This window comes from Mustela putorius, unplaced genomic scaffold, assembly GCF_011764305.1.
Source record: "Mustela putorius furo isolate JIRA1106 unplaced genomic scaffold, ASM1176430v1.1 tig00000275_pilon_pilon_pilon, whole genome shotgun sequence".
In the NCBI taxonomy this organism is placed as follows: domain Eukaryota; kingdom Metazoa; phylum Chordata; class Mammalia; order Carnivora; family Mustelidae; genus Mustela; species Mustela putorius.
The window spans coordinates 9,513,766-9,585,854 of NW_025421341.1; the positions used below are offsets into that span (position 1 = coordinate 9,513,766).

Sequence of the window (72,089 nt, forward strand, 5' to 3'; positions counted from 1 at the left end):
TTGCCCCCTTGAGCTCTTTATCGACTTTTTAGAAGGTTCATCTTACTATGGATGACTTGTAAGCAATTTTATATATTGATCATATTGGCCTTTTGCTGTCAGAGTTACAAATACCTTTTCTGCCTTCCCAGTTGACCTTTAACTTTAGATTTTTAAAAAGATTTATTTATTTATTTGAGAGAGAGAGAGAGAGAGAACAGGGGGTGGGGCAAAGGGAAAGGGAGAGAGAATCCTCAAGCAGACTCCCTGCTGAGTACAGAGCCTGATGCAGGGCTCAATACCAGGACCCTGAGATCATGACTGGAGCTGAAGGCAGACACTTACCAACTGAGCCACCCAGGCTCCCTAACTTTAGATTTTGATGCATGAACATTTGTGAGTTTTTGTGAATTAGACTTATTAAGGTTTTTCCTTTGTCTTATTTTCTCTTTGATTTTGTATTTAAAATAATTTCTTCACCCTGAGATGAGGCACATAGTCATCTATATATTTTTCCAAAGAAATCTTTACTATTTTTTTTCTAACACATGATTTTTTATTTAAAAACCATGATAGTAGAGATGAGGAGAATGTTTGAAAAATAACTATGAGGAGCGTTAACCTTTCAAGAAGTTAAGAACTTTTCTCATTTAAATTTTCTCCGAACTCTTTTATGATTTTTTAAAATTTAATTTTGTATCAGGAATTTATTTTGCCATTTTATGTGAGGTTAGAACCCTACTCCAACTTAATTTTTTTTAATTGTTGGCTAATTATTTCTAACTTTATTTAATGAGAAATACATATTTCTTCCACTGCCTTGAAATTTACATATCTATCATTTTGTCAAATTCCTATGTTGTGTGGATTTGCTTCTGGACCTTGTATTTAGTTTAGCAAATTCATACACCATTCTTGGGGTTCAGCCACTTTGACACCTCACCTTCCAGTCCATTAATTGTTTTGGTTATTTTCAATTTAAAATAATTGAAGCCACTCACAGAATAGTCTGGGTTCAGCTCTTTTGTTTGGGCTGGTTTCTTGGTTTCATTTTTATTTTCTTCTTAGGTTATTAGTCTTATCAGTTTTCTATTTGTTTCAATTTTCTATGTCCCAGAAAATTGGCCATTGCAACCATATTTTAAAAAGATACAGCTTACTAGATGTTGTATTTTCTTCAAAAAAAAAAAATCTCATCAGTATCTGTATTTTTTTCCTAACATTGTGCATGTATATATTTTTTCCCTCATACAGAGATAGTCTTGCTCAAGTTAAAGATTTTTAAAATAAAAACATAAATTTTAGTATGTATAATATGTTTCCAAATTTAGTTTTTCTATTTGTAAATATATATTAATTCTATGTCTCTGCTTTTTAAAGGCTTAGTTTTTATTTTTGTATCTCATATTCTAAGTGATTAGCTCATTAGTATTATTTTATTCTTATTTAATAATAAAAAAACTAAAGTTATATGAATACTTTTTTTTTTTTTTTTTGCCAATTACAGCTTTGGCAACATCCAACATATTTTGGTAAGTTGTGTTTTTTCCCAAAGAGTCTATAATTTCAATTTACTATTTACTTTTTGACCAAAGAGTTATTGTAGAGTGATTTTTGAAAATTCTAAGACATATTTTTAAATTATTTTTATTTGTTATTATTATTATTTTTTTTTTGGAGAAAGAGAGAATGAACAATCGGGAGAGAGGGAGAAACAGATTCTCTGCTGAGCAGGGAGCCTGATGTGGGGCTTGATCCCAGCACCCTAAGGTCACAGATGCCTAACCAACTGAGCCACCCAGGTGTCCCACAAGCAGACATAGTTTTAACATTTAAACTTTTCTTACTAGTTCTTAATTTAATAGTGATCACAGAAAGTGTATATCTTCTGTTCTTGAATTATATTGAGGGTTTCTTTGAGTCAATACATAATCATTTTTTATAAATATTCCAGATGTATTGGAAAAGCAGATATATTCTCTAATAGACTAAAAGTTTAATATGTATCTAATAAAATCAACCTTTATATTTTGTTTTTCAAATTTTATCTTTATACTTTTTGCTTACTTGAACTCTCAAAGACAAAAATAATCTCTCATTACTGTTCTGTTTCTGTCAATTTTCTATATATTTCTGGCAGTTTTATTTCTATATTTCAATGATATATCATGTAAGTACTAAGATTTCTGACTACTAAAGCTTCACTGTGAATTTTTTAATCAATATGAAACTGATTAGATTTTTTAATCAAGATAAAACAAACTTTTTTGTTTTGAGTTTTTCTTTGATAATGTTTTGACTCCATTTTTGTTACTGTTTATCATACAGAGACACGTCTTTTTATACTTTCCTTTGTCAATTTTATATCAAGTGCTTAGCCTAACCTCTCTGTGGGGTCTTAATGTTTTCCTGTCAGTTTTCATAGCATTTTACATATGAAAATATCAATCCTTTGCCTCTTTCTTATAAATATTGTTTGTAATCTGTTTGAATTATAATCCTTAATTTTTATGTTGTAGAATTCTTTTTGGATCTAACCTATTACTGTTTCTCTAGGAGATTTGTTTTGTTGCTTTTACACCTAGAATATACTTTTTCATATTCTTTTATTTTTTAATGTGAATTTGATAACTTTTAAATTCATATGCATTTTATTTTGGTGTATGGTAAACTATAGATCTAAATAAATTTTTTTCCAACCAGGTATCCAAAGATTTTGTCATTATTTATTAATTAACTCTCCTTCTAGCTGATGTGAAACGCTATTTTTATAGATACTAAAAATTGGCTTGCTCAAGTTTCGTTCCAGTCTCTGAATGAGTTCTCCTGCCAATGTGGGAAATAGGAAAGCTACTTTTCTGGGCTCTCTTATGGCTAAGGTTCAACTGAATTTTGGTTCAGCCAATCAGATGTGCCAACACAGCACTAACTTTTGGAATCACATTAATGGAAGAGAAGGGGAAGACATCTATTTTGCTAGCACAAATTACGGCAGAGGCAGGATAGTCTTACAGTCAGCAGATTTCTGACACAACAGTCTCCAACAGTGTCCATGGTAGCTTTTATGATCATCATAGGAACTCTGTTAGCTGTAGGGTTGGGGAATTATTTTTGGAAGCTAAGCCCAGAGTTTACTTCTTCAGACTTTCCAAGTATTTTGTAATATCTGATAACAAATCACTTCCTGGTTAATCTAGAGAGAATGGTTTCTGTTATCTGCAATAGAACCCTACGTAGTATAATGATTTTATCAAACATTTGAGGAAACTGCTCATCATCTGGGCTGGGGGTCCAGGTTGGACTCTTGATAATAAGCCCACTATAATGGTTACAAATAATTCTAAGATTTAAGGTAGAAATTTTTTAAAATTTAAATTCAAGTTAGCTAACATATAGTGTCTTATTAGTTTCAGTGGTAGAATTTAGTGATTCATCATTTACATACAACACCCAGTGGTCATTATATCAAGTGCCCTCCTTAATACCCATCACCCAAATATCCCATCCCCCCACACCTCTCCTCTAGGAAGTTAAGAGTTTGTTCCCTAGAGTTTGTTCCCTAGAGTTAAGAGTCTCTTATGGTTGAAGTTTTGATAATAAAGTGGGACATTAATTTTCTTTTTTGGGGGGGGCATTGATTTTTATTGCTTTATAACTGTACCCACCAAAACTTTTTTATATTTTAATATCAAATGATTTACGAAAAGCTAACATCAAAGAAGTCTGGATATTTCGATACATATATAATCTGGAGAACGAGCAATGGTTGCATGAGAAGAGGCTAGGTCCAAGATTATTCCTAACTGCATTCTTTAAGCGTAGGAAATTATAAACTGTCAGAGACTGATATAGAACAAAGCCTCCGAGATAATCTTCAATAAGCCCAGCATGTTTCTCTCTTTCTTCCTACATACTTATAAGAATACTAATCTGAAGCAAGTACAGAGGAGTTTTGATTTTCACTCTGATCTAGCTAATTTGGGCAAAATACTCAACTTCCCTGAGACTCAGGTTTCCATTCCTGTAAGAAGGGAAATAATAACTATTCTGTGCAAATCATTGGTTTTTAACTTAGTGTATGTGCAGGTGTCACATGACCTCCACCACGCCATACAAATATGAATTAACACATTTTCTGTCTTTTATCACCTCTTTTACCTAGCTTCATCATCAAGACATTCTGCTCTATCTTCTTTATCAAGCTTTGCAGCCATCTCTGATTATTCTTGACCTATCATGAATCTAAAACAGCTACTCATTTGCCTTAGTTATTATCACCCATTTAATCTCCTGGTGAACACCACTAGTCTTTGTAAGATCCTTGCCCTTCTCTCCTCAAGTGGTTTGGACTCAAGACTGAGGAAAACTCTTGTTACATGCTAATTTCCTGTAGCTAGTAACGACTCCTCAGGACATGAAATAGTGCTTAGGAAATAAAGATGGACGTTGATTAAAAAATATGAGATTAATTTTGTACATGTTAAACTTTCATTGGACTTTTAAGATGAAATGGTTAATGAAAGCTATGAATTACCAGGCTGTAGGATGCTCCTGGGATTAGAAGCAGTACCATAGATCTGGGCACGAAATGCCAAATGAACTCAAAATCCCAGTGGGATTTGAGGTGTGAGGATGTTGGACAGAGAGAACTTGTGAACATTTGACAATGGTTATTAGGTTCATTTGGAAAAATAATTAGGTAACAATGGATATTTTTAAAAACGAAGAACAAATCAGAGGCTTCGCCTGGCCAAAATGTAAAGCTTGTTATTAAGCTATTTAATCACTTTTGTCCTTTGTGCTTTTGGTATTTTGCTTCCTCATGCATAAGATAATTTCATAAGACTTTTGCTAAAGAAAAAAAAAAGTATCTCACACACACACAGTGCTTAGTTGTTCCTGTTATGAGAATGATACATGTTCATAGGAAAAGATTTCAAAAGTTCAGAAAAACACAAAGGGAAAACAAACATTTGTTATACAAGCAAATTAATTTCTGGTGCCTATCCTTTGAATTTTTATATACACTTTATATTTTTTATTTATAAATTTTCATACAAAATTTAAACATTAACCTCATATATGTATAATACATGTAACTCGTTTTTTTCTACTAATTGTATCATGGACATTTTCTCATGATTCTATGGAATTCTATGGAACCTGTACCTCTAGCAATTACACTTTGCCAGTGGAGGACTCTGTTACATGTTCTCCCCACCCCTTAAATCTTAAAAGATGAACATTTATTTTTCTTCTTAAAAAGAAAAAAGCAGATTTTCAGTTTATGCCAGTAGGTGTCATCCGTTCACACAAAGCACAACCCAAGAAACCTAATGTAATTTGACTTAACCTCCATAATTTCTACCAAATTCCAATGTTGTGTTTTAGCTACCTTTGCCCTGAGGGTGCTTGCAAAGCAAGCCAGAAAAAAAAGAAACAGTTTTAAAATGGAATAAATTTCATAAGCTTGAAGTCATTTTACATTCTAAAAATACATTAATTACTGGAAGAAGTTATTAAAATCTTACTCTGAGTAGCCACTCAAGAAAGGTCAATGATATTGTCATGTTTTCAGAAAAAGAGGGTCACGCATCTTGATCTTATGTGCAAAATTTGAGATGTGTCAAAATATAATAAAGTATTTTTAAAATATCAGAAACTTATGTAAAAAGTCATGAAATTTAAACATTATAATAATTAGATCACTTGGTAGCATGTAATAGTTCTTAAGAGCTTTCATGTCCATCAGCTTTTGGTCCTCACAAGAACCCCGAAGGTTATAGAAAATAAATTTCTGTTCAGAGAAGTTAGGTATCTTGCTCAGGGCCTCACAGCTGGTAAATGATAAAGCGAGGTCTAGAACAAGAGTCTTCTGACTTTATATGCATATTTATGTATTGCCAAAAGAGTTATCTTTTATTTTTTATTTTTTTAAAGATTTTTATTTATTTCTTTGACAGACAGATCACAAGTAGGCAGAGAGGCAGACAGAGAAAGATGGGAAGCAGGCTCCCTGCTGAGCAGAGAGCCCGATGCGGGGCTCGATCCCAGGACCCTGAGATCATGACCTGAGCTGAAGGCAGAGGCTTAACCCACAGAGCCACCCAGGCACTGCAAAAGAGTTATCTTTTAAAACAGAGGTTAAAAATTGATAGTTCATGGGCCAAACTGGATCCTTGAATGTTTTACCTGTCTTCTATTGTGCTGGCTCACACTATATTTTAAATTATTTAAATGAGTTGCAAAATTTAAGAATTGGAATATTTCCCATCAAAACTAGACTTTCCAATCTCTTTGGGAAAATTCAGCAAGTATGGCTCCATTGGACTTCTATTCTGTTTTAGCAGTGTATAGCTGGATCTAATTGGCTACTTCTCCTTTGTGGTCTCCAATTTGCCCCGGTTTCCTCCCCTCCCTATTGCTTTATACCAGGTCCACTTCATTCACGTGTTCCATCTGCCTGGCCCCTGTATGCGTATAAGCTTGTGAGTCTTTTGAGTTTCAGTCTTTTGGGAAAGATTATGCACTTATTTCAGCAATACCATTACAGTTCAAACATTTGTTTGAATCACAGAATCACAGAAGAGACATGGGGCAGATATTTTAACCCATGTAATTTTTTAATTAACAAGACATTATCTGCTTGATCACTTAGGTAAAGTATATAGAAGGAGGAAAGCAGAGAATTGAAGCTTCAGTTCTGGGGAATATCAAATCAGCATTTAGGAGGACAGAAACATGGGAAGAACTAGCAAAGAGGCTCACACTGGAAGGGGCTTGAGAGATGTTAAAAAGAAGACAGCAATGATTCTGACCATATATGGGGACCATGAAGGGGCTGCAGTGAAATGTTTGAGATCAGGAAGCTAAAGGTTTCCTTCTGAGAGTTTGACTTTAATTCAACACAGAATAGATCAGATTAAGCATATGCAAAGTAGTCTAAAAAAGCATAATGGTTCTTGGTTCTGATTACTCAGTCAGAAATGGGTGTTACTGTTTCAAGATAAAGTCTGTGTAATATCAACATAAAGTAGTATAGCATCAAATGATTCAGAGAGGTCAAGGAAGGGAAAGATAGAGGATGTTGGTTGGAGTTGGCATTGTAGAGCTCATGAGTGGGCTTAGGGAAAAGAGTTTCAATGGAATGATAGAGACAAAAATTAATCTACAGTGCATTCAAGAATATCTAGGAAGACTAAGTATGGACATCTCCTTTCTAAGAAAGGAGAGATAGCAAGAGATGGCAAGGGTTGCTGGGTCTGAGGAAATGTGTTAATGACCGGAGAGCTCCCAGCTCCCTCAATAAAAGGGAAGGAACTATAGTAGGTGGTCCAGGGGCTAAATATGGGACCGAGGGGACCAGAACCCTGGAGAGGCTAAAGGGAATGAGATGCAGGGAGGTGCTTTATGATGTTTTTGTGCAATGGCACCATCACCAGAAGGAAGGCCTTCTTTGCCAAAGTGACTATGTTGGGGTATTTTTGCTAAAAATATAAATAATTCATTTTATAGTTGCATCTTACACTGGATGTTTTCACTGTTTATGGAAATGTGCAATTATTTTTCTGGGCTTCATGAATTAATTACTTTTAATTTAGAAACTATTTGCCTGTTAAAACAGACTGTTCTTTTGTTTGATGTTTAGAGATGGACAAAAGGTTGGATAAGAGATAAATCAGAATGATTATTATATTATTGAATTAATTTCTGTGTGAAATGCAGACATCTTGATAATTTTCTGTCCTCAAATTATGATTCAAAGAGCAAAGTGTTTAATTGGTGGTTATTCCAGAGGTAATATGGTTCCTTAAAAAAATCAAGGATTTTTCAAACATTCATTCATTCAGCAAATAGTGATGGTGGAAATTTTTTCAAATTTAAATTCAAGTTAGTTAAAATATAGTGTCTTATTAGTGCCCCTGGTGCTGTGGTAAACATTGACGATATGGATGCAAAGAAGGCATCTTCTTTGGAGTTTAGTTATGGAAGTTGTTGGTAGTGAATGAATCAGGAAAGGCATCTTTGATGTATTGATGGGTGTGTAAGCAAAGGCCTGAAGCATGGTAGGATTCTTGATAGAGAAGGGGGGCTGAGGTATTGGGAAGGGAGAGTAGGGACAAGAAGAGGGCTCCTGGCATTTGGAGGAAGGGTAGCTTGGGGAATCTGAAGAACACCACATCATTCAATATGGCTGAGGCATCCATTGCAGAAGGAAGAAAGAGCAGATGTGGCAAGAGATGAAGTTAAACGGGGGGCCTATTGTAAAGCATCTTGTAAGGAGGTTAGGTCTTACCTAAGACTTACAGGAAGCCAACGGAGGGTGCTAAGTAGGGGAGCAAGATGAATTAGATTTACATTTTGTAAAGATTACTTACTCTTGGTATACTGTGGAGACAGATTGAAATGGGACAAACGTGGGAACAGAGAGATCAGGAGAGAGATGCTGGAGGCCTGATTTAAAGCAATGACACTGGCAAGAAAAGAAAAGAAACAAGATGGCTGCAGCCAGGAAGTAGAACAATAGGGTGTACTAGTGAATTTCTGAGGAGCAGAGGGAGCTGATACACAGGTTTCTGGCTGATTCACCGACTGAATGGTGGTACCTCTCAACAATGGAGAGGAGTGAGGAGGAGAAACCATCCTGATGAAGGAGAACACTTCTCTTTCGATGCTTTTCTCCCAGAGAATGGCAAACCAAGTTTAGGTGAAGCATGAATAACTTTGCAGGAGCTTTTTAAAAACCCCATTGTTGGAGCTCAGTGGCTCTGGCGTGTGGGCTCCTCTACACATGCACATGTTGCTTTCAGTAGGTTTCAAGCAAAGCAAAAGAAAGCTATTCACCTGTGGAACTTCAAAAAAGCAAGCACACAGCACCACCCAGGCTGGTGCCCACAAGGCAAGGAATAATAAACATTCCATTTTTAACGTAACAGACTTTCCATTCCCCACCCTCACCCCAGGCCTCTGCACACACAAACCAAAACCCTCTTAAGTCATGGAATGAAAAAAAGAAAAAAGCAAATATAAAGTGCTTCCTGGGGGGGGGGGGTGAACGGAAATTGTTGCCCAGTTTATTTTCCAAGCACATGAAAAGTAGTTCTGAATATTTAAAACCACAAGTAACTGCATTCTTAACTGAGATTTTTTAGAAGAGGCAGCCCGGACAGGATCACTCCCAGGGGTCTTGGACATAAGGCACATTTACATCAGAGCAAGGCCTGTTCCCCTTTAATATCAGTTATGACCAAGTGGCTTACAAAGAATCGTGTTGGTTGGGAAAAAGCAAAGAGATTCAGAACAAATAAGAATATGCATACCCAGTTGAACTAATGCGAGCCATACCATACATAAAGTGTGTTTCCTCTCCTTGAGATGGAAACACAGCTCCTGAATTTATTAGGAAAACTTTTTTGCATTAGAATATTTTAAAACTTCGTCTGGGACCTAAGTGTACCCTTCTTCCACCAAAATATGAGGCCCCAAATCATGTTACCAGTAATTTCTGACCAGATAAATGAAGACAAGCACATGAGTATAGAGTGGTAATTAAGAGTGTGGAATTCACTTCCATTCCTTTCCTTTTTTTTTTTTTTTAAAGGTTTCTTTATCTTAGAGAGAGTGAGCAGGGAGAGGGGCAGAGAGAGGGAGAGAATGGGGATCCTAGTACGGGGCTCGAGCCCAGGGACCTGAGCTGAAATCCAGAGTTGGCTGCTTAATGGCTGCTTAATGGATGTCCCCCAGGCATCCCATGGAACTTGGTTTCTTTGTCTGGGGTTGACCTGATTCCATTACTTATTAGCTGTGTGAGCTGGGACTAATTACTTAATCTCGTTAAGTCTCAGTTTTCTCATTGTGAAATGGGAATAATAGTGAGATCTCTGTTCTAGAGTAGCTGTGAGCATGAATGAGATCATTCACATGAAACGCAGTTTTGGCACATGGTATGTATTCCATAAATGTTCACTATTAGATTCCTGCCCTAGTGTCCTCTGCAGAGCCACAGCTGAGCTCTAGAATTTGTGGTAGCTTTTATCAGATGAAACGAAGAGCTTTCTAGACTTAATTCCAGAGCTTGACCACAACAAGGTTAGAAAAAATCAATTATTCTCCACTGTGTCCTTTTGGCTGGAAAAGGACTCCAGTACCATGATCATAGATCTGGAAGCATTTCCTCTTGATGCTATCAGGGAGTACACTGGAAAGGAAAAGAAGGAAATCCGGGTAACAGGTTCCCAGGGGTCTTGGTGGGTCAGTATTTCTTGGTCAGGCTAGCTCAACAGCTCAAATAGTTTCTTTCACACCCACTACTGAGGCCTAGGAGCTCTAAAAAAAAAGGTTGGGGAACATCAGAGCCTTAGTGGAATCACTGTAGGATCAGCCTCCTACCTTATTTGTGTGACCCCTTGGCTCTGATCTGGGAGCCCCCATTGCTCTCCTAGAGCTTCACACCTGGATTCTGCTTCAGAGGTCATACATTGAACTGAAACCTTGGTTGCCCTGACCTCCTGATCTCAGCTTCTCACCTGGATGTCCCTTCTGCAGACTGATAGTTGGTCTTGCCCTGTTATTCCCCAGAAACCCAACCTGGATCCAGCATCTTGGAAGTGGTTCAGACATCCAGATGGTTGGCTTGAGAGCCTCTACCCCTTTGGTTATGAGTGAGGACTCTGGAACTAGACTCTCCAAATCCCAGCATTGCCACTTACTATTTGATTTGTGCCAGTACTATACAACTCTCTGCCTCAGTTTTTCTCATCTATAAAACGGGAGATTAGCAGTCCCCATATGATAAAATGGTTAGGAGAATTAAATGAAATAATATTTGTATAAAACATAATATAAATTCATATACACAAATAATCCAAATTAAAATAGTAATATTAGCTATTTCTATTCTGTTTTATACATAGTAAGTATATATGGTTTTACATTTAATTTTATGTATGTTTTACATTAAGATGAATATCCCATATAAACACATATATACAAATATATATATACAAATCTATACAAACACATATATACAAATCTACTTATTTATATTATTATTACTATTGTTGTTATTGCAGAGATGGAGAGACCATGGGTAGGCTTTTCAACTTTCTTGTTTTCATCTGAGGCTATAGGCACAGAATTCCTGGTTTCTACAAACTCTGCTGTAATATGCAGGACAGAGTTTAGTTTTGATTAAAATAGACCCTATCATTTGAAGAATTACAATCTGCAGTGAATGTGATATAAATATTTCTCTGATTCCTACGTCTCTCTTCTTCCAGATACATCTTCATTTCCATTTCTGTAATAATTCCCTTTTTTTCTTGTCCTGTTTCAAAGGGTTTCTATCTCTGGAGCAAATCATGGAAGATAGAAAGGTATCAAAAAACATGTTATTTATCATGTGGCTATTTTTAGATCCTGTTATCCCCAGTAACTACTGATTCAGTGGAGTAGGGTGGCTTTGAAAATAGGCATTGCTTCTTTCCCTCATTATATTGGAACCAGAATGAGGGTAACATTTCCCTCTGTTTTCAAAATTTTCAGTAATCCAATGGATTAAACTAAACCTCTGTAAATAGTAATGCCTCTCACATAGTCACTGACATCAATGGAGAGACACCTCCTTGCCTTGATGGTAAGTGTCAACCCTCATAAAACCCACTTCCTTTCCAGCAAATAGAAAACAGTTGAGAACATGAATTCACTGTCAGCTTTGAACACTGGGGAGGACTGCATCTGTTTCTGGCAAACATGAAGTCAGACTTGTGGTATTTCCTTCTCTTCTGCTTCCAAGTTGAAGTCCTAACAGGTAAGTGGCCCATTGATTATTTCTTATTAAATTATTATTCAAATGAACATTAAGAAAACCCAAAAGGAAAAAAAAAATCAGGCACCCCATAGGAGGGCTTTTTGTTTGTTGGTTTTTTCCTGTGTTTTGTTTTATTTTATTTTATTTTTTTTGTTTTGTTTTTGAAAGTAGAAACAATTGCAGAAGAACCCCAAGCCCTTGGCTCAGGGAATCTGTGTCGCCATGTCACAGTAGATGGCATTGAGTTTGTGTTGCTTCCTTTGATACTGTGTTTTTTAAGATGAAGAAAAAATATTTCATCAGACCATTAAAATTTTAAATTACTTGCTTGGAGTTACCTGTTAGTGGAGAAAGTAGAAGAGTGGCTTACTCTTCTCAGAGAAAGATGAAAGGCAAAATGACTTGTGTCAACTGAATGAAAGTAAAATAATCCTGGCATCTGGGCTGGGAACTCTTTTTGAAGGAGAAAATAAAATGGAAGGGCTTTGAAAAAAAGAATTTTGATTTTAATTTTATCTGGGTGATCTGTTGTCAGAAATGTCCAGGCTGCCACTGAGTTTTGTTTTGTTTTTGTTTTTGACACAAAGTGTCAGGGTCCCTCTAAAAGGCCAGGGAGTAACGGACACTGCAAAAAGGCTCCCTGGACCCTGGAGACATTAAAGAAAAGCAAACCACTATTCTGAAGTCCTCAATTCTTTCTTAGATGGTATATATCAGACTATTTGGACAATTTAAATAATGTGACCTACAACTAAACTGAAAAATGTGTTTTTGTTGCTTTTTACTTGGTACATTTTTGTATTACTTTTTATCCTTCACTTTGAGTCATGTTCTTGAGGCTGGCAAAAGCAAAGTGAAATTGTATTAAACTGGAAAGTTCTATTAACACTAAAAATGAAAGAAGAAATCTAGTAGGTATAAACTTGCCTAGGACATAAACTTTGTAGTGGTGCAAGGAAATAGGGTTTACTTTTCTCTCCAAAGAATTAAAACACAAAAGCAGATTGGTCGAATGTTTCATCTTCTGGTAGCTCAAGGTGATTCGAATGCTCTTACGTAAAGAGGAATGAAGAGTGAACAATTAGAGTCTACTTACAAGTTCCAAAGTCAGTTTGGGGGGCTACTTGCTTATTTAAGCCTTGTCTACAACCCAGTGAAATCTTTTAGCAGCATGAATGACAAATAAGTCATTTTGGAGCTAGCTGATATTCATTGATTCATTCATTCACTTCTCTGTTCATTCACACAACACCAAGCACTTGCCATGCGGGAGGTACAGTGCTAGCTGCTGTGTGTACCATGATGAACAAAACCACATCAGTCCCTGCTCTCAGGAAGCTAACTGAATGGCTGGGAGAGAGACATTTTTCGAATAATCTCATGACTTAATGATAATTGCAGGCAGAACTCAGAGAATGTAACAAAGAAGACTCTCTAGCCTGGGCCTGTTTTGGGGTGGGGTTGAGGAGTGGTGTTCATCAAAATCTTTTCTGTGGCAATGACACTTGAATTAAGATTTGAAGGATAAGTGGAATAAATGGGAAGGATAGTGTATGTGGGGGAGGAAGAACATTACACAAGAGGAGAAGAGGAAGTGCAAAGGACCGGTGGCAGGAGGAAATGAGATAAGGTCAGGGAACTGTAAGATGGTGGGTGTTCCTCAGCACAGAAGGAGATGGGTTTGGGATTGTACAAGATGATGCTGGAAAGAAAAGCAGAAGCCAAGGACCACTTAGACTATATGGGTCATGTAAAGGATTTTGGATTTTTTCCCAAGAACATTGGTATAAGTCATTGAAGGATTTGTACTGCCATAAGTTACCCCAATATGCTAAACCCATTTAGGCACCTATGGTTGCTGATAGTGTGCTTATTATCAGCTTTAAATTTGAATTAACAATTGTGTTTTCTCTGTGGAAAGATAGATGGAAGGAGAGATCCAACCTAGGTAGAATATTTCAAATTACTAGACTAAGCTGCTGAAGACATTGTGCTTCTAGAATGATATTCATCATGGGCTCCAATGGAAGAAAACCAATGTTCACTCTCACCACTTAGAAAACGATGCTACATGACAAGCCATTTGTTGGTTTGAGGTATGAGTGACTAAATGGAGATTGTAAATTGCTAACCTTCTCCATGTTCAAAATACCATTAGGACGCATTTATCTAGCACCTACCCATTCTTCAAAGCCTACACCAAGCACCTGCAGGGTTTTTTTCCTTTGGCATAGTCTTCTAAACTAAGTAGGTTTTCTCATCCCCCTAAAAGGTTAAGCATTCTTACTGCCAGTGGATGTTTGAAGAATCTCAGACCAGGAAAGGCTAAGTGATTTGTTATGTAGTAATTCATAGCAGAACAAAGATTAGAACACAAATGTATCGGACTCCAATATTCATATGTTCCACATTGCACTGAAGTAGCAAGAGATAAAACATAATCTTAAAAGGGAGAAATTCTCATCAGTGTTACATTTGGTTAGTGAGTTAATAGGCAGGAAATCTTGGTGATTTCTTATCTATTGTTCTTAGTGTGAAATTTAACAAAGCCATCTTCTTTTAATGATTCTCGAGCAATAGGAAGCTCTTGTTTGTAAAAGGATCTGGGAAAAATGTGAACCTCTACCTCCATTTGGAAGACCCTCTTCCTACACCCCAGTGAGAAGCATGCTGGTGACCTTATGAATTCTGACTTTAGAAAGACCACTCTGAAATCAATGTGGAGATTGCGCACGAGTGGGAAAGATGGAAGTCAGATGGTGCTTAATAAACATTCATGTCTCAGAGTGTGTTCTGGGAAGAAGCTGGGAGATAACCCTCAGGTTCATTTTGAATCTTGCTTTTGTTTCTAAGCCTTCCAATCCATGATTCCGGAATTCCATCACCCCAAGAAAAACAGCCCTTTGGTGTCTGCAGATCGGTTCCTCCCCAGAGCTCAGAGAGAAGTCTGCTGATCTGAGCCGACCTTCAACTCCTCCCACAACTCCCTTCAAGTATTCATATTGGCTTTTTAAAAATCCAAATCCTCCCCCCCCCCCGCCCCCGCCCCCCAGCAACCCCCCAGCCCCAGAGAAGAATTCAGGTCATTTCCATTCAGTGTGATAAGTCTGTACTTCATTTTATCCCTTCATTGTTATGCTTATTTCTATCTATCTTCTTTTGCCATTTTATCTTTTTTTTTTGTTTGTTTTTTTTAATCTTCGTCAAATTCTTTTAACTTCCCCTCTTTGCCTCTGTAATTTAGAGGGTTGGCTACAGTTCTTAACTGAGTAAGTCATTATGTTCGGAGCATCTTGAATGTCTATTTATTTATTATTGGCTTAAAATAAATAATAACAATGGCCTTGCCTGATGTGCTGACCCCACACTCCCCATTAACCTGAGAACTTCTGAAGGTTCCTCCTGTTCCACTCTTATGCTGCCCTGTTAATGCACCCCAGCCCCAAATTTGGGCTCTGTTGAAATAATAATTATAGATCATTGCTAGTTTCCTCTTACAGTATTTCTCTTCTGTTTTAAGACTCCCTTCTTTATGCTTCCTTCATGGATTTTCAGTGACAGTATCACTCTTGCTTTCTGCTCCTGTCCTGTGATCTCTATTCTGATACAGTGATTGGTAGCTTCCATTACTTTCCTCAGATACCCTGAACTCTATGAATTCCGGCACGGGTAAAGAAGTCTTTCTTCTACTCTGATGAGTGACTAATATCTTTTCTGGGACTAGGATTCCAGGACTGACATCTTCTCTCTTAATGATCTGTGGATCCCCTTTGTGGCCTGCTGGCTTCTAGAATGGCAGGTGAATAGTTTCCTGATAGTCTGATTCTCGTTCATTTGTAAGCAACTTTAAAAAAAAATTCTCTAGAATCTCATATGCTATTTATTTCAATATTGGAATTCAGGCATTCCACCAATATGTGCCTAGCTTTGTGAGGATTTTCATGAGCATTGCTTGGGACTGGGTGAGACTTTTCCATCTGTAGACTTGGTGGTTTTTTTTTGTTGTTGTTTGTTTGTTTGTTTTGCTTTTTGTTTTTTAAATTTCAGGGATATTTTTCTCCCTGTAGCTGTCTGATCATATCGTTTTCTTTGCCTTTTTCTCTTCTTTCTAGGAATACCTAATTATTCTCACAAAAGATTTTGAGTGCCTTGTTTTTTCATCATTTTGAACACAGTGGCTTTCATAACTTGCCATTGTTATTAGCAACTCCTTCAGGTGAAATGGAATATTATAGTTTTTAAATTGCTAGCAGCATAATCTCATTTCTTGGTAGAAACAGAATGTAGTTGTGTAGAGAGGACCTAATTCTCAGTTTTGCTCACTGTAGGGTACATAGACTTGTTTGACTTAAAAAAAAAAAATGGCCTCTATATTCACAGTTGCAAACTGTGCAAAACCCACAGCTTAAGCTACCTTCCTATCTTAAGGATATACATTTTATATGTAAAAGGATTTATTACCCTTTGTAAATTAAAAAAATTAAAAATAATCTGTTGCATTCAATACCCTAGGAAAGGGCTACATTTACTCCATAAAAGGTATTTCTGTGCTACCACTATTCTAATAAATGAGTCTACCAAATGGTACTTTTTGGTCATTCTAAGTAAAATAAGACCTTTGGCATTTGAAACTTTCTCATGAAAACTCAAAACTATATTTTAGAAAGTGGAACTTAAATAGGTAGAAAATATAGAACATAAATGAAAACTGTTAGTAAAAATATGATTTTTTTTCATTGGTTTAAAATGAAAGGTTGATCAAAACAGACCAAGATCTACAAATTCAATGAGAGTCAAATGTTGGGGATATGGGCTTTCTCTGGGTCACATATAATGCATTGATGCCTGTTTCTACTTTGCTTGAGGAAGAGCTAAGAAAAATCAAGTAGTCTTTAGGGAGGATGACAGACTCAATAATTTTGATTCTGTCAACCACTTGACCCGATAGAACCTTTTGTTTGTCTAAGCCCTGTTGACACAGGCATGGCACTTTCAACAAGCAACTGAAAATGACTTAAATGTTGCTGTTTTAAATTTGAGAGATCAAACTTTTTGCAACCAACATTTATATTTTTCTAGGACTCAGCACCAAAAAACTTCCATTCATAGAAAACAACAAACAAAGCTTCTAGTGTGCTCATAATTAAAGTTGTGTTTATTTTGTACTCTCTAGATCTAAAGCAAATATCTCATAGTAGTTCCTGTTTGTACTTATTTAATGATGATGAAAGTTCTTGTATGTGAATCCATATTTTTACATGTCTACAGGCAGATAAGTTTCAGAATAATCATTAAAAATTTAGACTGTCAGAAAAAGGAGCTAGACTTTGCTACAGATTCAAATACATGGGACAGTTCAACACATAATGGTTGATGAATGAGGATGTGTAGAGAAATGAGTGTCTTCAGCAAAAATAATTTCATATCTAAGAAATTTCATATCTAAGAAATTATTTTATATATTTTTGGCATATGATAACTTTAAATCACAGAATACATATGAGGCATCAATCTAAATAGTACTTTAAGTACTTAGGACATTAATATACCTAATAAATCTGGAAGGAAAAGAAATACCTGAACAAAACTATCCAGTCAAATTTAATGTTAAAAGCTTCTTCTTTGTTCTTTCTTTCTTTTTTGTTTTTGTTCTTTAGCAAGTCTCTTGAGCTTTTACGCTGTAGCTTCTATAAAGTTAGGGGGTTGGACTAGATTTTTGGACTAAAAAACTCCTTAAGAATGTGGATTCTGGTCTCAGATTGTCTAGGTTCATATCAGGGTTTCACCATATATTGGCTCAGTAGCCTTGGGGCATTTATTCAAGCCTCAGTTTCCTCAAATAAACGGCTGACATAAAAGGCTGTTATGAACATCAAATATTCATATATTTCATTTAATGCATTTAGCACAGTATTCAGAGCATGATAAACTCTCAAGGCTTACCAGTTGTTGTTATATTATTATTTGGAAGCTTTTGGAAGCTTAAATATTCATTTAGCTTCCAGACTTACTAGGCTTCAGAGAACTGGTTGAGTATTACTAGTTTGAACCTTTGACTTTGGACTGGAGAACAAGATCCAGTAAACGAAGTCTCTTGCTCTGTTTTTCTCATTCTTCTCCTCAGTCCATTGTGGGACATTTGCCATCCAGGCTCAGTCTCCGTTTTTCTATGTATCCATTTATTTCATTGAGCCTCTAATATGGCCCAGGTCTTGGGATGATTTAGGTGACCATACTATAATACTTATCTTTGTGAAGCTTATGTTTAAATGAGGAACACAGACAAAATAATTGTGATCTAAGTCGATAATGCATTCTAATACATTGGTGTAAACTAAGTGTTATTGAGAGGATAAAGAGGAGTCTTTGAGGTCTCAGGACCTTAAAAATGGTTCTTAAAGCATGATGGGGAAAAAATAAATGGGGTCTCTAGAAAGATAAAGATACACTGGGATATTCTAGTTTATGGGAATAGTATAAGGATGTGAGAAGAATTGCCAAAAAGTTTAGCGTGGCTTGAACATATGTGGTCCACGGATTGTGAAAGGATTTTGTATAATGCTAAGACAACTGATTTATTTATTTATTTATTTATTTTTTGCCTCATAAGCCACCATCTAATAGAGACTTTAAGCTGGGGAATGAAATGCTTTTTAGAAACACAATTTTGAGAATAGCATGGAGGCTGGACTTGGAAAGGGAGAGAACACTCTGGAGAAGGTTAATCAAGAAGCTCCCATAGATGAGGGAAGATAAAAATGTTCTTAGATTGGCAATAGGAATAGAGAAAAGCAACTGAATTCAGGAGATATGTTGGAGCTATAGTCAGCTGGACTTGGTGGTCAATTGGGACAGGAGAGTCAGGAGGGGTCAGATTAGTGACTCGCTTAAATGATGAGGTTTGAGTTTGAGAGTGAATATTGAGTTCAGGGTGGAAATGTTACTCTTGATCATCAGAAGAAACCAGATGGAGATGTTAAAGGAAATTGGAAATAAGGGATGGGAGACAAGGGAAGGGGTGGCTGAGATAAAGGCGTGGGTTATTGGAGCAGAGATGAGAGCTGGAGCCTTAAACGTAACAAGTTCACCAAGCCAATGCTTTCCTTGTTTCTGTGCCCAAAGGGCTTTAGATAGCAGCTGAGGGATGGGAAATAATGTGGACATTTTTGGTTGCTAATGAAATTCTTTCTCCTCCCTTTTCTGTGGAAGAGACTCGGTTCATTTAATCTCTTGTGATATTGCTGGTAGGACAATTTCAAATCAATAACAATGAATTAACTAACAAAATAACTTGTTTGAAAATTAACTACATCATGAATATTGCTATAAAGTTTTATAACCTATTTGACATTCTTCCATTTTCACAAAGAAAGTTTTTGCTAGAAGAAAGTCAGTCTATTATTTCTTATTATATATATAATAAGATGCACACTTGAGAGGACCAAGCATTGTTTTTAATCCTCCATACAAAGTTCCTTGGAGAGTAAAAACAATTCACACATTTAGTGTGTTTGTGTGTGTGTGTGTTTGTATGCTCTTTTGGCTTTTTTGATTTTCTCCTCACTTTTCTTCTTCACATTTTTTATCTTTCTCTCCAACACATGTTAAGAATTTAGATCAGACTGGGCACCTGAATGGCTCAGCTGGTGAAGTGTCTGCCTTTGGCTCAGGTCATGATCCCTGAGTCCCAGGGTCAAGTGCCCCATTGGGCTCCCCACTGAGTGGGGAGTCTGCTTCTCCCACTGACCATTCCCCCCTCTCATGTTTTCTCTCTCTCACTCTTGCTTTATTTATTTATAAATAAATAAATAGAATTTTTAAAAAATTAGGTCAGATTGGGTTTATTTTGCCTATCCTACCTACTGACTTCAATCACTTCTTTAGAGTATGGATGCCTTTGAAGAGCAATGTAAGTATAGAAATGATGCATGTATAAAAATCCAAGTCATAGCCAGTAGACTTACAAGAAATGACAATTCTTTTATGAAAGGTGGAAAAAAGTGGTAAATGCAGATTTTTTTAAAACCAAAATTTCTTAGTAATAGATCAAACGTAACAGAACTTAAACACTGCAATTTTTAGAACTTCACTTATGTCACACTCATGTGCTGTGTTAAACTAAAGCTTATTGTTTGATTACAGAAAATATGTTTAATAAGCACTATCATTAATTGCAAACTCAGGAGATCTTATCTTTCTATCACTCAGATCTTTGTGAAGGTTTGTGGTTAGTCTGAGTTGAGGAGAAAAAGTCAAATTGCTGATTAGTCTCACACACTCTGCAATTGTGTGGGTTTTCTAACATGTTTTTGCCAAAAGATTTTCAGTTGAGGATAACACAACTGCTTTTAAAGAGTCCTGGCAGGATGGGTTCTAGCAAGACCATACTGAAGAAATGGAAGAGTTTAGATATTAAAAGAACAAATTTACAAATAAACTTTCTGAGCCACAGTACAATTCTCAGGTGAATGATCTTTTCTTCCAAGTTTAACAGCCTCCATACTGCCCTCACTCTGGAGATATGAATGTTCTTATCCCTTAAACAATTTGAAATCACCTAAATATAAAGACTAAAGAAATCACCTAAATATAAAGACTCTGAATTTACTCTTGAAAACATTAGTCTACTAATGTCAAGAGTAATGTTATAAAAATCATAGCAGCAGTTAACAGGTTGGAACCTCTATTGGGAAGGTGTTACCCTTTAGATATGGTATTCAATGTGATTTGTTTAAGAAGACATAGTACCTGTTTCCTAGAGTACTTATAATCTAGGAATATCAACAAGAAGTACATAGATATGGTAAGAAAACAAAAACCGATACTTAATATTCAGATTTTTAAGACCCATTACCAGGATTCAAGAGAACATATTTTTATTGTGTTTTTAATAGTGGAGTAAATGCTAAAAGATATAGTGTGGCATTTTATCACAAGTCACTAACATAACATGCTGTGGTTATGAAACATCTGGATATATTGGAAAAATCATTGGTCCAGGGGCCCTTATTGTGGCCATACATTGGGAAAATTTAAGAAGTGTGCACTCTGGAGGATCTAAATAATCAACCAGGCTTAAACTTGTCCTCTCCTCTGTAGACAAAAAAACAGTCAAGAGAATCATCAATTATCTAAACAAGCCTTTACGAATCTAGTGTATATTTATAGATAAAGAACCCGTTTCTTTGAGGCTCAGGCAGAATTTTCATTAGAATCTGACATTCCATTTTAGGGGATTGATTGATTGATTATACATTTTGCTTGATTATATATTTGCACGTACTTGTTTCCAGAAGAAAGACAATGTGACATAGCTAATCACAGGATCATGTTCCAGCTATGAGCTCTGTAATCCTGGGCAAGATACTCACTTATCTGCTCCTGGTCTAGCTTGATAAATGTAAAGATAAAATGAAAGGCTTAACTGGATCATTTCTAAGAGACTTTTTGGTTTTTACATAGTTTATTCTATTCATCTCCCCAGATTTATAACATCACTGAGATCTACATATTCGTTTGTTCATCTATCCATCCTTCCAATAAATATTTATGATGACTTACTACATACAAGGTGCTATTGTAGATACTTGGGAGGGGTTGATGAATAAGATCAACAAGGTGCCTGATTTTAAGGCTGATCAGGTTATGGTGGGGTAGCCAGACAATAAATAAATAAATAAATAAACCAGATAATTTTAGATAATAATAAATACTTTCCTTCAGGTACGTATGATAGAAAATGACATGGGGTCTATGTTGGATTGAGTGGTCAGTCAGTGGCCGCTGAAGAAGTAAGAAGCTGTCATGTGAAGATCTGAGAGAACATCCCAGGTGAAAAACCAACTATTTCAAAGCCCAGGGGACCAGTTGCTTATGTTTGAGGAATAGAAGGAAGTGCAGTGTGGCTGCAGTATAGTGAATGACTGGTGTAAAATGGTGTTAGAGAGGTAGGTAGGTCATGCAGGTCATAGAAACCAGGTTAAGGAGTAGGATTTTATTCTAAGTGAGATATATGTTTTATAAGCAAGGGAAGGATATTATCTGTGAATGTTAGAAGATCATTCTGGCTTTCCTGAGGAGAATAAATGGTAAATGGGCTGGAGTGAGAGCAGAAAATCAGGAGGCTCTTGTAGTCCTGCGGAGAGAGGATGCTGGTTGGGCTCAGTTGAAGTTTAGGTGCAAGAGTAGTGGATAGACTCTACCAGACATAAAAGAGAGGTACAGGAAATTAGCCCTTCTTCCTGTAGACAGATTTTAATATGATCTTATAAGAGTCAGTCTGTAGTGATCATGAAGTATCTAGCTTCATGTGGTTGCCTGCTTCCATTATACTTCCCTCGATTGTTGCTAGTGGCACTTCAACCTTAGATTGAACCTAGAATCTTTTATGCACCTAAGAAGTTGTATAGCCTCAGACAAATAATCTCATCTGTCTGGGTCTTTAGTTGTCTGAACAAAAGAATTAGACTTGCTGTATAATTTCTAAGTTTACCAGGTCTGGTTGTTTATGATGCTGGGTGGAGTTTGAATCATGTTATAGAAAATGTGAAGGAGAAGGTGTAACATGGACAGTTGTCTATGAACACCTATGGGTGCTGGAGATGGAGATAGGATATTAGGGAGGATGAGGAATATATCAAAGACTGTGAGAAGGAATATTTTGGGGCATGATTTTTTAAGATTTTATTTATTTATTTGACTGAGAGAGAGTGAGAGAGTGAGTGTGCATGCACAAGCAGGGACAGTGGTAGAGGGGGCGTAAGAGGCAGACTCCACGCTGAGCAGGGAGCACCACATGGGGCTTGATCCCAGGACCCTGGGATCATGACCTGAGTAAAAAGTACCTGCTTAACTGACTGAGCCACCCAGGTGCCCATGGCGGATGATTTTATATTAAGAGGTGATACATGAAAAAAAAATTGGGCTGAGAGAAAAGAAGAAAGAACAAAAAGAAAGAGATTGGTAAGGGGAATACTCACAATTTTTAACTTCCAATATGGCAGAAGAATTGACCAAAAAGATCTGATACTCAACCAAAACAAACACTGGTTATAAAAATTGGTGCTGGGATACCAGCACTTATGATTGAATGTTAGAGTTGAGATGAGAACATCCAGGGAGGGTGAAGAAAAGATTCTAGCTGTTTCTGCAGTTTAAGAAACTAATACATTCAGGTTTTCTTTATATTGTCTGCTGATCCACTAAATGCTTTAGCCACGGTTCTAGGGATGATCTTCTTTTGATACTAATTTTTCACATGTCATCAAAGGCTAAGGAGCACTTGTAATTAGGTATTTCAGCGTATCTGTTCTACAGGGTCTACCAGGTAATTAGGAAATAATTGATTCAATATCATACCTGACTCTTTTAATTGAAAACATTCAAATTGCAGACTTAGAGTTGTCAAAAGGTTTTCCAGATGAAAAACCTAAGCAGTGGATATGTAGAGATACAAGTCAGGTGTCTTATCACTACGTTTCATAATAAAAAGCTCACCTGGGAAGTTTTTATAAACATTTTTTGTAAGATTTTATTTATTCCTTTGAGACAGAAAGATACAGAGAGAGAGCATGAGCAGGGGGAGAGGAAGAGGGAAGGAAGAAGCTGACTCCCTGCTGAGATGGAGCCCGATATGGGAGCCCTACGTGGGGCTCCGTCCCAGGACCTAGAGATCATGACCTGAGCTGAAGGCAGACGCTTAATCATATGAGCCACCCAGGTGCCCCTCACCTGAGAAGTTTTTAGATTAAATATCAAAAAATGAACAAGTCACACCGTCCAGCAGAAATGACACTTTGGAATCCCCAGTTACTCCTCTAATGTCAATGGCACAGGACCTTGGCACTTATCCCTCAAGAAAAATTTAGGTAGTCTTCTTAGCCCTACCTAAATACTTTCATAGGGAATGTGAATGTCTCATTCATTTTCATTTTTCCTGACTCTCTGGAATCCCTCAGTAAGATGCTGGGACAGAGAACTATGGGAACAACAACAAAGTCATAGCTCTCTTAGTTGTCTGCAGTCTCCTCTGGATATACTTTGATCCTGGATCCCTAGAGAGTAAGTGTTGGAAAGAATTTTATGTCTTGGTTTTACTTCTTTATTTCTCAGATCAAGAGGCTGAAGTCCAGAAGGGTACCAGAGTCACAGACTTGCTAAAGGCAAGACAAGAATTTTCCTCTCATTTCCTCAGGAATCATGACATTGTACTCCCACTACTCTGCTCTGCTGACTATGACATTTCATCTTGTGTTGGGTTACAGGTCATAGTGTGGGCATAGGGTGGAGAAGGAAAGCTGCTGACAAAACATCTTCAGAAACACAAGACAGTGCATCTCTGTCTAAGTGTTTACATGGTGGTCACAGTCACTTTTGCTCCAAGATCTCTTTGTGGCTTTCTTGCTGTCATTCTAAAGTCCTTGGGAAATGTACTCTGAACATTTCTGAAGAAACTGAGAATGAGCCCACTGATTTTATCATTGGCAACAAGCTATAGAGACTTAAACATCAGAACAATAGTCATGCAACATCATTTACTTTCAGATAAATAAGTCCCCAAGCAAGAAAGCCTTTCTTTGAATCTAATGTAGACTACACAGGCTCATGCTATCCATTTTTTCCTTTTTTGCCTTGTGCCTACATTGCTTCCTCTATTTTTTAAATGAAACAAGCATTATTTTCCTTCTGTATTTTTAATTTTGTATTCCAGAAAAAAAATCTATACAGAAAAGCAAACATAAATGTACAACTTAATGAATCATTATAAAACATTACTACCTTACTCCCATAATCACCACAGCTCAAGAAATGGAACATTGTCAGCACTCAGAAGGCTTTCCATCCCTGTGTTTTCCTTTCTGATTTCAATGCTTCCTTCCCTTCATACCAGATCATTAGGCTGCATTTTGTGATATCTGTTTAGGTTAAATATTGTTTCTATTCTTTGAGTCATTATGTAAGAGATAATGTGCATGCTTCACTTATTGAAGTTTTTCTTATTATGTATACCTTTACTCTTTTTCACTTTACTTTTTACTGTTAATGTTGAGACATCACCTGTTAGTCTAATAGCTCCTTCTCTGGAGGTAATCAGTCTCTTTTCTATGGCTTTTTAAAGTCTTTTTTCTATGGACTTTCATTATGATTTGTCCAGACATGCATATTTAAAAAGTTTGCTTGTGATTTGTTGGGATTCTTAAATCTGGATGAGGACTGCATTTCAAATAATTTTCCAATCTAATTTTCTAGTTCACCAATTCTCTCTTTAGCTCTGATATTCTTTGAACCTATTCTGATAATAGTTACTATGTTTCTTTTTGCCAGTTCTACTTGATTCTTTTTTAAAATTAGTTTTTTTTTTTTTTTTTTTTTTTAGTTTCCTGTGCTTTGCAGATATTATTATAAGTTTCTCTTTTATTGCCTTAAATGTAGTAAGCTCAATTGTTTATTTTGGGTATCTTATAATTCAAATATATGATTTTGGGGGGTTTGTTTCTGTAGTCTGTTGTTTCTATTGTTTTGTTTCCTTGCATATTGTTGTTTTTAAATATTATTTGCAGATAGGATTTGAGGTCTAGGATGTAAATCTCTTCTTCCTGGAATAGTTGCATTTTTACTCTCAAAAGCCTAAGGATAATAATGATCCAAACCATCTTAAACAAAATTCAAGGATTTGGGTTTTCTGGACTATTGAAGAGATTTGAAGATGAGCTATAATTCGCATAAGAGCTGGGTTTCTTCTGGCTTAACTGTATTCCAGGATGGAAACCCTTTGAGATCCCAATTTATTGAGGAGAGGCTCTTTAGATTTCTTGCTTTGCAGACTCTAGGAGTTGAGACATACAAACAAAAGCTTGAACTTGGCAGAACAGCAAATGCTCTCAGAATAAAAGCAACTTCTGAGCTCTTCTCTTCTCTCTGGAGTCTGGTTCTCCTCTTTGTGAAAACTTGTTAAGCCTTTTTAAAAAATAAAATATTTATTTATTTGATAGAGTACAAGGAGGGAGAGTGGCAAACAGAGGGATAGAAAGGGGCAGGGAGCCTGATGTGGGGCTCTATCCCAGGACCCTGGGATCATGACCTGAGCTGAAGGCAGATGTCCAACTGACTGAGCCACCCAATCACCCCTCGCTTTTTGATAATATTTTTAGACCTTTTTGTTCAGCATTTTTGGTTGTTTTGGTGTAGGAATTTGTTTGGATTTGGACTGCTGTAACTGAAAAACTAGAACATTTGTACATATTTTCACAATCAAATCCCCAAGCGGAAACTCTATTTCCCTTGTAATATGAGAGCCATAAGTTAAAGACTATAGATATTAAGGAAAATAACTGTGCTAAGTCTTTTTTTTTTTTTTTAAGATTTTATTTATTTGTTTGACAGAGAGAAAGAGATCATGAGTAGGGAGAGAGGCAGGCAGAGAGGCAGGCAGGCTCCCTGCTGAGCAGAGATTCCCGATGCCCGGCTCAATCCCAGGGTGGTGAGATTACGACCTGGACCGAAGGCAGAGGTTTAACTCACTGAGCCATCCAGGCACCCCTAACTGTGCTAGGTCTTAAATAAAATCAAGGCAACCAGTGCTAGCAGAGTTGTGGCAAATGAATCCACCTGTCTAATGCTAGTCCTCTCACAAATGGGAGTTCTTTCAGAAAGCAATGTGGCAATACATAATGTTATAAGCATGTTTAGGCATTTTGGTGATGTGTCATAAAAGCAAAATGCTAAAGATAACCATAATATTCAATCTTAGTGGAACACTTTAACAAATTATGTATTAATACTATGTCCTAATATGTAGTCATTAAAAAGGATACTTGTGGCAACTATATAAAAAATGGGACATTTATGATATACCATTAAATGGCAATAGCAGGATGCAAAGTAATATGTTTGTTGCATATATCTGGAAGGTAAAGAGCAAATACACATAAATAGCATTCCTATTTCACTGTAGGGCTGGGCAACTTTTTTTCCTTAAACATTCATTACATTTGTTATATATTCTTTTTAGGAATAAAGGCAGAGAATTCAAAACGTAAGCAAGAAACTTTCCTGCTAATAATTTTCCCACATTTATTTGAACAGTACTCCAGTGCTAGCATTAATTAGGATGGTTTACTATGTATTTATTTGTTTACCATCTGTCTCCAATATGAAAGGGCAGGCCCATATCTGTCTGATTATACCATGTAAATATATTACTTAATATATTACATATGATATATTCATATATAACAAAAAAATTTCTGTTTAGGTTTTTTTTTTTTCTCCCCAAGGGCACAGTTTTTTCTTTGCGATGTTCTTTTGGTTTTAAAATTCTTTTGTTTTGATTCAATAGAGGGGACTCTATGAAAAGAAGACATTCCTTCTGTGTTTAAGTATAATTACTAGAGTAACATCTTCATTAAATGTCGTTTTTGCTTTGTTTTCTTCTTTTTTATTCAGGAGAAACCAAGGATTCTGCCAAGTCTGAGATGTTTACGTTTCGCGATGGAGGTGTACAAATTTTATGCAAATTCAGTGATACTGTCTGGCAATTTAAAATGGAGTTGCGGAAAGGGACGGAAGTGCTCTGTGATCTCACTAAGACAAAGGAAAGTGGAAACACAGTGCCCACTAAGCATCCCAAATTTTGTCAGTCTGAGTTATCGGATGATGGAGTCTCCTTTTTCCTGAATAACTTGGACAGTTCGCATGCCAGTTACTATACCTGCCAACTGTCAATTTTTGATCCTCCTCCTTTTCAGGAAAAGAACATTAGCAGAGAATATCTGAATGTTTATGGTAAGACGATGTTTTTCTTTCAGACTCAGGAGTACGTTTGCATTTTTAACAACGTTTCTCAAGAATGTAAACATGCAAATAAGTATCTTCTGTGAGTTCATTTTGGTGCAATTGATGACAGTCATTTATTATGAAAATATGCAAGGGATAACTGATTAATAATAATTAGTATTAATCAGTAATATGCAATTTGGTCATGTAGATTGCTAGGTTAGAAATAGATCATGTTGTCTTTAAATTGCATATGCCATTAGAAATCAGGAAAAAAATTAAGAAAAATTACCTAAATCCATGGCTTCATGGTCATTACCTCTATTCACATAAAGTTTAGGTTTTGGTTTATGGAGTGAAATAATTGAAAACAATAGTTTTTTTAATTGAAGATTTTACTTATTTATTTGTCAGAGAGAGTGCCTGGGGGAGAGAGGGAGGGAGAGAACAAGAGTACAATCAGAGAGAGCAGCAGGCAGAGGGAGAAGCAGGCTCTCTGCTGAGCAAGGAACTCGATGGGGGACTCGCTCCCAGGACTGTAGGATCATGACCTGAGCTGAAAGCAGATGCTTAACCAACTGAGCCACCCAAGCATCCCTGAAAATAATAGTTTTATACCATTACTGTTCTTACTTACTTTTCTGCAAAAATATAGACCAAAAAAGTCCTTTCTATTAACCCCATTCATAAACATATATGTGCATAGAGTTTTTTTAGGTTTTAGCTTTTAAATTCTTGCTATGGTACTGAGAGGATGTTATTTACAACTTATTGGATTCTATGATTGTAGTGAAGCCAAGCTTCATTTGATTAAATCACTTTTAAAAATTGGGTAAAAGAACCTGTGATTCAGGACTGAAAGAGGAGATTTGATTCTCTGTTTTCCCTTAACACATCTCTTTTCCAACCCAGAATCACAGACTTGCTGCCAACTGAAGTTCTGGTTACCCATAGGATGTGCAGCTTTTGTTGGAGTCTATATTTTTGGATGCGTATTTCTTTGTTGGCTTACAAAAAAGGTGAGCGATGTCTATTTTTTCTTGCATTTGTTTTTACTGAAGAATATCAGTAGTTATTTACTCATCAAAGCACATATTGCTCTAGCCAGAGTAATTTGATTAACAGACAGACAATTTCTTTTCCACAAGATATGCCTACTAATTAAACTACTAACTTGGCAGAGAAGCTTATTTATTTTACAGCTGCTTCAGTCTAAAAAAGGATGTGATGGCTTACAGAGGGAGCTGTTATTGTTATTATTCAAAAAAGAGAAGGGAATCGGGGCCAAGAAAACACAAAAAGGCAGGACAAAGATTGAAACATAAAAATAGATGCTTCTGATTTCTAAGAATTATTACATGCAGGCTGCACTTGAGTTTAAGTTTTCAGAGCCAGGGCAAAGATGAAACTGCCAGTTTTAATGTTTCCCTGAACTTGTCAATTCAACAATCAGTGGGAAATGACCAGCTTCTTCCCATGGTAAGTTGTTAGGACTCGGTTTTTAAAGAACAGCACAGAAAAACTAGGGAAATAACTCAACAAGGACAAAGCAATCTCTCTGTGCTGGGGATATTCTTTTTAGCTTTTCACAATAGAGGTTCTCAATGAAAGAAGTTAACATCATTTTCATATGACACAAGTATACTAATACCCAAGTATATCCACAGTGTGATCATTGACCAGACCGTGGGTATATCTGTGCCAGAATGGAATTTGGAAAGAAAGAGAAAGACGGAAGACAGTGGGATAGGGTCCATTATCTAAATCTCCAGAGGAAGAAACAATTAAAACAAAAATGAGGAAGAAAATAGGGCAGAGGTCTCTTTATTTAAAACCCTTTTCATATTGTTTTCCTACTTAGCTACAGGTCAGAAGCCTGAGTCATAACCTAATACTTTTGTCACATACCACTTCAAGAATAAAAACAGTAAAGGGGAAAAAAAAAAAAAAAGACCAGGGAGACCAGGGATGGAGATAAGGAAGAGCAGATGACAAACCATGCTTCTGACTTTTCTTCCAGAAATATCGATCCAGTGTTCATGACCCTAACAGTGAATACATGTTCATGGCAGCAGTGAACACAGCCAAAAAACCTGGATTCACAGGTACCTCTCCATCCGGGGCTTTGGGCAGAGCAGTGTGTTCTTCACATTAAGTCTGGAATTTTCATTTTTTATTTTAGAGGACGGGCCAATGTCTCTAAGGCCCAATTTTAGATTTTCTGTGAAATTCTGAATTTTCACTTTAAGTTTTTACTTTCTGCAGTACATTGAAAATAAACATTAAGTCTGTAAACCACTATTAAAAGTAAACAAGCAGAAGATTCACAAGCCACTGTTGTATCAAGGCAGTTTTCCAACTAGTATTTCAAAAACTGAGATGATTCTAAGTCTTCCTTGGGAACAAGTTCTTTAAGTCACCCGAGGAACATTTATTAGGTTTTGATGAAGTGCAAATTACTGAGTCGAGGCATAGGAGATACACAAACATGTGGAGGAGTGTTTGGGGCAGAGATTTGGAACAAAGATCTGGGCTGGTGCTCCCCAGGGGAAGGAGGGGGAGTCGGGGAGCCTGGTGTTATTCTGATGAAAAGAAAGTACAGGGTCTGAGAGTCTGGATGACGGCACAAGGCCAGTTAGGTGTGACTTTGCTTTTTTCCATTCAGAGTGAACATTGCCAATTTGAGGGTTGTTAAGCATAGAGCACCTAGAAAGTTTGAAGCATCCCTTGTGGAAAATTATAAGTCCTATGCCTTTGAGGTTGGGATGAGTTGAAGGACGTAATGAGGAAGTTTCTAAATTTTTGCCACCATTCAGTGGTGAAGGACTTGTCTACAAGTCCGTGGATGCAAACAGCATTTGTAATCATGGACTTAAAGCATGGGAGCAGAGTTAATGCTCCTTCAGTCTAACTCTTCATTCATTGGGTGAGAGAATCAATTATGTCCAGGGTGTTCAGTGATTTCTTTTGCTCCCTAGAGATTTCCTACCCTAGCTTTGTGACTAGCAAAGAGTGTGTGTTTCCTGGCTTTGCTGTTGAAAACAACAACTTTTCTTCTAATCTTCCTGCTGATGATAATGTGTCCATTTTAGCTCAGATCCCTGAAAGCAGACCCTGAGACAGAGACTTGAGTTTATAAGTAGTTTATTTGGAAGGTGACCCTAGGAAAAAAGGGGTGAGGGAGCAGGGAGTATGAGATAAGCAAAGAGGAAAAGCAAATCAAGGTTGTATTACTGAGATCTCAGCTGGAGGCCACAGAACCTCTGAGAAGTGTTTAGATGTCTCCCAGAATTGTTCTTCCCAAGGATGGCAGGTGAGGTATCTATCCACTGGCTCAGGGTTGCCTGCCAGAGCCTCCTGGAGCAATGCTCTATGCATGGAACGGTGTCTCACAAGTCTTCAGAGAAAGCCCTGAGGTAGAAAGTGGAGAAATGCATGGTGGCGCTCTTGTGCTAGAACAGACAGCATGTGCCAAAGTATCTACCCAGGCTGTGGCTGAACCAGAGGTGGGAAGTTTCACACCCCACCTACCAAGTGTAATAACTGAACATGACCAGAGTGCAAACTTCTTGAAGGTAGGTAGGGTCTCTCTGTATTCTGAAACCACCAAGCAGTCACAATTTCAAGAAGAGCATGTCTCAGTTGCCAATATTTATTGTATGATAATTATATACTTGATATCATGCTGAGTAATCCGTGTTGGGTTAGAGGGAGGGGAGACTCAGGACAGTCCTCGTGTTCAGTCTGTAATGTCATTGGGAAAGCTGATGTGTTTGCAGAGAGGGTGGAATCATGTGAACATGTCAAAAGTACTCAATTAAGCAAAGTGTAGAGTTCAGATAATGTCTATTACAAGAGTCAAGAGTGGGCTGGGAAAAACTTCATGGAAAATGTGGAACTGGTGCTGAGTCTTGAAGCATACAGAAGAGTTTGGATGGCACGTGTGTGTGTACACACGTGTGTGTGTACAGGAGGCAGATCAAAAGGACAAATACGTTGAGGGGAATTGGAATAGAGTGCTTTTAAAAATGTTATGCTTCATGTTGTTACAGGTACAACTCATAACTTGGAACTCTGTAGCACCCAGGCATGAACCATGCTGGTCAGCTCCCCCGTGACATGAAGTGCAAGATTCCCACATTCCCTGGACCATGGAGAGTAACACTTGATTGGAGTACATACATCTTCTGCTGGTGTTTTGTTCAACCTGGATCAGTGACTCTATCAGTCAAAAGGGATTTTAACAGGCTGCTTCAGTACTGTTGGGTTATCAAAACACCTTTTTGCAACTAGTTTTACAGAAAGCCCAGCTCATGTGTGCGCAGCAAACAGACGTCACTGGGCCAGAATTCCTATCCTCATACCTGCTTCTAGCAATGCACCAGTGAGTAAAACAAACACGTCTACCAATATTTTTAAGAGAGGCCAAGGGTACTAAATCTGCAGAGCAAATGGGCAGCCGAGGGTCAGTATCTGTTTGCATTTCACTAACAGACTACCTCTTCTTCCTGTAGGAATGAGCATTCCTTTTTAATGAAATACTGGAGGGAGATGCTTCAAAATTCGTTAGTTTATTTCTGAGGTGTGGACATGTAACCATACTTTTTAAAATCCATTAGTACACAGGACTCTTTTCAAACTTCTGAACCCCAGTCTCCCACTCCAAGGTTTAGATGCCCTCGTCTGCCTTCAATTTTCCTTTTTAAAATATTTCTATGCGACCACTTGACAGACATTCTGAGTAAGGATCTAGATCTACATTTCTCCCCTCTACTTCTCAATAAAACACATATAATACATACTTAGTTGCAGCCTAATGAATATCATTTGCCTATATTCTTCCTATAAGAATATTTTTGCTCCAGAAAGACATCTTATTTTCCCAAATTCAGTAAAAATGATTTACTTTGTGGATTTATTTTGACCACAGTAGTGGTAAAAACACAAACAAACAAACAAAACCCCTACACAACAAAACATTGCTTAGAAGCAGAAAGGACGTTACTGTATGATTCTATTTTCTACCATTAGCTATGTTTTCATGGTGCTATTAATAACAAGCCAGGCTGTTTCTGCAGAGCATATTAAAATTGCAGAACAAAAACTACCGAAATCATCTTTCTCTCTCAAGCATTGTCCTGGAGAAAGAGCCAATGATTCACTCAGCAGAAAGCTATAGTTCCTGGAGGTCACTTCCCAACTATAGCCACGTTGACCCCTGGGCTTTACAGGTTGAAATGATCCTATCAGCCTGGAGCAGCCCTCCAGACATGGGAAGGAATTTGAAGGGTTGAGAGACTCCCATGAGCCAAGGACAACCATCTGCTCTCAACCCGAGTGGCAGAAGTCACTCTGGGGATCACGGCGAGTCTACCTGCGTTTGTTCTTCCGAGGTCTGGGAGGAAGCACAGATGTCTCAGGGAACATCACGATTCCCTCTCCTAGGAAACATTCAGCCTGGAATATGGCCCTGGCCTTCAGGATAGGCTTCCTTTGAATACAATTTCGTTGGAAAGATTCCTAAATACTTATAATATGTGATTGGTCTTAGCTGGGTTATTTTCTCCAATTCCTGTTTGCATGCCCAATGTTTCTGAAGCAGCCAGTGTATGTGCAACGATATTTTTAACTTTAGGTCAAATGGCGTTGTTTAGTAGTGTTAAAATTTGTAGGTGCCTGCTTCTAGCATACTTTAAAAGTGAGACCAGGTATGTCATTATGCACACTTATGTTGTTGTAAGCGTGTATAATGCTGGATGTGTACAGTACAGTACTGCATTTGTAATTTGAATCAAGTATGGGATTCTGTTTCCAGCTGACTTGGACAACCTGGCTGGCTCCGCAGAGGTGTTCCCAAAGTGGCCTGCAGCTTGCTGGGTGAGGGGTTGGAGTGGGGAGTGGAGCCTTCATGTGGGGTCCACCTGGCCTGGTAGTCCAAACTGGGGATCTGAAGCATTCTCCTCCTCAGCACTGGACATTTCAAAGGGAATTATTAAAAGATACAATTTCTGTGAAATAAAGACTTGTTTTAAGAGGAGCTACTCATGAACTAGATTTTAGCAGTAGTACGAAACTAAGGAATAAATGTTTGATATTCAGCAACTGAAACTACCTCATAGTGTTTTCTTGGGGGAACAGAAATGGTTGCCTCCCAAACTAGCGCTTGCAAACTTGACCTTCTTTGCAAACTAGCGCTTGCAAACTTGACCTTCTTGAAGGTATTATACTGCTCGGAATAGTCCCTCTTTGTTTTTTCTTTTTCCTTTTTAAATACTGAAATAACCACAGACTTGTGAAAAAGCTGAAAGTGTAGCAGAAGGACTCTTCTTTTCCTCAGTGAGTTTCTGGTCTAATGCCCTATTCACCTCTGAACGGTGTATATTTCCTAGAGACAGGAACACCCTAGTCTCCATAACCACGATAGGACCACTCTCATCAGAAAGTTAAGTCTGATACACTGCTGCCTTCTCATCCTCAAGCTGTATTCAAGTTTGTCTGGTGTCTTCCTAATGTCTTTTGTAGTGGAAGATTACGTTCAGAATCTCCCTTTGTATTTAGTTGTCATGTCTTTGTGGTGTCCTTCAGTCTGACAGATCCTCAGTCTAGACTGGCATGGCCTTGACTTTTGAATATTGCAAGCAGTCATTTTGTAAAATGTCCCTTGATTTGGTTTAGTCTGAGGTTTCTTGATAATTAAAATCAGGTTATCGATCTTTGGCAAAAATAGTACAAGAGCGATGCCGTGTTTTTCTAGCAGCATCCTGTCAGGTGGCTCACGATCTTGATCTATTACTGATAATGTTCATTTTGATCACCTTGACTAAGTTGGTGTCTGTGAAGCTTCTCCACCGGAAAATACTCTTTTCCTCTTTATAGTTAACAAGCAGTTTGTGGGGAGGTCCTTTGAAACCTTCTAAATTGTCTGTTCCTTGTCAAATTTTCAATGTATTCATTCGTTCATTTTTATCTGTATGGTTTCCTGTCCTGTGCAATGGGTAAACATTTGTTATGTAATTATCTTATTCTGTTGCTCACCTTATCCCATTCCTGGCCTGCAGGAACTCTGTTTAGGAGTCCTTCTGCCACACCCCCCAACATTCTTTTGGCACTTCCTTGCTTTCTGGCAGAACAAGATACTCCCCACTCAGTTAGTGTTTTCCCATCCCAGTGCTGGCATCAGCCATTTCTCCAAAAAGCCCTGGTTTCTTTGAGTAGCCAGTGGTTTTTAGAATCCAAGATCTAGGCATTAGTAAATGCTCATTATTATTAGGGTTTCCCTGCTCCTAGGACCTTTGGTGGACAGAACCAGGATGCACACACACACACACACACACACACACACACAGATGTAAATGTGTATGAATATATGGGTGTATATATGCCAATATATCTAATATATATAATATTTATATATATTATTTGAGTATAGTTGATAAGTATTACATTAGTTTTGGGTGGAAACACAGTGATTCTGTAAGTCTACTTTATGCCCTATTCAAGACAAGTGTAGCTGCAATCTGTTTCCATACATCACTATTATAAGATCACGGACTATACTCCTTATGCTATACCTTTCATGCCCATGATTTCTTCATTTCTTGACTGGAAGCCTGTATCTCCCTCTTTCCTTCATCCCCTGCCCTCTGGCAACCCTCAGTTTGTTCTCTGTATTTTATCCTCTGTATATTTAAATATAGATGTCACTGTGTGTGTATTTGTGTATAGACCTACCTATGTATATATTATTAGAGACATGGAAGTGTGTGTACATTCACACCCACACATATATATACACTTTTATTTCTGTATTTATTTCTGTATCTATTTATACATGTTGAAATACATGGGATCATCTGTGTACCTTTAATTCTAGTGTAACATTTCAGGGTTCATATCAAATTTATTCCTTTCTATTCTTGGCCCTCTTGGGACAGTGAGAACCCTGACTCTTACCATATTTGCTCAGTCTCACTGCATGAATCTCCCATCTTGGTTGCGGGCTCTCCCTGACATGGTAGCTTCCTTCCTTTGCCTGGGCTCTGACTCCTCATTCCAGGTTGCCCAAGCCCAGAATGAGTCAGTTTGAGTCCTGACTCCTGGCACGGGGCGCTCCCACTTCACAGATGCCCTTCTCACCCTCCTCGGGCTCTAACACAGGGCGGGTTATCCCTCACTTCAGCTTGGGGCCACAGTGACTCCCTTGCACTGGGGTGGTTCACCTTATGGCCCATGTTTTACACTGGCTGGCAGAAGTTATCCTTCATGTGAAGTTCTAATCTCCTGCTGTGATGACTGGTTTGATGCCCCGTACTGGCATCGATTCCTTCCCTGTCTCACATCCTTGCATCCCCACTGGGGTTCCCTTCACTTCTCACATAAACTGCTTACTCTGGAACCTTTGCCATGGCCTCTACTTTTGGGGGAACTCCCACTCAGACACTTCCTTGTCCCTCCAGGCCTAGGGTAAACATCTAAGGCAGTGAAACAGTCTGTTATCAAACCTAGAAATAACTCCTAATACCGATTCTTGTGAATTCTTACTTTCTTGGACTTCCAAGTATATTCTATGTCATTTCAGGGACATGCTCTGACCATGACTAAAAATCACAACTTCTTCCTCTGTCCCCTTAGCATAGTGCTTCTTATGTCTTTTTCCATTTTTAAAAAGCTAATGGAGGTGATTAGGCAAATTCAACAGGAATCTGATCTCTGCAGGTAGAGTCAGACAGAAGCCTCCAACTAACCCATGAACATCCTTCACTGACCCCTCTCAATAAGAAAGGGCATTCATTGATACAGGATTAAAAATGAATCTCAGAAGGTGCCTGGGTGGCTCTGTCGGTTAAGGGTCTAAATCTTAATTTCAGGTCAGGTCATGATGTCAGATCATGAGATTGATTCCTGCGTCAGACCTCACACTGACCATGGAGTCTGCTTAAGATCTTAAGATTCCCTCTCCCACTGACTCTCTCAAAAAAAAAAAAAAAAAAATTCTCTGGCTTCACAGGGAGAGGTTTTTAGTCTTTATGGTAATGAAGATTATAATGGCAAAGCATGGCTCTTTGAGAAAAATACTGAATTCTACATTCTCCTTTGTATGATTTCTCTCTACTCGTTTCTTCTGACTCAGTGGTTATAGTTCAAAATGACTACAGCTTGTCTAGAGGACATGGCATTCTTCCAACAGTATTCCAATAATTTGGAAGTCATGATGAAATGTTCTCTTGAGCTGGACTAGGAAGAGGACTTGATTTCACTTTTTTTTTTTAAGATTTTATTTATTTACTGGATAGTGAGAGAGATCACAAGGAGGCAGAGAGGCAGGCAGAGAGAGAGAGAGAGAGAGAAGGAAGCAGGCTCCCTGCTGAGCAGAAAGCCCAATATAGGACTCGATCCCAGAACCCTGAGATCATGACCTGAGCTGAAGGCAGAGGCTTTAACCCACTGTGCCACCCAGGCGCCCTGAGGACTTGATTTCAAAATGCAGCTGAACACCCTGTCATATCCAAAACATCAGAAAAATTATCCTAAAACCCCTAGAATAAAATCAAGATACCTCTGGGCCAACTCAGAATTACACTGAAAGAGGTGACACTCCATCAGAAATAAATTTTAACTGAAAACATGGCTCTTCTCAGTCTTTTGAAAATATACCAAAATGGGAATGTGTTTCATTCTCAAAGCACAACAAAACTTCATTCACAAAACTTTTTCTCAAAGCTTTCCACCAAGCCTTTCCTCATTCTCAGCGCCTCTTCTATATCTGCAGGCGGCTCTCAAAGCAGCTCCTCCCTCCTTTTCTCCTCAAGTCTTTTCCAAGCCACCAGGACATCTCTTCCGTTCCCTCCCTACACTGTCCCTTTCAAAGCACCTGATAAAATAGCTCTCTTCCTAATTCATGCTGTACGTGTATAGGTTTCCTATCACTGCTATAACCAATTACCACAAATTGTGGTGGCTTAAAACAACACACATTTGTGGGGCACCTGGGTGGTTCATTCATTAAGTGTCTACCTTCAGCTCAGGTCGTGATCCCAGGGTCCTGGGATTGAGAGCCCCACACTGGGCTCCCCGCTCGGTGGGAAACCTGCTTCTCCCTCTGCTTCTCCCTCTCTCACTCCCCATTTGTGTTCCTGCTCTCACTGTCTCACTCTCTGTCAAAATAAATAAATAAATAAAATCTTTAAAAAAAAATTGTTGTTCTTTCATGGTTCTGAAGGCCAGAAGTCTAAAATCGGTTTCACTGATTAAAGCCAATGTGTTGGCAGGGCTAGTTCTGGAGACTCATGGGGAGAGTATCTCTCTTTCTCCTTCTCTTCTTTTTTTTTTTTTTTTTTTTTTTTGCTTTTCCAAATCTTCTGGTGGCTGCCAACATTCTTTGGTTTGTCATCACTCCAGTCTCTTCTTCTGTATTCTAACTGCCTTCCCCATTTCTACTGTGGCATCTCCCTCTGCCTACCTCTTATAAGGATACTTATGGTTGCATTTAGGTCCCACCTGGATAATCTGGGATAATTCTCCATCTCAAGATCCTTAACCAGTCTCATCTGCAGAGTCCTTTTTGCCGTACGAGGTAATTCACAGGTTCCAGGGATTAGGACTAGGATATCTTTCATGGGCCATTTTTCAGCCAACCAGAGTTCCCTAAACACCAGGGATTTTGGGGGTGGGGAATTCTCTATGAATCTTGGTTTCTATACTTAGGATTCCCCATTCTCTCTTCTAGTTCTCTTTGGAAACTCCATACCCTTCTTGACAAAGCACCATATCATTTCCCTTAGGTTTTCTTTCCATTGCATCTAACCAAAAGGAGCTGAAGACCACTGGTTTGTTTGCTAGTTGGTCCATTATAGTAAACACATCCCTGAAGAACAGACTCTACTTGGGAGTAAGTATAGTCTGAAACCAAGTTAAGAAAGGACTCGGTTGCCTCACTTAGCCAAGACCCCACCCTATCCTTTATGTCACTGGATCCACATTACTGTGAAATAAAAATGTTTTTCTTGCTTTATCTGGCAGGGCCTTTCAGAGTTCTAAAAGAAGTTGACGTTAGCTTTTAATGGTTGTTCACTTTATTAATGTGGGAAGGAGGCTGGACCTAATGAAATTATTTTGGGTCAGAGTTTCCCCTCTAATGGAAATCAGGGTGGGATTTTCTATTTGCCTCCATCCCATGGAATATATTAAATGCTATGGGATCTGAATTTATTTCCTAGCAACAGTCAAGAAAAATGGATATTTCTGGGAAACACTCCTCTTTTAATATAAGGAAACCCAAGTGAATGAACATGAGAGATACGGGAGCCTTCGTCTGCCTTCTAGTTGGAGCTTGGATTCAGTCTAGCTTTTCCCAAACGGTGCTTTGAGCATAAATATTATTGGTATGTGAGGACCCAAAGAGTGATTTAAAGTAATCAAAGTGCTTCTTTATCCTTTTCTTTCCTGCCCAATCCTACTCTCTCATCTTCAAGGAGCAATTACTTTATGTTGAATTCTAGGTTTCAAGCAAAATGTTACAGAAATCCAACTGTCCAGATTTTCAAATGTTTAGAACAATCAGCTTTATATGAGTGAAGGCAAGGTCTGAGGTTTCAAATCTGATGACAAGGGAAAGCATTTATAAAGCTCAATGGAACAACCACAGAATCTCCCACATGCTGTCTAACCACAGAATTTCCAAGGATCCAGACAAAGTCAAACCTGATAGATGCTCTGAAGAAGTAAAATGATTGCTCATGCTTACATTCTTCGTGAGTATCAGAAGCAGACTAGAAACTGTGCCTTTTACTTTTGACACATTTCTTATCTCTTTCCACTTGCTTTATCTCACCTAACTCAACTTCCCATACCTAATTTCCTTTCCCTAAACACTCATTCTCCCCTCTTATCTCCCACTTTCTACCACCCACCAAGGCAAGACCAAAGAGGTTAAGGAAGAGGAATCATAGGGCAACAAGTGGGCAAGCAGCCTCTATGACAGACGATGTGTCAATTCTAGTTTCCTTCTCACTTTTCTTCTTCACCAAGACCAGTCCCCATCTCCAAGCCCCCTGCCTGCCCTGCAGGACCAGTGTTCTCCCAAAACCCTACTCTGCCCCGACACAAGAGACACTGGTGTAACCTCCTTCCTCCGAGTTCTAGCCACATTTGAGACGCTCTGGCCAAAAACTGTTTTTGAATGAAAGCATCAGAGAAGATGAGGGCTATATACCTGAATTCTGGGACTCAGACTCTTATCTTTTCATTCTCCACTAAATCCTTTCAGTTTAATTGCATCTCTACTGATCACCACCTTTGCTAAAACCTGAGAGTTATACAGTTACCTCATCACCACTCCAAGTGATAAATAACTTGCCAGGACTAACCTTGGTTTCTAAGAATTCTGAGTAAGAGAAATGGTTACTCTCAGTCACTAAAGTTCCAGAGCCCTACCTTATCTGAATCTATAGTTTACTCCGCATTACAACTCTAGCCTGTGTAATCCACCAGTGTAACTACTAACCTTCAGGCTCTGGGCCTGCCACTGATTTGGATTTATGGAATACACACACACACACACACACACACACAATATACAATATTATATATATGTGTGTGTGTGTGTGTGTATGTATATATATATATATATATATATATACATATATATATATATATAAAGCACAATTTAAAAGATGTTCAGCATCATATTTATCAGGTTAATGCAAATTAAAACTATGATAAAATAGTTCTACCCATCCACAGTTACGGCTAAAATTGAAGTATGGAGATGGATATGGAGCCTCTGGAACTTTTATTCATTGCTTGTGAAAGCGCAAAATGGTAAAGCCACTTTAAGAAACAGTTTGGCAATTTTGTATAAAGTTAAGCATACCCTTTCCATATGATCCACAGTCCACTAATAGGAATCTTCCCCAAAGAAATGGAAATACACATCTTCACAAAAGCCTTTATTGAAATGTTCATAGCAACATTACTCATAATAACTGAAAACCACCAAAATGCCCATTAACTGGTGATATTCAGGTCCAAAAATTATGGTAGCTCTACTTATGATAAATTAGGAAATGATCCATTTAAGCATTAGATTTAATTGTTAGAATCTCAACTAAGACTTTCAGAAAGAATTTACAGAACAGAAGAGAAAAATGACCCCCGCCCGCACAGATATACCCCATGACTCATGAACAAAATGGAGAATGAAATTCTTCTCAAAGCCTAGAACATCCAAAAGTTGAGGGAAGACAATAATGCTTTAAGGATACAGGCAGAGAAATCAACTTTCGTTAGACTTGTAGGAAGAAAATACTCTGAAACAGTCATAGGCACTTCAGCTTAGAGATCTACTGAGGCTAAGACTCTGGCAGACAAAAAAAGAAAAAAACAAAACAAAACAAAAACGTGGAAAGTATTAACATCTTTTCTAGGAAATGGATTTCAGGCCCAAACAATTCTACCTCAAGAGGTAGGGGCAGGAGCCATTGTATCATAAGGCTGAAAATGCTTGCTAGGAAATGGGTGTGGAAATGATGGTCTGAAGAGATACTGTGCTAGGCATGGCACCAGGCACCAGAAACAAAAGACTTGAAGGGGAAGTGGCAATAAGATCTTCTGACTGGTACAGTAACCACTGTAAGTTTCTACACTTTCTAAGAAGGCTACAAGGTCTTCAATACTTCTCTCTGAGAAAAGCTCTTGGATGCTCTTAGATTTTTCCCTCAGATATGACATTAACCCCTTGGGAGAAATTAGTCTCTTATGAGAAATTTCTCCCAGTTGAGTTTTACTTCATAGTTATGAATTTTAGATAACCGACATCAGCTGACTAGCATCCTGAAAAGACTAAAATTGAGATCTTCTCCTCTCCGACTCCTCTTTTCCTTCAGTGCCACTGATTTGCTGCCATGATCTTTGGCCCCATTAATGTGGATCTAGACTATGGTTGAGTTTGGGAAACAGTTTCATCTTAGATAAATTTTCTAGGGGCTGGGTTTTGTCTCATTTAAAATTTCATGACTGTAGTGCTACTGCTGTGATAATCTGGTTATGTCTTTGGGTTCTTTAACTATCAGAGAACATAAGAAATTATGTTCATTTTAGTGATAAAAATCCCAGGCAGCAGTGGATGAGAGAACCCAGACTCTACCAGATATCTGAGTCTAAGTTCTTTTTCTGAGCCTAAGTAGAATAAGAACTGGGGAGAAAGAATTAAGGATGTTAATTCTTTCACCCATTAAATTATTTGAATTCTAAGTTGCAGTTGAATTTAATCTTTCGACTTCAATTTCTTCTGGGAATTTCAGAATGGGAGAGAGTTTATATGCAAATTTCAGGCACCTTTATGTTGCGGCAAACTTATTAGTGGAATATGTTAGTGTTGCCATTTAATCATATTGCCTAACCTCTGGTGAGCTATATTGGGCATAATTTGGGATGGGAAACAGAGGGAGCAAATGCTCAGCCTTAGATATAGTGTGGATTTGGAGTTAATCTAATGAATGTACTATTGGGAGCATTTTTATTCTTCCTACTAGTAGTCACAGGAGGGTAACAAAGGAGCAGTAGGTGGTATTGAGGAAGCCGCCCATGAAGGTAGAAACAAGATTGCCTTGAGCAGCGGATCTCCTCTCTTTCAGAAGATTGTCACTCCCTTGGTTGTTATAATTCATGGTGAATCCCAAAGAAGATAAAAAAATATATATAGGAAATGATGCAGGAACCCACCCCCCTTCACCTTCCACAATCTTTTCTTTTCTAATCAGAGGGTCTTTAGCTGACACCCATGTCTTTTACCCATCTTATCTCTTACTCCACCCCTTCTGATAAGAAGAGACCTCTATTAGCCCACATTGCTTCATTTGACAGAGTTGATTTATTATAATGTCCCAAGGAACGGGGTGCTAATTTTTATTATATCCTCTCCGTCCTAGCTCAGTAGGCGGCTGAGATCCTAGATAGTGTTTTATTTTGCAGATCTTAAGTTTTTCCCTCAAGTGGGCTTTCCTAAGGTCTACCTGGGTAACGAATGGGATATTGCATAGTAGGAAGTGTCCGTACACCATTTTTATTGTGTAAATGACCACATACCCCACCCCAGCTTTCATAATAGTAAGTCTAATATTTGGATCTCCATTTTCCTGACTACAACCGAGAGTCTATTTCACAGTTGGTTTTTAACTCAGGTGAGGAGTAGAGGTGCTATTATTTTATTTTTATTTTTACTATTTATTTATTTATTTATTTGGGGGGATTCTCTCGAACTGGAAGCATCAGTACAAAATCACAAAGATAGTAAAGAATTGGGTTTGTTAGAGACAAGTCCGTGATTGGAGTTTGTATGAAAATAGCGAGAATGAGTTAGGAAATGTATCTGCCTCCAAACATGGGTAATTGGTTTAATTTTTTTTAGCAAATGTGAGAAGCATTGAAAGTATTTGAGCAGAACAGAAACATTGCCAGAGAGATGGGTTTTCAAAAAAGCAATTTGGTAACAGGTAAACAGACTGAAGACAGATGAAAGGAGATGACCAAGGGGAAATGTAATGGCTGAGGAGCAGGAAGAAGGGATGATAATGCTAGAGGTACAACTTGGTAGATAATTCTCTATTGAGGGTGAAGGGAGTGCAGTTGCCAAAATACAAACTTTGGAAGTTTGGAGCGGGGGTTACAAAACTTTTTCTGTAAAGGGCCAGATACATATTCTAGGCTTTGCGAACCATACAGTCTCATGGCAACTATTCAACTCTGCCACTGTCGCATGAAAGCATAGCTAGTATGTAAATGAATGAGCAAGGCTGTATGCCAATACAACTTTATTACTAAAACATCCAGCCCACAGGCCATGGTTTACCAATCCCTGCTTTACAAGGCTATAACATCAGTGCTGGTTATTAAGCTATCCCCTTTGAGCTCCAAACTCACCATGTTCCCTGCCCCAGGATGCTGGGGGATAGACTCTTGGTTACTCAGGAAAATGGAGATCAAAATATTAGACTTAACTATTATGAAAGGTGGGGTGGCATATGTGGTCATTTACATAATAAAAATGGTGTACTGACACTTCCTACTATACTATCTCCCATTCATTACCCATGTAGACCAAAGCACGTTTCTGTTTTCCCAGCTGCTCCCTATGAGATCTGGAGTGGGGAGAAGGGATATACTCCTCCCTGTTTTGCTCACTATTTCCTGTCAGGTCATCTCCACAGTGGTTCTTTACCTTGGCAACTGCAGTTGGTTTGGATTTCTAGTTTGTTCCCTTCCTCAGAGATACTAGCAGCAGCTGCCTGGCAGCCCCTACACAGGAGTTGGAGTCTGGCATCACGAGGCATCTCCTCTGAGATCCTAAGGCATCAGTCCCAGCCATGCAGAGCTCTCTCCCCAGATCTGGGAGTCTAGGTCCTAACAACCCTAACCTCTTCCCTCTGCCTTACCAGCACTACCAGTGGTAACAGCTTCCTGCAGTTACTGTCTTTGTGTTACTCCAGAATTCCCTTTTGCTTTCTCCTTGCAATTCACCAATGCTTGTTTAACTTATTTCTTGTATTGAATTCTCTCTATTGGAATAACTGGTATGGTGTCTTTGACAGCATCCTGACTAATACGGAACATTCTGTGTAGAATAGGAATTTACATAGGGATGTAGATAGCCAATATGAGAAATGTAGTCTTGAACGGGGAGATGTTGAGTCTACTTTTAGAAATGATGAGTTTGAAGTACTGACAAATAAATCACTTCTAAACTTCTAGCTGGGAATTGGATATTGAAAAAAGTCATGGATGTATTATTCATATAAAGGTGTTATTTCTATGAGCGGACATCAATAACTAGGAACGTATAGCTAGAGCGGAAAAGCTATAAATGGGAAACATCTTCATTTTTGAGAGAAATGATGAAGGTAGGAAAGACAATGAGCAGGACAAATAAGTAATTGCCTGAGAGGCAGAAGATAAACCTGCAGAATACAAGAAGGCAAGAAGACTGTTTTAAGAGAAAGGTTGCCAATAGGGGATCATCCTATATATAGCAAGGGAGATTACTGTGACTTCCCAAGGGTAGTTTCAATAGAACAGTAAAGTTATAATAGGAAGAATTGGTAGGAAAAATGAGGCCACTAAAATCTTTCTTTTCTTTTTTTTTTTTTTTTTGATGATGATGAAAGGAAGATAGAGATTATACAGAGATCGATAAGCCTAAATAAATCAAATGAATTAATGAAACCAGGAAAGCTTAAAGTTTTTATGTAGAGAAGTTATGGGTGGCGCGGGATAATGGAATATGCGTAGAATACGGGACTAATACATGGAATACATGAATGGAAAAATGTGGGTAATATAGATGGATTAAGAACCAAACTGACCTAAAGGAAGGGCATCTCTTTCTCTGAGATTCAGGTCAATGGCTTATCAGGAGGAAAGAAGCTGAACTTGTTTTAAAAACTGAACTGTCCTAATTCTGTATTCCTGTGTTAGTTAATGGAACCAGACATATTTTCCTATTCTTATGCTAAACAGTGCTAAGACCAAGCAATAACCAAGGCTGTTTGTTTAAGGAATACATGTTCGTGGCTGATGAGACTCTGGACCATACTGTCTCGCTCCTTCTGCCCTAGCTGCTGGCAAATGCTGTTGGCAGAAAGCTTTTATCCGCCATTCCCTTCAAAGATTGCCTCAGCTGCAGAAAGCTGCCTTGCCCATTGCTTCCTTCCAGAGGTAGCTCATGTCCAGTGCTGTGGTCCAGTGTGGGACATTTCTGAGGCCTCATTTTATACACACAGAGCTCTCTATGGAGATTGGCAGAGACTAAAGATCACAAGCTTGACTTCTCCCCCTGACCAATCTGGTTTTCTCTCCCTCTATAGCACAGGTGTTGATCTCAAGTGTATTCCCTAGTGACTATCCTGAATATTAAACTATACCCCAAAGCCTGCTTCACAAAAAATGCAACCTATAATGTCAGCTCACCAGTTTACTTCAGGACTTGCTTTAACATCCATTACCCATTGTATTCACCAAATCAAGTTATTTCATCATAAATTCAGCCCAATCTCAACCATTTTCCTGCCTTAGAAACCCTGCCTTAGAATCATCCAGCCTGGGCCCTAAAACTCTATAGATAACTTGTTTCAATTTTCTGTTTTGAGACTATCAAAGTGGTATCCTCCCTTACTTCAGTGAGTTTTGCTTGATTAACAGATTTTTCTGGGGTGAGGGGTCTTTTGGAGAATTGATACCTGAGAATTTTCATCAGATGTCCTTATTATTCCTATTATAGAAAGCCTGGTAGCTTCAAGGGAAGAGGAAAAGCTTGGAAAATACGTTTTGCCAAATATAATAAGGAATCAACTAAAAAACCCCCTAAATTTTCTGTCTCAATTTGGGATTTTGCTGCAGAGAAGAATGATCTCCTGGGGCTGGAGAGATGGTGGGAGTTCTATAAACGTGGGCTCAGATAACATGTTACAGGACAGTCAGAGTCCATAGTTACTGTCTTCATTTACAACTGGTGTTCCCAGAAATTCTTATGCCTCTGATGGAACAGCTTGGGTTCTGGTGGAAGAGGAGTCCTTGGTATCAGCTTAGACTCAACAGTCATATTTTTTTCCTTTGGGCTGGGATGGCACTGATTCTGAGGAATCTTTCACTCTCACTTCTCCTTCCCTCTATTCTCCTAGTCTTTTTATCCCACTTCCATGGTCCTCTACTGCTCGTAGGCTTGGCAAGAGACACTTGTAGCTAGCGCAAGGTTTTCTCTCTTCCTTCTATAAAATATATTAGGAATTTGGGAACACAGAGACAATACAATAATTTTCCTTCCAAATAATCCCAGAGATATTACAAGAGTGATCATATTACTTTTGATATGTTCAAATAAGATATGATCTAGGAAAGGACAATCTATTCTCTTGCCTTCTGTTCTGTTCTTAAAATATCTTCATATATAGGAATTTTTCAGTAATTATCTACTAGGCTGTGCTTAGTTTTTGAAATTTAAACCAATTTCTTCTTGCCATTAGTGATGATAGCTCACATTACTGTTAGAAGTCTGCCAACCCTCTCATGATATCATGTTATATCCTTGAGAATGGTTTGTTAACCTCTTTTCCAATTCTCTTTTGGCCAAATGGACCTAGTTTTTCCTCTACCTGATTTCCAAAAGATGGTTTCTATTTCTCTTTTTTGAATGCATTATGGTAAAGGCAGGGGTGGGGCATTAATTAAGTCGAGTTCAGCCCACAAAAGATCCTTAACTCAAATTACCAGCCTCTGAGTTTTGAAACTTCTGAAGTTTAGGCTTATTTGAAGTCATTTGGGTTTTCCCCTCCTTTTATTATCTTCTTTATCAACAGCTAACTCTGGTGCCTAGAGGCACGAAATATTATCATTTTAAGCACCCCACCTAACTCAAACTCAAGCCTATTATGTTTGTGAAAAGTACCTTGAACACCAGCTGGCTCTGAGGCCACCTTGGGAGCCATTTTTACATAGGGGTGTAGCAAAGTTAGGACACAGTATTCAGAGACATAACGAGACTAGGTTCTGGTGCCTATAATCTAGAAACTCCGCCACCCCCACAAAGAACAAAACAGAAGTTTTTGCTAAGCATTCTTTTCCATAGTATAATTTGCTTTTCTAAAGAAGTAGTACCTAGTGTTGCTGTAGATCAAATTAATGTATGAATCTTTAAAAATGACAAACCTGAATTCAAAATGACACTTAAAAAATAGATTAAGACACATTTTTAATTACATGCCTGAAAGAAAGTTCATAATGTACTTACACAATTTTCACTAATAATTTGTCTAAAATTAGTCAATTTTCTGTTCTCATAATTATCACGAGCTTTTTGGCTTTCATACTGTACATCTCTTCATTTTCTCCAAGTTATCACTGGTTTTCAAATTTCAAGTTTCTTTGTATCACCATCTTCATTGTCACCCACTGTTCTGTACTTAGGGAGAAGAAGTCAAGAGTGTGCCACTAGTAAGCCTAGACTGAAGCTTGGCGTCTTTGAGGATGATTGCATCCCACAGAAATGGGATTACACCCAATCCCTTTTAGGACTAACTTTGGCACATAATTTTTCCTATTATCTAAAGCATGTTGCCTTTTGTCTGTGCCCTATCTTCACACACTAAGCCGTTTCACTCCCCATTTAATACACTCGAGGGCTGGTTTTCCTCATTTACAAAATGTTTCTGAAGTCTCTGCTATCTGTATAACTATTTTAGGATTTAGAAATCTTTACCTACAACCTCAGCACTTGAATTTCAGCATTTCTTAAAATCTATCCTGGTGATAATTTTGGGGAGTATCAGAGTCTGTGTTGATTTAGTTCAGGGCTACAAACTTGTATTTGTACTCCCACGATGATCTTTGTAAGCAAAGGTATCTAAATTACATTGGCAAGATGAATTCCCATTAAAAAACAGTTTTTATAAGACTTCGTATTTCTTAAAGCTGCACAGTAATGCTTTTTACAATTTATTATTATTATTATTTAATTTCTGGGAAAGTCCTAAGGCCCCTAAAAGTCCCTGAGAAAAAAATCACCCAGATCGCAAGATATTTTCTATCTTCTACCATCTTTGTTGATTTCCATTTTCTACCCTTTGTTGACCTGCTTAAGGTAGTCTGTTTAGATTTAACTTCATTTTGGAAGTTCCCATTTTCCCATTTTTCGTATTTTTATATTGTGAGTTATATGGGTTTTTTTCCCCCTTGAAAGTTAGATGGCGAGAAGGGGGCTCTTCCAATGAGAATGCATAGAAGGGAATGACTTTGCAAATTAAATAACCAGTTTTACTTGTGGCAGTCTTACAGTGGGAAATATGTTTGAATTAGCAACCAAACTAATTCATAGGTTTATAGAACAAGAATATATGTGATACAAGCTCTGAAAAAGTGATTTCAAAAGGAAAAACTCTTTTTAAAATGTTACAGATGATAGTCAAAATGCTTCCTGGACTTAAATAGCAATTACAAGTGAGCAATTTCAAAATCAGAAACATTTGGATGAGATTTCACACAAAACATAGTAGAGATTTATAAAGAATATTTCAATGTAATCACTGTCTTTTGTCACCAACTGTCAGTCTTTTGAGAATTTATAGTGATTTTAAGCTTCATTGGAATAAAAAACAAAGCAGCATAGTTTTCCTTTTGCATAAATTTAAAAACTTGGGGTAAGAGACAAAAAGCATTTTAATCTCTGACTCTGTGAGGGCCAAAGAGGTCAAGGCTGGGAATGGGGAAAGAGAAGAAAGTTTCTGAGTGATATAACTGTACAGAGAGCAAATGAACATTAGAAGAGTGAGGTGAGTCTACCCAAGACTGCACAGGTAGACTCACTAGTTACATCCTAGGGCGTAAGTCAGGAATGCCTAGGCAGATGCACAAGTCAAATGGGATCTGGAGGAATGCCTATTTTCCTATGAGTTAACAACCAGGGTTGTTAATGCAGATAAAAAAATGCAGATTAAAAAATTGTTTCTGGGAGCTCCAGTGTTGGGAGGAACAGGTGGCCAGAAATGCATTAAAGTTGACAGAAATACAAATATATAAAATACTATGAAGATGTGTTCACAAGGAGGCCCAAACTAAATCTGAAGACAAGAAAGTTATTCATCCTGCTGTGCTCCTTATTTGGAGCTTTTAAGCTTTTCTGCCCAACTTCTGACACGACTGTTTATTCAGCACCTACTATATGAAGGACACAGGGAATAGAAACACATCAGACTCTAGAACAACTAGTGTCTCTTAAATATTCACAGCATTCACCCATTATTCTCCCTGTCTTCCCTAACTCCTTATTATTCATTTCCATTCAACACTTTCTTTATTCTCTTTTACTGGTTCCTTTGTCCATTTTTTTTAGTTTCCAAGTTTTCTTTTCTGATATTTAATGTATCCCCAAAGATTAATCTATTTTCCTCAAAGAAGATGATCACATTTCCAAGTATTTGGATATTTCTCTCTGAATTTCTATCACTTCATACATTGCATGTAAATTATTCAGTACTGGGAGAGGGGTATAAAGATGAGTATACTATCCATTGAAATGTTCATTTGCTCATTTATCCAATAATTTATTGAGTGCTTAGCAAATACTAGATATTATTTGAGACACTGGAGGCACAGAATTGATGAAGATGAATTTCTTGTTCTTACCTACTTGCAGTCTAGGAGTAAAACACAAAAACTGAGGGGCCCCAGAGACTTATATGAATACTATGAAGGGCTAGGAAATGTGTAGAATTATGTGAGAAGCACTTCATGGCCTAATATTACTCCTGTCTTCATCTTAATTTCGTATCATTTGCCAAGTTTTAGAATATATTTCACATTGCTATATAATGTGTTTCTCTGAATGAAACATCATTTTATTTTATGTCTTAATGTATGCTATAAATAAATAAAATTAGTAGAGGTCTATATTGAAGGAAGTTGATTTTTGAGGTGGGCATCGAAAGGTAGAGTTCAGGTGGCAGGAAGGAGAGAAAGAAACAGAATTTATAGTATGGGGAGATGAAAATCTTGGGGTGTTCAGATAACCCAATGGTGGGTGGTTTTTTGTGGGATCATGGAATACCTAGAAATAAATAGAAAGGAATTTCTGGGAGAAAAAGAACTAGTTGTACTGAGGAGATTGGCTCTTATCCTCTAGAAGATGAGGAAATACAAGTGATTTTAAGGAGAGGAGGGGCATGTTCTGTTCAGTGATAGCAGAGTGAAAAATGTTGGTTGTAATGAGGGAGGGAAAAAATGAAGAGATAACTGCACCGAGGGCCTGGGCTAAGACAATAGCAATGGTGGTATAAATAAAAGACCAATCTGAGCAACACTGAAGGAACAGAGTGGTAGGATGTCAGGAATGTTAAGGTAGAGCCAGTAGGGGAGAGGGGAGGCAGGCTTTCACTAGGGTGGCGGATGAGGTCCTTATTCTCACAGATATTCACTACAGGGTCCTTGAAAATAACTTAGAATCTTTTTGAGATTAGAGGGCATCAGTACATGAAAAGTGAGTTAGCAATAGTTTGCCTTCCCTCCAGTTTGCAGTTTGTGATGGCCTTCCATTCCCTTGTTTGATAACCTGTGAATGATATCTCAAGTCAATGCATGACTGAGTGTCAAACAAATGGTTTCAACAGTGAGGGCTATGTGTGGGGAGATGGTAGCATGATATGACAAAGAATTCTGAGCTATCCGATAAGGGGACATGACATTTGTAAATATTTATGTACCCAACATAGGAGTACTAAAATTCATAAAGCAAATATTAGCAGGCCTACAGGTAGAAATAGACAGCAGTAGGATATGATAATAGTAGGGAGCTTCAATACTTCACTTACATCAGTGGATAGATATCCAGATAGAAAATCAATAAGGAAACACTGGACTTAAAGGACATGTTAGACCAGATGGACTTAGACATTTACAGAACATTCCATCCAAAAGCAGGGGAGTACACATTCTTCTCACATGTACATGAAACATTCTTCAGGTAGGATCATATGTTAGACTACATAACAAGTCTTAATAACCTTAGCAAGATTGAAATATCAAGCACCTTTCTTGCCCACAATGGCATGAAACTAAAATTCAATTATAAGAAGAAAACTGGGGAAAATTCACAAATATATGATTAAGCAATATGCTATTGAATAACCAATGGGTCAAAGAAGAAATCAAAAGAGAAATAAATATATTGAGGCAAATGAAAACAGAAATACAACATGCCAAAGCTTATGGGATATAGCAAAAGCAGTTTAAGAGGGAGCTTCATAGTGATAGACGCTGACATAACAAAACAAAGAAAGATCTCAAACAACCTAACTTTGCACCTCTAAAAACTAGGAAAAAACAACAACAACAAACTAAGCCTAAAGTTAGTGAAAGGAAGGAAATAACAAAGATCAGCATGAAATTAATGAAATAGAAACTAAGAAGACAATAGGAAAGATCAATGAGACTAAGAGCTAAATTTTGAAAAAGTAAACCAAATAGACAAAGTTTAGCTATACTCACCACGAAAAAAAAAAGGACTCAATCAAATAAGGAAAATCAGAAATGAAAGAGGACATGTTAGAACAATTCCACAGAAATACAGAGGATTATGAGACTATGATAAAGAAATATACACCAAAAATTAGGCAACCTAGAAGAAATGAACAAATTTGTAGGAACATACAATCTTCCAAGAGTGACTCATGAAGAAATACAAAATCTGAACACACTGACTACAACAGATTAAATCAGTAATAAAAAACCTCACAACAACAACAAAGCCTAGGACCATATATCTTCACTGGTAATTCTATTAAACATTTAAAGAAGAATTCGTACTGATCTGTCTCAAACTCTTCCAGAAAATAGAAGAGGAGAGAGCTCTTCCAAACTCATTTTATGAGGTCAGCGTTACTCTGATACCAAAACCAGATAAGGACACTATGAGAAAATTATAGGCCAATATCCCTGATGAATATATATTTAAAAATCCTCAACAAAATATTAGCAAACCAAATTTAACAACACATTAAAAACCTCATACACCATGATCAAGCTGGATTTATTCCAGGGATACAAGGATGATTCAATATCCACTGATAAATCAAAGTGATATACTACATTAACTAAATGAAAAATAGAAATCATATGATCTCAATAGATGCAGAAAAGGCATTTGACAAGATTCAACATCCATTCATGATAAAACTCTTAACAAAGTGAGTGTAGAGGGAACATATCTCAACATAATAAGGCTATGTGACAAACTCACAGAAATTATCAATTGTTAAAAGCTGAAAACTTTCCTGTAAATCAGGACCATGATAAAGATGCCTACTCTTACCACTTTTCTTCAACACAGTACTGGAAGTCCTAGCTAGAGCAATTAAGCAAGAAATAAAAGGCATCCAAAATGGAAAGGAAAAAAAAATATCTTTATTTGCAGATGACATATTATATACAGAAAATCCTGAGGACTCTACCAAAAGTCTCTTAGAATAAATGAATTCAGTGAAGTTGGAGGATCCAAAATCAGCATGTGGAAGTGTGATGCATTTCTATACATTAATAAATGATCAAAAAAAATTAGAAAACAATCCTATTTATAATCATATCAAAAATAATAAAATGCTGAGGAATATATATATAACCAAGGAGATGAAAGACTTGTGCACCAAAAACTATAAGACATTCATGAAAGAAACTGAAGAAGATACAAATAGAAAAATATTCTATGCTCATGGACTAGAAGAACTGATGCTGTTAAAATGTTCACACTACTCAAAGCAATCTACAATGTAATGTCTCTAAAAATTCCCTTGATATTTTTCATAGAAATAGAACAATAAATCAAAGATAAATACCGTATGATTTCACTTATATGTGTAATTTGAGAAAAAAAAATCAATCATGGGAGGGGAGAGAAAAATCTAAGAAACAGACGCTTAACTGTAGAGAAGAAATTGATGGTTACCAGAGGGGATGGGTTAAATAGGTGATGGGGACTGAGAAGTATACTTGTTGTAATGAGCACTGGGTGTTGAATGGAAGTATTGAATCAGAAACTGTACACCTGAAACTAATATCACACATAGGTCAACTAACAGGAATTTAAATAAAAACTTAAGAATAAACAGAACAAAGAATCCTAAAATTTATGTGAAACCACTAGAGTCCTTGCATAACTAAAGCCATATTGAGAAAGAACAACAAAGCAAGAAGACCATTCTTTACTAATATCACACATAGGTCAACTAACAGGAATTTAAATAAAAACTTAAGAATAAACAGAACAAAGAATCCTAAAATTTATGTGAAACCACTAGAGTTCTTGCATAACTAAAGCCATATTGAGAAAGAACAACAAAGCAAGAAGACCGTTCTTCAAACTAGATTATAAAGCTCTAATAACCAAAACAGTATGGTATTGGCATAAAAACAGCCACATAGATCACTCTAACAGTACAGATAGCCCAGAAATAAACTCACAGTATATGGTCATTTTATAATAAAGTAGCCAGGAATAAACAATGAGGAAAATTCTTTTCAATCACGGATGCTGGAAAAACTGGACAGTCACATAAAAAAGAATGGACCACTATCTTACACCATATACAAAAATCATCTCAAAAGGACTTAAAGATTCAAGGGGCACCTGGGTGGCTCAGTCGTTAAGCCTCTCCTTCCATTCACGTCATGATCTCAGGGTCCTGGGATTAAGCTGCACATCAGACTCCCTGGTCAATGGGGAGCCTGCTACTCCCTCTCCCACTCCCCCTGCTTGTATTCCCTTTGTCGCTGTGTCTCTCTCTGTCATATAGATAAATAAAATGTTTTTTAAAAGAGTAAAATACTCAAGTTTAAGACTGGAAATCATAAAATTCCTTGAAGGCAACATAAGGGATAAGGTCCTTCACATTGGTCTTAACTATGAGTTTTTGTATTAACACCAAAAGAAAAGCCAATGAAAAGCAAAAGTAAACAAGTAGAATCACTTCAAACTAAAAACCCATTATACAACAAAGAAAACCATCAACAGAATGAAAAGACAGCCTACAGAATGGGAGATAATATTTGCAAATCAAATCATATAGTTAATAAGAGGTTAATACCTGAAATAAGTAAGGACTCACAACTCAATAGTGGAAGGACAAAAGGAAGGATGGGAAGAAAAAGGGAAGAAGAAAAACAAAAGGAAGGAAGAAAAGGGAAAAAAGAAAGAAAAGAAAAAGGAAATCCAATTAAAATTGGAAAAATATCTCTTCGGATCCTCCACCAAAGAAGATGTATAGATGGTCTACAAGTACATGAAAATATACTCAACATGAAGGAAATACAAGGGAATCAAAACCATAATGAAATATCATCTCACACTTGTTAAAATAGCTATTTTCAAAAAGACAAGAAATAATAAGTGTTGGCAAGGATGTAGGGAAAAGGGAACCCTTGGGTACCACTAGAAATATAAATTGGTACAGCTACTATGGAAAACAGTACAAAAGTTCCTCAAAAATTAAATTAACTATTAGCATAACTACCTATTATCATAACTACTTATGATCCAGGAATTCCATTCTGGGTATTTATCTGAAGGAAACATTATCTTCATCTTGAAAAAATTTCTGCACCCCTGTGTTGTAAAGAAAGTTGCAGCATTCTTTACGATAGCCAAGACATGGAAACATCCTAAGTGTCCATTACTGAAGGACATAGACAGATACATCCATACAGTGGCGTATTACCCATCCATAAAAAGGAAAGAAATCCTACCTCTCCTTCCTGCTTCTGTAGGCCTACATCCTAGAACACTAACTGTAGGGATCAAATCAAAGCACTTGTAGACCTCCCTCTGGTTCGAAGTTCTTTTAAGGAATTACTAGAAGGGGCCAACACTGAAGTTGCCATTTTACAGAAGGTAAGCTGAGGTCTAGCTAATGAAGCTGGTGGTGCCCACACACTCACTGGTGAGTGACAAGGCCAAGGCCAAACTCCAGCAGCCTCAGAGCTGGTTGCCTAGGAAGTTTCTAACTCTGGGTTTAGGGCTAAAGACTCCTAGTCCTGGTTCTTCCTAGTTGTAGGGGCAGATAATCTACTAAGGTCTCTCATTCCTCTGGGCTCAACCATCTATTTGCATTATTTTTTTTCCAGACAAACTCTTCTTTGCAAAAGTGGTGCATCTAAAGTGGCTCTTTATTCCTCAGAGGGCTTGTAACCCTCCCCCAGCAGCCACAGCTGTCTAGGGTGAGAATGCCAAAGAGAATGTCCCTAGGGAAGCCTCACAACACGTCTGCACACATCTACCTTTTCCAGAGCCTAAATCGTTCAGAGGAAGTTTCTGGGAGAGTGGACCTGGCAAAAAGGATCCCATGTGCCACCCCTTCTACCCCCAAATATTCCAGTGAGACTCCCTCATTCAAAGTCTGGCCCTTCCACAGGTCGATGGCAAGTCCAAATCGAAGCCTGGCTCTCCTTCAGCATCACATGAGCATGAAGGTAACCTGTTGGGTTACCAGTCCACCTTCCCAGCTCCTTTCACCAACCACTTCCCCTTCAAAAAAAAAAAAAAAAACCAAACCCAAAAAAAAACCATAAAAGAATTCTGGGTTAGCTCTGACAGTAACTGGAGGTGTGAATTTTACTCTCTTTGGACTTCAGTTTTCTTTACATTTTGTTTCAGGTGGGGCAAAGTGAGGAGTACTCTAGATGACATTTAAGTTTTTTCAGATCTATAACTTATGAGTAAATATTCATCTTTCTTCCCCAGGCTAGTTTCCCTTTCTGACAAATCAGTTACTTCCTGGAAGGCAAGGCAGGGACTGCTGTGTTCATCTCGGGATCCCAAAGGCCTGGCACAGAGTCAGATGTAGACTGTGGGAAATTCATATTGTTGAACAAATGACTTTAATAAATGACCTTCATCTGGGATTAAATCTGCCTCCTGGAATTAAAACCTTAGAGTGCTCTGTGTCTCCTTCCTCCTGACACCACCCACTCCACTCTGCCCTTGGGTACTATGTCAGGACACAGTTCTTCCCTCTCAGTGTCTTTCAGACCTAACTTTACTTTACACCTCTAGATGGTCACCTGTATCTCTGTACTTCACAGGAAGTTTAGGTGATGTTGACAATGTGTTCACCTTCTGTTGTCCCTTCTTCCCAAACTCACTCTGTGTGCCACGACCCCACTAGGCTTCCATAGCTTTGGGTCTTCAAACCTTAAATGCCCACAATGTACAGTTATACTTAATGTTTTAGTCAATTTAACTTGGCTGTAACTTACACTGGCATGATCCTCCTCTGAACTTGTCACTTACGGTTTTCTAAACATTTGCACACTCCTATCTCTGCCTGTTGCTTGTTAGGTTTTTTCCTTACTTTGAATGTTCTTTCTTTTCACTACCCACCTAAGACCATTTCATCCATCAAGGTCAAGATCATTATTCCTTCATCAACCTAAAGTCTTTCCAGGTTATATTCTGCCCAAAGTATTCTGTCCTTCACTCATCTGAGAAATAATAGCATCACATAGTTTATTAGGATATCTCTAATGCTGTTGGCTTGTCACACAGTTCTGTTGTCTTGTCACCCAGTTTTGTCTTGCTATCCCAAGTAACTTGTAAGCTCCCGGAGGGTGAGGAATACGTCTTCTGTATCTTTGTACTCTCTGTTTTCTAATGATAACAACAACACTAGCAAACTTTAGTTACTTATATGTGCCAGATATTATACTAAGTACTTTATATTCACTATCTCTTATTACTCAAAATTATCTTATGTAATGGGTTCTATAACTATCTCCCTTGTTCATCCGGGGAGACTGAAGCTTAGAAATGTTAAGTAGCAGGGCACCTGGGTTGTTCAGTTGGTTAAGCATCTGCTTTCAGCGTGCGTCATGATCCCACGGTGCTGGGATAGAGGCCCATGTTGGGCTCCCTGCTTGGTGGGGAGTCTACTTCTCTTTCTCCTTCTCCCCCTCCCCCAACATGTGCTGTCTCCCCCTCTCTCTCTTTCAAATAAAATCTTTTAAAAAAAGTTAAGTAGTTTGCATTAGGTCACTTATGAAGTGACAGAATTCTGTTCAGTTTTTGCATATCGTAGGCTCCCTTAAATTTGAGTAATTGGGGGCGCCTGGGTGGCGCAGTGGGTTAAGCCACTGCCTTCGGCTCAGGTCATGATCTCAGGGTCCTGGGATCGAGTCCCGCATCAGGCTCTCTGCTCAGCAGGGAGCCTTCTTCCCTCTCTCTCTCTCTGCCTGCCTCTCCGACTACTTGTGATTTCTCTCTGTCAAATAAATAAATAAAATCTTTAAAAAAATTTTTTGAGTAATTGTCAGGGAATATGTCCTTTATTTTTTTCTCCAAGTGGCTGGAGCAAAAGTATTGAGAAGGTGGATTGCTTTGGGTTGGGCTCGGGAAAAGCCTTAAAAAGATTTAGGAGGAGTAAGGAGTAGAATAGTAGGCTTGTCTGTGAAATGTTGAAAATTTAAAGTTGAGGAAAATGTGTCTCAGAATCAGGTAGATCCATATTTGGGTAAGTAACAAAATGTAAAAATACTCTGGGTCAGTAGTCTATGAAAAAGGAGGAAGTTTGGGACAAGCATTACTGTAAGACAGAGCTTCTGTTTGTTTAGATAGGACATTTGGGTAGCATGGAAAGTTCTCAGATTTTGAGGAGTAAGCATGCTACTTAAAATTAAGACAATATTTTGAATTGGGAAGACTATGACTAAGTAATATAATTCAATTATAAGTAGTGGTTTGTGTTTGATAATATAATGTTTTTAGGACCTAAGAGGGAGCTCAGAATGCATTCTGGGTTCATTCTCACCCATAGGAACTATAAAGTGGGAAAAATAAACTGTTACTTTCCATCCAAAACACTTCTTAGGAATCTACCAGATACTCTTAGGATGGGATCACTATAAGAGATTGAGGTGAGTAAGGACTTTAGGTGCTTTGATGTGCTTTAGGACTAAAATGAAGCATCTTCTGAACTTGAAGAAAGCCCTGTGCCTGTCAAATGCATAGTCCCCTACTCTGTTCTAGCATTGTGTTCACTGATACCCAGTTACAACTCACCAAAAGGACACATCTCTAGGTGGCCAGGTGACCAAACAATCTCTTTGCCCTGGAAGTGGAGGAAACAATTAAAAACTATGGGTTTTGTTTAGGGACCTCTCAAAGTCCAAAATCAAGGAGCTCTGACCTGGAAAAGATAGCAATTGACATTCATCTATAATTTAGACTATATAAAATGTTTGGCACTTTACATGTTATCTAATTTAGTATTCATACCTCTGTGATGAAATGGTTTGGGAGGTTGGGTAACTTATGCAAGATCCCCAGCTAAGAGGAGACAGCATAAAGATTCTCAGCTAGACCTTTTGAAGTCCATCCATGTTATCTTTTATTCACCAAGATGAAAAACTTCTCCTTGGCCTCTAACCCTAGCTCTGCTACTAACTGACTGTGTGACCTTGGAGTCATACCCCTTACAAAGAAGATGCTAACCAAGGTTGTTTCTAGTACTGTGATTCTCTCATATCATCTAATGAAGGAGTTCAAATGCTAGGTAGAAATAGTGTGTCCAATCCCACTCTGGTCACTCCATCTACATTTTTGTACCAGTGAGATCAGTTAACAGGCAGAAAAGAATCAAAAGAGGTTGTTCATGGGAAGCCCAAATCCTGGAGCAGTAAAACAGATAACTACCTTGTGATAAACACACAAGAGCTAGCAGACTTAAAAAAAATCTAGTTTCTCCTAATCTGATCCTATGCTGGCGTAGGTCTGGCATCTTTGTGTCCTTTTGCCTTTGATTTATAAATGAGTAAGATATTCCCAAGCCAACTGGCCTGAGATCTCCAAAAGAAGATAATGAAGGATGCATACAATGCTGTGTGCCTCTTAAAAAATACAATATTGGCTGCCTTCACTTCATGGGGACTGCTGAGATTGTGTGGAAATTGTTATCTATAGAGGAGCTAATAAGACTACAATAAGAGAGGAGAGTCAATGGACACTAAAGTTATCTTTAGTGTCAAGTTTGATTTAGTTTTATCTTAAGATAACACAAAAAGGAATAATATAGTGACATATGCTACACCATGGGTGAATCTTGAAAACCTGAAAGTGAGGTGATCTGTGTAAAATACTTAGCATTCACAGACACACGGATGTTCTCAATGGTGGCTGAGCCAATAGGATTCTATCATTGTTACTATCTCTAAAAGTGAACATGTATATAAAAGAACCTCTCTCAGTGTCTAGTCCATGGTAGACTCAACAGAATATTAGCATGGTTTCCACTAGTGAGAATTATGCTTTTTTTTTTATTAGAAAAATATTATATGTAAAAACCATTTATACTCGTAAAACAGGCAATTCAAAACTCACTCCCCTCACTTCCATTTTCCTATCTGAAATGGAGACATTATTGAAATAAATCAGAGGGCTCAATTTCAATAGAGACTTTTTCTCTTTCCAAGAAGTTACTGAAAACACATTTTACCCCATTGTCCTGGTGTTGCCTCAATTCAGGGACTTTACCTGGAACTGAAGGCAAATGGAGTGCTTGTCCTGGTTATGAAGTTACAGAAATCATCTGTTTGCTTCATCTGGAAATTCATGTTGTTTTTCTTTAGAAGGTGTTCTGTTATAGACCACATGGTTTCTGACTTAGTAGAGTTCTAGTTTTTTAATCATTCAGAAACTTGCAACTTAGTCAGACAAAGATAATTATGTGCAAGAGTGTTTCTTTTTTCCTCAGTAAAATCCCAGAAAAAAGCCAATTTTTGTTGATATTATTATAGATAATTCATTCTGACATTAGTGGATGAAAGCTATGAAAGACTTCATTGGGAAAGATGGTAGTTAAGACTTTTTAAGTAGTTAAGGTTTCTGAAGTTTAGATTTCAGGGTTTTCTTACATTTATATTCCAACTCAGAAACCATGTATTAAGGTACCTTTAGGTGAAAAAGACTTGCTTTCACAAATTGTTACATGAGAGTTCAGACTATTTAGATAAAAATACATGACATATTTCAACACTCAAGTAAAGAGTATAAACATACACATGGCAGGGTGTGGGGACTGACTGAACGTTTATTTGTTCTTGTTGCCAGAAATCTGATTTCAGTAGCCCTGGTTGTGTGAGGTCTTAGAGGGAATTTGAGAGAAAGAAAGCAAAGACTGGTGTAACTTGCAGAATCTTTGGAGATATTATTTATATGTGGGTGTTTGCCTAGACAGCATGGGCACAAGAGTCACAAACAACTCCATCCTAGCTCTAAGTAGATAAAACGAACAGAGAAATCCTTTTCCCCATCTTACCACACCGGCCTTCATCCTTCACTGGGTTCCGTGAAATCCCCCAGATTTTTTTTACCTGCAATTTCTTGGCTCATCTGTCATTTAGCTTGTTTTACCCTCTGTGTCTAGTCTTAAAAGATTAAAGACATCAGACAGTGGAAAAATAAACACTCAGGGCAGGTTTCCCTACCTACATTCCTCCCCCTACACAACCCCCACTAATAGGGTTGTGATTAGCAGTACTCAATGATATTGATCTCCAGAATTCACCAGCAAAAAGGAAAAAAAAAAAAACCAACCCACAGAAGTGACGTGAACAGAGTCATAGAGCTATTTCACTTTCAGGAATGCATCTTTCACAAAGAAGTATTAGGGAAGGCAAAGTTCTGAAATATCTCTTATTTTTAAAACTGTTACTTAGTTCATCCTAATGGAGACAACTTTAATCTCCTCAACACTATTGTTTCTTTTCTGTGCCTCGAACTTTCTTCCTATTCCTAATGACAACCTTGTTCAGCACCTTTTTTTAGGACAATGCATAGCTAAGTGTCATAGATGAAGCATGAAGGGAATGACTGAGTCTTCCAGAGAAGGGGAAATAGGTGAGAAAAACTTTTATAGAAGAGATAATGCTTGAACTGAGTCTTGAACAATGAGTCAGTGTTTATTGGAGGGTTATGGGAAGGACAGTCTATCTGGAGCGGATGTGGGGACTGACATATATAAAAGATGAAGCTTGTTGTAGCAAGCAGTAAGACCAGATCTCACAGACCTTCTTACATTTTACACTAAGGTAGGATTTTTATCTTGGACACTGATGGACTTATCTAGTAATTTCCATATTTCTAGCTTGCACACCTGTGGGCATGATACTGTTATTCAAAGAGAAGAAAACACAAGTATGGGACACATTTGGGAGGAAAAATAGTTCTGTTTTAGATGTGTAGAGTTTGGATAGCTTGTGGAACTTCAGAAGGTGTCCAATAGACAATTATGAGCTTGGGTCAAAAATCTGGGCCAGAGGGCACCTGGGTAGCTCAGTTGGTTAAGCAACTGCCTTCAGCTCAGGTCATGATCCTGGAGTCCTGGGATCGAGTCCCACATCAGGCTCCCTTCTCCACGGGGAGTCTGCTTCTCCCGCTGACCTTCCCCTGGTTCACCCTCTCTCTCACTGTCTCTCTCTCAAAAAATAAAATGTTTAAAAAAAAAAAAATCTGGGCCAGAGACTTAACTATGAGAGTAAATAGCCTACAGGTAGTCGAGAAAGTGGTGGGATTTCTTATGAAGAATGAGAAGAAAAGATGAAAACAAACTCCAACAAGAAGGACTGAGAGGGGCTGGTCAGAGGGGTGTGGGTGAATCAGGAGGGAGCCACTCTAATTGAAGCTAAGGGGGAAAGAGTTTCTAGAAAGGAGGCAGCGGCCATTCCAAATGCTACCAAGGAATGGTCAAGTCATGGGAGCCTTGAGCTCTGTTATTAATGGCCTTGGCAAATGCCATTTGGAGCATGAGATTCCAGAGGGGTAGAGAAAGAGGAACATTAGCAAAGCAAGAAAAAGAAGTTGGTCCTCCTCTAAGTCTTTCATAGTTGAAGTGACTGGGAAGGTATGTGATTGACAAAAACTATAGCAAAAAGTAGAGCAGAACAAAGTCTATTTGTACAGCCTCACTATGACATGTTTTTATCTCTTTTTGCAAGAAGCAGTCAGTTATGCAAGACCCTCAGCTTTGGGCCAGTGCTACAGGAGTCAAAACTAGATTGGGGTGGGGTTAGAGGTCTGGCCCTTGTACTGTGAGCATGGAACAAAGAATGATCCAAGAAACTGCTTGAAAACGGAAGTTGCACTGGATATTCTCTGAGGCCTCTTCCAGTTCTAAAATGTTATGATTCTGTGATTAATTTGCTAAATAAATTAATAGTGCAAACAGTATTTCAAGAAGAATGTTTAAATTACTTATGAGAACAAACTTTTTAAGTACCCTCAAGTATCATAAAAACATTCACTCCCATAGAAATAATTGATGCACCAATTATAGATCTTTCTGAACTATTCATTCAAGGAGATTCCCTCATAACTGTGCTTGACCACACTCTATTTACCTAGTTCAAGTTCTTGTTTGTATTCCAAAGTCAACAAACTGCATTTCTTTAAACAACATGTTTCAGCCTGGCCAGCCCCTCAGTAAGGCTGAATTATTGAAATTTTATATTATGTGCAAGATGGGTTCTTGATGAATTAGTTCATCTCTGGAGAAAAGCCCATCTTCTTAATTTAGGACACAGCTGTCAAAATTGCAAACTTCATCAAAAAATGGCCACATATAACTCACTGACAGCTCACAGACACATTTCCTCTCAATTGGCATGGCCTTTGAGGACAAACCACACTCTAAAATGTTTGTGTAACAGGAAAATGTGGTGTCAAGATGATCAAAACAAGATAGAAAATCATTTTCACAAAATTTGCATATATTATTAAAAAATACCCAATGGTACACCTACAAAATGAGAGCACAATAGTTAAGGGAGATAGCCTGATAAAAATGCAGGCAAGATTAAACGTGCATGTGATCAATAGACCCAACACTAACAATGATTTTGTTTTATTTTTAAGTTTGGGAGGACCTCAGCAATGCTTCCTACCACAGCAAAAGCAGATGGAACCTCTGCTAATCATCCCATTCTTTAGTTATTTTATATTTGGATGAAATGTATAAGCTACTTTACTACTCTGAGCCTTAGTTTCTTTAGTTGTAAATTGGAGAATACTGGGCAGAGTCCTGGCAGAAATCAAGACCTATGAACTGGGTGATTTAAGGAATGTTTAATCAAAGTTTATTTACAGAAGTGTGGGCAGAATTCAGGAAAAGCAACAAGTGATGGGATATTACCAGAGGTTGCAGGAACGAAGACCTTGCAAGTAAGCTGCATGTAGAAGTTACCTGACATGATCTTGTGATCTTTAGAGAGGGATGCAGTCCACCTGTAATAACCTGGGACAAAGAGAGCCAGAAACCTCCCCACCAACCCACTTTCCATATCTCATGCTTCTGCCTCAAATTGGACAAACTTGCCTAGATGCAAGAGATCAAGGGAGCCTGTTGAGGCAGTCAATACGGATTCACCTTCCAGGGCAGAGAAGGAAAGAGATGAATCTGGATTATCATAGGATGATATCCACAATAATAGAGAGATAGTTAAGTTATCAACCCTACAGGGTTGTTGTGAGAGTTAAGAAAAGAAAGTAAGTGGTTATCACAGAATCTGACTCACAGTAAGCACTTGGCTTAATAAATATTAGCAGCTACTATTATTTTTATTAACAGAGGTACTCAATTGTATTACGGTCAAAAAGGTAAACTCTTATAGTAACAAGAAGAAACTGTCACAAACTTAGTGGTTTAAGACTATATAAGTTAATTCTGAGTTATGAGGGTCAGAAGTCTAAAGCCAGTTTTACTGAGCTAAAATCAATCTTTCTGTAGGCGTTAGGGGAGAATCCATTCCCTTATCTTTTCCAGCTTTTGATGTCTGCTTACATTCCTTGGTTTGTGGTATATTTCTCCATCTTTAAAGTGCCTTACTCCAATCTCTGTTTCCAACATCCCAAGACCTTCTCTCCAACACTGGCTTGCCTGTCTCTTTTTTATAAGGACTTGTGATTACATTTAGTGATCATGGGGATAATCCAAGATAACTTCCTTACTTCAAGATACTTATTTTAGTTGCTTCTGTAAGTCCCTTTGGTCATATTAAAGTGACATATTCACAGGCTCTGGAGATTAGAACATGGATAAATTTGAGGAACCATTATTTAGCTGATCACAAATGGATCCAGAATTTCTGGAGCAAAGTGGAATTCTTTTGCTGTGTGATTAAATAGCTTCCCCCACATGACTCCCACAAAATACAACATCATTATCCTAGATGGAGTTCTCCATGAAATGAAAACACAAGACAAGGTGTTGTGTGCAGGTAGTTTATTTTGGAAGTGGTCCCAGAGAACATTAGTGTTGGATTGAGGAAAGAGGGTAAAAGGTAAAACTTATTCAGGGATGCATTACTGGCTTGATATCACTGTAGGCAGCTAAGGCCTGATCCAGCCAGGTCCTTCTGATGACAACTTAGAATGGATTTCCAGAAGTCTTCCCAAGACAGTGGGACTGTAGAAGAACACTAGTTCCATCAACCATGAACCAGGAGTTGCCCTACAGAATGCTAAACCCCTTGTACCTCAAAGCTGCACATGCACAAGTCAGGCAGGTTTCCCTAGGTGTCTCAGGATACAACAGTCCCAGGGCTAAAAGCTAGAGTCATAAGAGTAGTTAAGGTGAGGTTATACCAACTGGCTGTTGCCACAATAGCCCGAATAAGTAGTCCAGAAGAACACAAGATGGGATATAAAATTTGTCTAGTACAGTTAGCCAGGCTAATATTAGAGGCAGAAGGACTCTGTATTGTAATGTATAAATGTGATTATGAGATGCTACAGTTAAGATGCCAGGATTATTTTCAAATTTTGCCCAAGTCCACTATTTTCTTAGAGAGCATTAGGTCCATGACATGTGGTTACAAATGAGAGATCAAAAGCCTTTGGAACAAGCTGAAATGTAAGGTTATTTTTGAATACCCACTCATGATTTGCTTTATATTCTGGTGGAGGCCAACAGTAACATTAAATAACATTAAGCAAAAGATAAAGCATAAATTATCAAATATTCCCAAGTGTTCTGATGTTGTGTACCTTGTCTTGGAGTCAGGGAATGTTTCCTTGAGAAACTATGATTAAGTTGGGACTTGAAAAATAAATAGGTGATAGGTAACTAAATAAAGAGAACAGTACTCCAGAGGGAAGAGCCTGTGAGACAGACAAGAGCAGTGTATACTCAAAACTGAGAATCTGGGGGCACCTGGGTGGCTCAGTGGTTAAGCCTCTGCCTTTGGCTCAGGTCATGATCTCAGAGTCCTGGGATCAAGCCTCACATCGGGCTCCCTGCTCAGCAGGGGAGCCTGCTTCCCTGCCTTTCTCTCTGCCTGCCTCTCAGCCTACTTGTGATCCCTCTCTCTGTCTGTCAAGTAAATAAATAAACAAATAAAAATCTTTAAAAAAAACCAAAAAAACTGAGAATCTGGCATGGCCAGAATGGAGAGTAAGAGAGGCACAGGCTGAAGTTGAAAAGGTGAGAGGTGGTAGAACAGAGAGAAATTTTTCATCGTCTCCCTGGCCAATAAAGCTTTTTAACTTTTTCTTGGAAAGTCATTGAAGTCATACACACACACAAGATTAACAAGATTAAATTGCCTTTTTTTTTTTTTTTAGAGAGAGAGAATGTGAGCATGCAAGAGTGGGGGAGGGCGGGGAAAAGGGGCAGAGGGAGAGGGACAAAGAATCTTTAAGCAGGCTCCACACTCAGCCCATGTGCCTGATCTCATGATCCTGAGATCATGACCTGAGCTGAAATTAAGAGTCAGACACTTAGCCCACTAAGCCACCCCAAAGCCCCTAAATTGCATGTTTTTTAAGAGGCTAGTTAGTAGAGGAGAAAGGGAGAGGATGCTGGAAGATGAGGGAGCGCTCGGGAGAGTTGATGGACATACTAAGGGCACAAGTCACTGTGTCAGTCAGTCACGTAGATTTCAAGATATACCAGTCTGTGTGAGATATTTCCTGGCTTTTGCAAAAACTGAAGAATCTCAATTCAAATATGGAAATGGGATGAGTCAGCAAAGACACAGGAGGAGGAGGAAAGGAAGGAAGGGGAGGAGAAATAAAGTAAGAAAGAAGAAAGAAACAACAACAACAACAAAGAGAAAGACGAGAAATAAAGAAGGACTACATAGCATTCCCCAGAAAAAGCAGAGCTGAAGGAACTTTGTGGATTAATATTATTCCAGACAAGGATTTCTTTATCCCATTAACTCTTAACATTTTGGTTTGGATAGCTGTTTGCTGGGCAGAAGTCTGTTGTGTGTACATTGTGGGATGTTTAACGGCATCCCTGGCCCGTCCACACTCGATGCCAGTAGCAACCTCCTGCTTCCTATCTCTGGCAACCAAAAATGCCTCCAGACATTGTCAAATGAGTAAAACCTTCCCGGTTGAGAACTACTGGTTTTTTGTTTTGTTTTTGTTATTTAATTTTATTTATTTGACATAGAGAGAGAGATCACAAGTAGGCAGAGAGGCAGGCAGAGAGAAGGAGGAGGGAAAGCAGACTCCCCACTGAGCAGAGAGCCCGACGTGGGGCTCGATCCCAGGACCCTGAGATCATGACCCGAGCCGAAGGCGGAGGCTTAAACCACTGAGCCACCCAGGCACCCTGAGAACTACTGTTTTAAACCTTGTATGTTTTTGGTGCCTTTAGAAGGAAGATGAATAATTTAAGGAAACTAAGCAATTATCATTTTTAGTTATTATTTTTAACATTTTATGTATAACCAAACCAACAACTCTATTATCAGTTTTTAGTCTTTGAAAATACTTAATTTACTTCCAAATCATTTTGATTAATGATCTTGTAGTTCAAACAATAAGGTGCTTTATTACAACCTGTTATCTGAGCTAAAATGTTTCATGTGTGGAAAATAAGTCAAGCTGAAAAACAAGTTGAGTCAGTAGGTCACCAGAACTGTGTGTGAGTAAACTTTTATGCAAATCCGTCTGCATTTTGCTGCTAAAAGAGAAACATTAAGATAAAAAGAATTTGGTGAAATACAAATACTCATTTTTTTCTTCTTCATTTTCCATAGACCAGAAGGAGTTCAAATGACTTTTCCATGATGCAGAAAAGCAAATCTTACTTGCAAATCATCAAACCACCCATGCTCCCTCTTTCAAGAAAGTAATCTAGCCATAACTGGAAATTTCTCATGTTACAATTTTGTATGTCCCCCCAAGCCCCCACTGACTCCATTCTTGACACCTTAGCTGAAGGGGTTATTTCTTCTCAGCATGAAATTCAATCACACTTTAGAGCTGGTCATTGGCTTGCTCTGGCTTTCAGACTAAAACCTGCAATTCTCATTGAGGCTCCCCAGTCACATCTTATGTCAGGTATCCCTCTGTTATATGTGCTTTGGCCAGACCAGTCTTATCTCAATCCTTTGGATATTTCATATTTATTCCCATCACAGGGCTTTGCATACATTGCATTCTCTGCCTAGTAACTAGATTGAGGAAGTTTGGAAGGGCTTAAGTTATTTTTATCTTTCAGATCTCAGCTCAAGCAACATTTCCTTAGAAAAAGTTTTCTAAACAATCCTCACCAAACATATGAGCAAACAACAAAGGTTTCTTTATGAAATAGTCTAATAATACCGTATCTTTACTTCATAGCTCTAATCACATTTCTTTTATTTGTACGTGTGCTTATTTGATTAAATGTCCATCTCTTCCACTTAATTGTTATCTCTGTGGAGCAGAAACCATATTTCTTTGTCTTACCATTGTATGCCCAGAACCCAGCATAGTAGATTGTTAATTATAAATAGTCATTGACAAATTCATTAATTCCATAGTCAATATTGTATCACAGACAACCATGTACATCAGCGATCAGCAAACTGTGGTCCACTAACCTGTCATCTGCTTTCATAAATAACAGTTTATTAGCGCACAGCCACACCCAACTGTTTACTATTTACTATGGCTGATTTTACTTTACAAAAGCTGTGTTGAGTAGTTGTGACAGAAAGCATGTTGCCTGCACAGCCTAAAATACCATCCTAGTTTGCTGACTTCTTGTCTCCATCTTCTACTTCTTGTTTGGCTTATTAGCCAGTTGCCATGAAATCTAATTACAGGAAAATATGAAATAAGAGTTATGTGAATATATATTTTTATTGCCAAAATATTTAATAGTAGCAATCCCTCAGTGAGCACTATCTGTGTGTTAATCATTGAGCTAAGCATTTTAGTTAATCTTATTAAATCCTAACGGGACCCCATTTTATTTTCAAAAAGGAAGTATTCAACTTAACTCAGTTTCCCAGAATCATGAAGCTGGTGCAGAGAAATATATGCCAGTGTCAGCTCTCTGTTTGATTTAGTCATTGACTGGGTGCTGGGAGACTGCTGCATGGTGACATTTCATGTTTGAAATGTTTCAGGTGCTACGTTCCCTTCGATTGTCTAAAGAGCAGAGTTGGATGGGTTAATATAGGACTGAATGGTGGAGCAGTGGAGTTTCTAGAAAGTCATAAGACTCAAAAGTGGCTCTTATTTTAGGTGGGTTCTACCATGGCACCCTATGTCAGGGTCCTTGTGGCAAAGGGAAAATTGACTAGGAAGAACCAAATTGGGAAATTGGCAGAGAAAGTAGTAGAGAGGGCATTGAAAGGGTCCATGGGTGCTGACAGGCCCCAAGGGTCTAAAGAGGCCAGATTTGGCAAGCGAGAAAACGAAAGGCAAGGAGCTTGGCAAGTCAAGCTGGAGGAAGTAAAACAAAAAGCAAAACAAAAACAAAAACAAACAAAAAAATAGAACAGGAAACTTAAAAATGAAAGTAGAAAGGCAGAGTTCATATAATATGTGATCAAGAAAACCCTAGATAAAGGATCTGGCAGCCAAATACTGGGATCAAGGCAAAGGGTCTGAGAAAATGGCTGTATGGTACAGAAATGAGAGTGTAACTTGCTGGGAACTTGGTATCCTGAGGACTCCTTGGCCCAGGCCGGATTCTGAGTGCAAGCACCTAATTCTGATAGGACAGGGAATTGTGCCTCCCTGGCTTCTAGAGAAGGGAGAGAAGACAATTATTAGCAGGAATAAAAAAAATTAGGATTCCAGTTCAATGCCTCTATGGGCCAGTTGGCTTGGTCTTTCCTTTCATACCTGTTTCCCCTCTTCTCTACATTTTTGATATATGCCTTAACTGCCCAAGTTTGGTTTATTGATATCATTTAAAACTTTTCCTTCAACAACCCCCAAGCCTCCCAGCCACTTTTCAACTCAACCAGAAGATCACATGTCCTGCGCCATGTTTCTCAAACATAGCTAATTTACCATTCCCCCTTTTCCTTTTCTCATACCATTGGCATCATCTAGGATAGCTTTAGGCAGTTTACCTCCTAGGAAAATATCTACTCATCTGTCAAGACCCAGCGCAAAGATGTTTTTTTCTTCAGACATCCTCTTCTCTCAGGCAGAGTTACTTCCCCTTTGTACCCACAACACTTCTTACAGAGAACTTTTATAAAGGATTTATGGCTCCCTCTTAGTCTTAGGATAAAGATAAGACCCCTCTGTTGAGCTTACAAGTTCCTAAATAGGTCCCAACCTACCTCACCAATTTTGCACCCAGCTCCCTCCCATTGCTTCCTGACCTTGACAGAGCTATTTCTTCTGCCCAGAAGGCTCTTCTCTTTGCTAGTCAATCCTAATCTTCTTGTAGATCTCCAATGGAGTGAGACTTCCCTGAGTTCTCATACTAGATCAAATGTGCTATTTTTCAGGTCTCATAGCTCCATGGGCCTCACCTTCATAGCCCTGTGATAGAGGCAATTCTATAATTGTTTCTGAGATTATTTGATTGGCTCCCTACCCTGTATACCACATATGCCCAGAGTTGAAGAAATGTTTTGGTTGTTGTTGACCTGAATTTCCAGTTGCCCAGCCTGGTACCTGGCTCAGAGTAAGCACTGAGTACATACTGATCAATGAATAATCAATGTTATATTTGTTTGCTTATGGATCTTTCTCCCTCTCTGGATAGAGCACTCCTAGGAGACCAGAGAACTCGTGGGATGTAACTCTTAGTCCTTTAGACTCTCATGTGTGTCATAGTACCTGTCACATAATATGTGTTCAGTTGATATATTTTGAATTACATCATATTCCATTTCAATGTCCTGGATTCATCTCAAGTTTGACTGGTAACTGCGGTTTTTTGACCACAAAGACAGCAAGACAAGAGACTGTCCATGAAGAAAATGTGCTCCCATGGAAATGTCTTTATTACATAATTTCAATCATGCCATCCCGTGGCCTCTGCAACTTACCCTCATTTACACTGTTCTTCTGTCCCTGAAACCGTGGTTATCCAGGTAGAATTGTCAGTGAGTGACTTTTTCTCCTTTTGACCTTCAACTTTTAGACTTTCTTTCCTAATAATTCTATCATAATCACATTTCTGTACCTGCTATTCTTCCACACCAAGGCTTCTGCTTCACGACAGGGACAATTATTTGCTTTAATTCTGCCAACTTGACTCTCATCCTCCCACATAAAATTTCCTTCAAGAAGCAAAATGACAGTGTAAAGGGAGTACCAAAAAAAGAAAAAAAAAGTTTGTGTGTTCCTCCACTCAAAGCAAAAGAATTCTGAAGGCAGATGTAGGAAGAATAGTTTTTTTTTTTTTTTTTTAAAGAGGAAGGTTGGCAACTGGTAATGTTCTTTTTGAACTAAAGTAAGAAAAAAGTAAGATGAAATTAACCTTTCTGATACTGTTAAATGCTAGTATTTAAGATGTAAAATACTTAAGTTGTAAACTGTTAAATGAATGGTTTGCGCTGTTGACCTCAGTGTCCTCATTCTGAAGGAGTGAGACTTGATTAAGGGTCTATGAATTGTGGTCAGACGCTCTGGAACCCTATGCTGTGACAGAAGGGTACGACCTCAGAAGAGAAATTAAAAGGGTCTCCCAAGACTCTCCAGGCTCTATTGGGGGACAGAGTTTGATTCCTGCCTTTTTTCAACACTTAGGCCAGTGTCAGGAATATACACACTTGTAGAATGAATGACACCATCTTACAGATTAGAATTTCTTGTGAGGTTTTATTTGTGGACAAAAAGTGTTTGTGATTTAAAAAAAAAAAAAAGACCAGTATGAAAACTACTGAATTAAATGTTCTATAAAGCTCCCTATATTCTAAAAACAATTACTGCTATGAAATTTAGAAAGTCAATTATATTAAAAAAAGCAATATAATAGCCTTAAGGCAAAAATATCCTAGACCATTATGCAAGATACGTTTTCTTCATCTGAAAATCACAATCTATAAAATATGCATAAAAAACCCTTACAGTGTAAAACAACTGGGCACTTAGAAAATGACTTCAGTGTGTAATCCATTGTCCTACTTTTACCTCAGGTTCTTCTCAACTTCAGGCCTGACCTCCCCAGAGTTTTCAAGAACCTCATGAAAGCACATATCTAGAACTAAGTGTCATTTATGTCCTTAGTCCTGAACCACTTGTTCTGATCCACCTCTTGTCACCTTCCAGCTCCTTTCTGGATCTGGCAGTCAGGGCCATGGGCCCTCTACAACTTCTGAGTGCCCTTTGCTGTAATAAAATCTAGCCCTCTGGCTACATTGCTTCTAGTGTGATATTCTGCTCACTCCAGTCCTGCCCACAAAAATTAACCTGGTAAACACTCCTTAATTCTGGCCGCTCAAACGTAAGCAGAACATCAGGCCTTGGACATCATAGTTCCAGAAGTAAGCTAGAGGTGTAAATCTCAACATGGCATGTTTAGCCAACATGGCATAAAGAGTCAAGACCACCTCTGAAAAGTACAAGAGGCATGGTAAGAGTATGTCCAGACACTCCTCGGTCCTGTTCTGGTGGCTTGAGGTGTCATTCTCCCTGCAGCCTTTAAGAGTAAATATCTACATTAGATATCTTTGTAAATAACAGTTTTTATTTTGGTGTTTTTTTTTATTTTAATTTTTATTTATTTATTTATTTTTAAATTAGCTGGTATACTTTGTG

General features: G+C 38.1%; 1 protein-coding gene across 2 annotated transcripts; it reads left to right on the forward strand.

The window, feature by feature from the left end:
* The first annotated feature begins 11,646 nt into the window (after positions 1-11,646).
* ICOS (inducible T cell costimulator) lies at positions 11,647-33,670 on the forward strand. Of its 2 annotated transcripts, XM_045078638.1 has the most exons (6): positions 11,702-11,788; positions 21,512-21,619; positions 27,233-27,571; positions 28,475-28,581; positions 29,583-29,667; positions 31,615-33,670. In XM_045078638.1, the coding sequence occupies exons 3-6, from the start codon at positions 27,262-27,264 to the stop codon at positions 31,653-31,655; spliced, it is 543 nt and encodes a 180-aa protein (XP_044934573.1). In that variant the 5' UTR covers positions 11,702-11,788; positions 21,512-21,619; positions 27,233-27,261; the 3' UTR covers positions 31,656-33,670. The 2 variants fall into 2 exon arrangements, with proteins under 2 accessions (XP_004764263.1, XP_044934573.1); XM_004764206.3 differs by lacking the exon at positions 21,512-21,619 and having other exon boundaries at positions 11,647-11,788.
* The last annotated feature ends 38,419 nt before the right edge of the window (positions 33,671-72,089 follow it).

Coding starts and splice junctions, on each gene's coding strand:
- ICOS (XM_004764206.3), top strand. CDS start 11,731: ATGAAGTCAGACTTGTGGTATTTCCTTCTCTTCTGCTTCCAAGTTGAA. Junction 11,789..27,232: donor CCAAGTTGAAGTCCTAACAG/GTAAGTGGCCCA, acceptor TTTTTTATTCAG/GAGAAACCAAGGATTCTGCC. Junction 28,582..29,582: donor TTTGTTGGCTTACAAAAAAG/GTGAGCGATGTC, acceptor CTTTTCTTCCAG/AAATATCGATCCAGTGTTCA.